The 71,174-nt window shown below is 49.2% G+C and overlaps 1 protein-coding gene across 5 annotated transcripts; it reads left to right on the plus strand.

Moving 5' to 3' along the window:
* Positions 1–2,130: 2,130 nt before the first annotated feature.
* Positions 2,131–59,717, plus strand: Ptpn5 (protein tyrosine phosphatase non-receptor type 5). 5 transcript variants are annotated; one of them, XM_041655585.1, is made up of 15 exons: positions 2,131–2,548; positions 19,052–19,147; positions 22,857–22,933; positions 45,985–46,178; positions 46,734–46,841; positions 47,070–47,153; positions 47,560–47,801; positions 48,864–49,053; positions 51,318–51,402; positions 54,277–54,356; positions 54,543–54,680; positions 55,453–55,563; positions 57,887–58,047; positions 58,128–58,241; positions 58,564–59,717. In XM_041655585.1, the coding sequence occupies exons 2-15, from the start codon at positions 19,128–19,130 to the stop codon at positions 58,655–58,657; spliced, it is 1,698 nt and encodes a 565-aa protein (XP_041511519.1). In that variant the 5' UTR covers positions 2,131–2,548; positions 19,052–19,127; the 3' UTR covers positions 58,658–59,717. The 5 variants fall into 5 exon arrangements, with proteins under 5 accessions (XP_041511519.1, XP_041511548.1, XP_041511510.1 ...); XM_041655576.1 differs by lacking the exon at positions 2,131–2,548 and adding an exon at positions 3,056–3,544; XM_041655614.1 differs by lacking the exon at positions 19,052–19,147 and having other exon boundaries at positions 2,132–2,548.
* The last annotated feature ends 11,457 nt before the right edge of the window (positions 59,718–71,174 follow it).

Raw genomic sequence — 71,174 nt, forward strand, 5'->3', positions numbered from 1 at the left:
TTCCTCTCCTCTCTCTTCCTCTTTCCCAAATCCTTCTTCCTCAGTCACAAGAGGGTAAGTGAGTCACACAAAATGATGCACTAGCCCCCTAAATCTTCCAGCCTCCTAACAGGTCAGCGCCATGGGCCTCAGAGAACTGCCCTTCCTCCCCATCAGAAAAGAGAGAGAGAGACAACAGATGAGGTCACTTTCTGTGCTGGTAGAGGGTCAGGAAGGAATGTTGACTTTGCCAACTGTCTTGAATGACTGAGCTCTGTGGTGACATGAAAGTCCCTGAACCCCTCAGTGCCTCTACTTCCTGATTGGCAGTAACAGTACCACCTCCCAAGGTGCTATGTAAATAAAAGTATAGAATTCAGGACAGCAACACATTATTTTCCAATCCTTCCATGAATGTTGACTACACCAAAGTAACCCGCAGAGGGCCATGAAAATTCAAAAGCCTTCGTAGGGGTGGATACGGCAGACACAGTACACAAGCTGGTTGAGATGTATCCCTACTCGATAGAGACCCCGGCAAGAAACAACGAGAAAAAGCATTTGAGCCGTGATTCCTTTTTTATCTTTATTATATTTTTAATTATGTTTATGTTAGTGTGAGTATATGTCTTATGAGTATAAGTGCCTGTGGAAGCCAGAAGACCATATTGGATCTCCTGGAGTTGGAGTTGAACTCAGATCCTTTGCAAGAGCATTGTGTGCTCCTAGCCCCTGAGCCCCTACTACTTTTAGAGGGGTCTTCACGGGTCTTCTTTGCATCTCTCTTTGAGACAGGCATCACTAGCCACAATGACAGCTGGGAATGGGCTCTGCACACTGCAAGTTCAGGAGGCAGCTCCCTGACCTCCACCACTGGCCCTCAGAAAAGACAAGAACCAACCCCACCCCACCCCACTCCCTCCCGCGGCTGCCGCCACCACAGCATGCCATGGGCAGCACTGACAGAAACCCTGCAGGTCCAGTGGGGTGCTTCTCTGTGATTCCTGGGCTTATAAACCTGGGCTTGGCTGACCTGCAGTGAGCCCTCTTTCTCTTCACTCCCATCAGCCAATGACCCCAGAGACTTTGCTCTCTACTCTGTGAGTGTGGACTTTGGAACAAGCTTCATTTAAAGACCACACCTCTCAAGCGGCATTAATTAATCAGTTACTTATTCTACGTGGTTCCTCCCGATATCAAAAATATCTACCTAAGTAGCCGCAAGGATTAAACACTGGGAACAAACAAGGCACTACCGTGTACATAGTAGGCACCCAACAGCTGCTAGTCACACAGATCGTGCCTGGGGAAGCTGGTCCGGAGAGTCCACCATGGTGCTGTTACACTCAGGGAGGGACAGCAAGTCCTTAAGAGCCCTACCCACACTCCCAGGCAGCTGGGAAGATTGTCCTGAAGTATTGTCTGACACTGATTCCTTCTTCCCAACCCCATGGCCTGGAAAGAAAATTCTTAAATGGTATGCAGCTTGTCTCTGTGTCCCTCATAGGCAAAGGAAAAAGATCAATCAAGGCCCAGTGTATGGCCTTCTGATCAATATTCTTGACCTTCAGACACAGACTGATGGGCCTTTCTGTGTGGGAATCAGGGAGAACAAAGTCACTTTCTGAAAGTCTAAAGCAGACAGAAGGTAAAGGGGCTGAGTGTCCCTGGAAACACCACTTTAGCTCTCCCTTGGATGAAACCGGGAGCAGTTGTAGGCAGCCGAACAACGGGCCAATGCAACATTTCACACAGATGGCCACCTAGAGAATGAACTGAAGATGGCCAGAGAGGGTCCAAGGAGGAGGTGATAAGTGATGTTGAAAATTGAGCAAAGTCAGAGCGGGGAATGCATTCCAGGCTAAAGAACAGCATGGCCAATGGCCTGTTGTTTAGTGACAGCCGCGAACCGCAGGGCAGCAGTTAAGTGGCAGCTGGCATAAGGAACTGGAGCGCCTCCGGGTACACAAAATAAAGGTTATAACAACTGTAGGGAAATACGGGAGCGGGCCTGCAATCCTAAATAGGATAATCACCAAAGACGTCATTGAAGTAGCACATTAAACAGGTAAAAGGAGAAAGGAAGAAACCCATGTGGTTTTGTGGAGGAGAAAGACTAATAATTCAGAGGTCCTGGTGCCTGCGTGGCTGCCATCTTGGTTATGGTCACAGATTGGGAGGAAGGAGTGAAGGGTAGGAAATGAAGTTATCCCATGAAAAGGACGCCTGCTCATGAAGACCCTCCCAGCCTATAATAAGCTTATCCCTTGGATGCGACGGGCAGCCACTGCGGGAGTTCCGACAAAGGACAGATGCAGCCTGGTACATGTTTCAAAAGGATGGTTCTGGCTGCTCTGTAGAGACCCAGCTGCAGGTGGCCAAGGATGACAGACTAGTAGGGAAGCTACCGCAGAAACTCAAGCTACAGAGACCGGTGACTGGACTCATTCTCTTCAGTAGCGCATGCTGCCTCTCGCTTTCGCCATGTAAAACTACTGCGTGTGCAGTCCACTGCCTCCTACCGCATCCAGTGGGGTTCTCGAGATGTCAGGAACCAGCCCCTGAGAAGGTAAGATTGGGAATATGTCGCACCAGGGCAGCCCATGGAACCCTGGTACCCACATGAAAGCAAAGCAGATGGTGCCTGCCCCGCTGCATAAGTCAGGAGAGCTAACCCCGGTGGAGAAAGGTGTCCACCCGCTCTGGCTCTACAAAGACAGAAAAGGACGGAGTGGGAAGTCAGGCGTTTCCTCAGAGTCCTAGAACAGGTCCTGAGCGCCCGGGTATGTGGTGTCTCAGCCAGTGCAGATGCCGACATCCTGCAGGGAGTCCTATAGCACCCACCCCCGTGCACGCACACCCCCATCCCAGCTCTGACCCTTTGTCTAGCTTGCCTCTACCCTCATCTATCTGTCTGTCCATCCCGCTTCAGATTCAATGTGCACAACCCTAGTGGGGTCCCTCTGGCGGTTGCCGTAGTCGCTCAGCCCCGACCTGGGGCTCCCGGGAGAAGAAAATCATGAATGAAACGGATGCGGTGCTCCCACTCCCCCGCCCTCTCAGTCCAGGCAACCTTGGCGTGGGGGCGGCGCCTGTGGGGACTCCGCGCAGAGTTGCTGCGGGTGAGGGGGCGCCGGAGATGGAATCTGAGGTTAAGGGTCTGTGGTGCGCTCCCCTGGAGCCTTAGGCGATGCCGGAGCTCCCCACCCCCACCCCGCCAAGCGGCGAGCCCTGCGCAATTCCCGGGGAGCGGCGCAAACTCGTCCGGGGGCGGGGCGGAGCCGGGGCTGGGGGTGCCAAGCAGACCCGGCAGCTTTGCCGGCGACTCCGCAGTCTAGGCGCATTTGGTGGGGCGATTGGGCAGTGAACGCGCAAGGAGCGCGGGACTGAGGGCTCCGCGGACAGACCGACAGACGGACGCCCCCGCACACGCAGACGCACCGAGCGCCTCACGGCCCCTGTCACACACAGACAGGGACACACGCAGACACGCACACTAGCGCGCGCACATCCTCCCGCCAGCCTGCCTGTCCACTCGGCGGTGCCTGGAGCCCCGTTCTGGCCGGTAAGTGCGGCGCCTTGGTGGGTGCCTTTGTGTAAGAAGCCGGGAGGCACTGGTAAGGGGTCCCCTCCGGGGCGGAAACAAAACTGACACCTCCAACCCTCGGGACCCAGGAGCCCGCGCCCGCCCCCGCCACGCCCCCCGTGGGGCTCCCGGAAGACTGGAAGTGGGGTCCCCAGGCAAGGGAGGGAGGTTGGCCCTGGGGACCACGGAGGGAGCGGCCGCCACTCCCCGCGCTCTGCGCTCTTGCGTGGTTCCAGGGAGGGATCCAGATAGTGGTCCAGGTCCGAGCCTCTGCGGCCCAACCTGGTGTGCAGCTCTAGGCTGTAGCGCCTCTCCAGAGTCTGAACCCCCAAGAGGGGAGATGGAAATGGGAACTAGCCTGCTAATTACCAAACTGTACCTTCCCCCGACTCTTTAGCCATCCGCCACCCGTTTCCAAAATAGAATCCGGTTTATTCCCCTCCCCCGACATATTGCTTTTTTTCCTGGAGGAGGCCCAGGCTCCTGCAAAGCTCAGGTCAGAATCTTCACTAAGGATCAATTGAGAGAGAGGGGTAGGATCTTAGCGCCCAAGAACTCATTTGCCAGCTTCATTTTACAAACAGGGAAACTGAGGTCCAACTACGTGGCATGGCCAAGGTCACCAGAGAATTAGTAGCAAAACCTGCATCAGAATCTGGGGTGCTTGGTTTTTATACTCATTCCCCCACACAATCAGACTTAAACCCTACAAAGCCCAGAGCCCAGACATTCACGTGAGTATGCCAGGTGAATCTTGGCAATGCTGGCCCTTCCCCCAACTGAAGCTGAAGATTCGAGTCATTTCCTGCTATCCTTACTATTTTGAAAAATTGGGAGTGGGTGCTTTAATTTGCTTCATTCCACCTCAAAGAGGGCCCTGTTTTGTAAACACTCCATGGTTTGAAAGGTAATCGAGGAGAATGAAGCAGAAATTAGATTCCAGGGTGTTAGTCCCAGGCCTTCCAGAAGTCTCTAAGCCTGAGAAGAACTAGGTCCTCAGTTGAACTAGGTGATGTGGTATTCCAGGCTTCATCTTCTTACCCAGCTTTGAGCTGACTGTATGCCCTCCCCAGTCAGTCACTCTGCCCTCCTTAAGCATCTACCTCTTCTCATCCAACCAGGCCTTTGTGGGGGTCCCCAGGTCCCCCTGATGCCTCCTCCTTCTTCTTGCCATTTATTAAGTACGGCCACATCAGAATCTGGGATACTTGGTTTTTATACTCATTCCCCCTCAATGTCCTTTATTTATGGCTAGAAACCAAATATGAGTGAGTACATCCCATGTTCCTCTTTTTGGGTCTGGCTTACCTCACTCAGGATAGTGTTTTCTATTTCCATCCATTTGCATGCAAAATTCAAGAAGTCCTTGTTTTTTACTGCTGAGTAGTACTCTATTATGTATATATTCCATACTTTCTTCATCCATTCTTCTATTGAAGGGCATCTAGGTTGTTTCCAGGTTCAGGCTATTACAAACAATGCTGCTATGAACATAGTAGAGCATAAACTTCTGGGGAAGCTTGAGGTGCAGCTACATTGAGCTCCCTCAAGGACAGTTAAGTGTCCCCAGGCAGAGTAGGCTGTCTGGTGACCAAGGGTGCCCCGAGAGGTGGGTCCAGGGAGTACAAGCACAACTGGATGGAGACAGGGTGAAGTTGATCGCCTTGGAGAATTCAGATGGGACAGGAGAACCAAGTTCAGTCTCTAGGGACATAAGGTTGTCTCAAGGTGGAGCTTCCTTGAGTGAGGTGAGCAGGCTAACATGGAACAGAGCTAAGGTGACCACAAAACAAATCCAGGAGGCCACCATTGACATTGAAGTCTATGTAGATAGCATCCTCCTTCTAAAAGGCACTGTTTATACAGACTTCATAAAGAGCAATGGCCCGTAGGTTTGGGGTGTGCAGGAAGCTGCCACCCTGAGAGTGGGAGTCCCCGGTCCCATGTCCAGCTCCTCAGCACTGTGCAGCTCCGAAGCTCCTTGTGACCCCTCTGCAAAGTTTGTTCCTTGAGAAAAAATCTCCAATATTTAGGATAGCTTTCAGGGATGAACTATGTGTTGGGAAGAGCTATGGAGGGAGGGGAAAACATTTATATAACTACTGCGGGCCTGGTTTCCTCTCCTTTTACTGTGTGAGGGAATGTTTCCTGACTTAAAAGGATAATGCATACAGGTTACTGAGTAGAGTTCCCAGGACAGAGGGACAATTCAGGAACTGATCGATACTCACAACATTAGCGCCTTAGCTTGAGACCCTTTGAGGATGTGAGATTTTTAGGTCTTCACAACCCTCCTCCCTAGAGCTAGTCCTCTTCCCCGCAGACCTATGCCTCGATTCAGTGCTCAGCACGTGTCAGCCGCCTGTGTCAACACCCTGCTGGAGCTGGTTTGCGGTTATCAGAGTGATTTAACAATTAGTCTTTACATGTTGTCTGCAGGCTTTCCTTACTCCTGGTCACCTGTGTTCACTCTACACAGCATACCAGGGGTGCTGATAACATCATCAACTCCATTAAGTAGGTGGGGCAGTTAAGACTGAAGACCACAAAGACTCCAGGGAGCAAAGGAAACAAAGAGCCCACTGAAAGAGTTTGGAAGGAGGTGGATTTCTTCTTCATGAGAACCAAGGTGGTTACTGGAAGCTAGGGCCCCTGAGCTAGGTCTGAACGACTTCTATATTAGAACACAGGTGGGGTGTTTCCAAGAGGTGGAAAGAACCTGAGCAGAGGGCACACATAGTCAAGGATTTAGAACATGGTCAGGAAAAAAATACATCCCTACTGATGCAAAGAGTCAAAACCAAGTCATGACAAGGAAGGGTTGGTTGAGGCAGATGCTAGGGCCCTGAGGGCCTTCCGTTGACAGGGAGCTCAAATGGGAACAGATGGCAGTGGCCTAGGTGAGAATTAACAAGGATCTGAACTGGTGGTGGTTTCAAGAATGGATAGAAAAGGAATCTGTCATCAACGAGGCTGCATTGTCACCAAAACCTGAAAGTGACCAGATGTGGACACTTCAGAGGCTTTGAGGTTGAATGAAGGAGGAAGGAGACTTGAGAGGAGCAGGAGTGACTGACAGGAGCCTTGATGACTACTGGTGTAAAGCTTGGCTTGCCAAGCACCTGATACTGTCAAGAGCTAGCTCATCCATCCATCCATCCATCCATCCGCCCATCCTCTGATACATAGAAGCATCCGTGATGTGCTGGCTTGTTTCCGGTTCCAGGAATGTGTTGTTGCAAAAGATAAACTTCCTACGTCAGCCCCATCAGGAGGGAAAGAAAATAAAACCTAAGCAAAGATAAAATACTAGAGGTGGTGAGCAGTGCTCTGGAGAAGGATAAAGCAGGGTGAGGAGTAAGTGGGGGTGAGGAGTAGACTTGAGAGAGCAGTACTTTCTAGAAGAGGTTGCACGTGCAAGAGGCCTGGGATAAGAATAAATAGATATTTGTAAGGAGCTCTGCATTGCTATGAGAGATAGGCAAGGAAAAGTGTGCGAAAGGGGACAGGGCCCATCATGAGGCTGCTTATAGGTCTGAGGAATGAGACCCATAACACAGTGGTGTTAATGAGTCCAAGAGGACCCAAGTCCTATTTGTGTTCTTAGTGCCCAGCAAAACAACCCTACTACTACACAGTGGCTCACTAAATATACCCATTGAAGGCATAAATGTTGGACCTGGCCATTCATGTATCAGATTGCATATCTTAGATGTAGATGAATCCATAAATATGTTGTTTCATAGTAAGGATATAGTGAACTTGTAGTAGGGTCACATTCATAAAACTTAGAGGACTTGAATGCCTGTGTCAAAGACCCGTATCTTGGGCAGCAAGATGACTCAAACCTGACATCCTTAGATTGATCCCTGGAGCCCATGTAAAGGTGGAGAGAAATAACTCCCCAAAGTTGGCCTCTGATCTCTCTATACAGACCATGGTACTCATGCACCCACGCTCAAACATAGTAATCTTCATATCTCATTCAGTCTGGCTGAATGTTGTAAACTCTGTTAATGACTTAGACTAAATAGAAAAATATGAATGACCACAAAAACAATTATAATGGTAACATTTAAGGTCTTTTTCTTACTTCTGTTCATTTCACACTTTATCCTGTTGAACTCCTGCACCCTCCACCATGTTTCTAACAGAGATTCTGAAGACACTAAATTCTTGCACAAAGGCACAGGTTTGCAGGACATGGCATTATCATCTCCAGTAAAAGACAGATCCCCAAAAGGCAGAGAGAGCAACCGAACATAGAAATCATTTAGAGAAATATGAATACTGCAGGTACCTAATTAGTTATTTAAATGAATCTGCAAGTGTCTCAAGGGCAAGACTCTAGAAGGTAGCTAGCCATATAGAGCTTTCGTGCATTATACTGAACAAGGTGTGTATGGATATTTCAAATTATATAAGGTCCCATGCCAGAAACAAAAGGTCACCAGAAATGACTCAAGCACTCATATGGACTGGCACCACTATAGGTGTGTATTGTGCTCGGACCCTAAACTTGCTCATGACTGAGTGACCTAGGTGAGGTTCTTCGGGTCTCCCAAACCTAGTCTCCCCACCTCTACTAACTTAGGGCTTGGGTTTCCAGGAGACTGCAACACTAAGCCCTTCTAGCTTGTGCAGTTGATAGTGATGCTGTGGCCCCTGTAACCCTCGGGTGATTTCCTGGTGTGAAACAGACAAGTAATGTGTTGGCCAACTGTCAACATGAACTGTTCCAGAAAACAAAAGACCAGCTGTGAGGTGGCACCTTGCGGAGAACAAGTTGACAGGTGGTCTTGGTCTTAGAATCAAAGACTGTCTGAACCTCCTGGTCCAAACCCCATCTGAATCTAGCAGATGCTTTGGCTCCGTATCCTGGAACAGGAAGAAAACATGGGACACAAAAGCTGGATCCTGGAGAAAATGGAGAGAGGGAGAGAGCTGTGATCAAGGAGATGTAGGAGTGCTTGAGAGGGTATGCTTACGTCCCTGCTTTTAGTTCTTTGGGGGTACATCTATACCTACAGGTGAAATTGCTGGCTTATATGGTAATTCTGTGTTTAACTTTTTGAGAAGCTATGGGGTTCTTTTATTTAAAAAAGGGGGGATTTTTATTTGCCTGGCATGAAGGAGACCTCCCATGGATGTTTTAGGAACGAAGGGTGCAGGAAGAAGCCATTAATTTCAAACAAGTAAATTTTGTGTGAGCTCTGCATGATCTTGGAGGTTAATAGAGAGGAAGAAAGAGTGTAACAGATTACAAATGGGTGCAGCCTTCATTTCTGAAGAATTACTGTGATCTGAAGGCACTGTGGGTGGAAAAGAATGCTCTCAGGAGAGACCATAGTGGGTGGAATTCATTCAAGCGTGCAGGTATTTACTGCATCGGGCATCAAGGTGGACATAGGAGCCTCGGCAAACAGCGTGACCTGGAAGACCTTGCCCTTGAATCACTCTGCTCTAGTGGGGGCCAGGAAAGCAATCTGGCAACAGCGATTTCTATCAAAGTGTGTCGTGAGAATAAGACATGCAGACTTTCAGATAGACCTGGTGGTACCGGCTTGTAAACCTCACTGCTCAGGAGGCTGAGGCAAGAAGATAGTGAATTCAAGGCAGTCTGGGTGACATAGGGAGACTCTATTCAAAATTAAAAAGAAAAAGATAGTGAAGCCAGAGATGTGGTTGAGTCATCAGAGTGCTTGTCTGGCATACAAGAAGTCCTGGGTCCAGTTCTCAGCACTGCATAAACTGGGCGTGTAGTGCATGCCAGTAATCCCAACACTTGGGAATTGGGGTAGGAGGATCTAAAGTTCTAGGTCATCCTTTAGCAACATAGTGAGTTCAGTGCCAGCCTGAGATACATGAGACCCCATAGTTACCCTATCTTTATTAAGTATTGCTCACATATAATATTAAAGTATCAGCCAGATGTACAATGATCTGAGTCTTCACAGTCCTGAGTGTTTGTATGCTTTAAGGATGCTCTTCGTGAGTTATATACATAGTATATAGCTGCTCTTATGTTTTTGCTTTTATGGAATCAGAAGTGTAAATTTCTTCCCAAGTCTAAAACAATAAAGAGATATCGATGTAAAAAGCTGCATTGCCCTCCAACCTTCAAAGGCAATAGTTAGGCCCACTTCTATCATTGTGGGAGAGTTTTCTCTTTTCTAGAGCTTCATGTAAATAGAGTCATGTCATGGGTGGTATTTTATATTAGAAAGTTTTGGAGATCCACCCATGTAATTGGACCCACACAAATGGATCCAATGACATTGATTTGGGTATTCATTTCTAAATGCCAACTAGAATAGTATCGCCTGCCTTACATCCCAAGGGGGAAAATGGTCTTTAGGTTCTAATCAGTGTCTTGTCCTTATGCCCAGCCTCCAGCCACACTGAATGGCCCCTTCTAGCCCATTGGCCTCACCAAGTCATTGTGTCCTGCTTCTTCCCACCCCAAACATCTTCCCTGCTCTCTAGGGGCCCCTTGTCTTTCAGCTCTCATCTGAGCAGCCTCCCAGACTCCAGTCACACACCCTAGGCAGCCTCAGCCTTCACTTCACACATATCTGGCACCAGTCTCTAGATTGCAGGCTCATAGAGAGCAGAGACTGGGACCAGCTACGTGTCTCCAGAACGAGCTACATAGATGTGGATACGTTATACTGTGTTTCGTCTAAGATTCGTTCAGATACAAACAGATGAAGAGGCCCAGAGTCAAACACCAGGAGGATCCAGGGGAATCCTGCAGAAGTGGGAGGTGAGAGGGATTACAGGAGCCAGAGGGGTTGAGGACACCACAGGAACACAGCCCACAGACTCAACTAAGCAGGGCTTATAGGGGATCACAAAGACTGAAGTGACAACCACAGGACTTGTATGGGTCTGAGCTAGGTTCTCTGCTTATATGTTTGTAGCTGGTCTTGTGGGACTCCTAACAGTAGGAATACAAGTGTCTCAGGCTCTTTTGCCTGCTCGTGGGACCCTTTTCCTCCTACTGGGTTGCCTCATCCAGCCTTGATATGAGGGATTGTGCCTAGTCTTCTTGTAACTTGTTATGCCATGTTTGGTTGATACCCCTGGGAGGCCTGCTCCTTTTTTGAAGGGAAACAGGAGAAATGGATCTGGGGAAAATGGGGGGTACCGGCGGGGGTAGGGGGGAAGAGTGTAAGGAAGGGAAACTGCAGTTGGGATGAAATATATGAGAAAGAATAAAAGAAAGGGGGAAAATAACAAGTATGCAAGTCAAGCCATTTTAATCCCAGCCCTTGGAGGAGGAGGAAGCAGGAGGATCTCTATGAGTTCAAGGCCAGCCTGGTGTATAGAGAGAGTTCCAGGACAGCCAAGGTTACACAGAGAAACTGAGTCTCAAAAAACAAAAACAAACAAATAAAAAGTATGCAGCAGCCGAAGGGATGGCTCAGTGATTAGAACACTGGCTGCACTTGCGGAGGATCTGGGTTTGATTGCCAGCACCCATATGGCAACTATAACAACTTCAGAGATCCAGCACCACGTTCTAGCTTCCATGGGCACCAGACATGCATGCAGTGCACATGAATGCACACAGGCAGAACATTCCTGCACATAAAATAAAAATAAGCATTTTATGTATATACATGTGTGTGCGCGCATACATGTGCGTGCAACTGGAAATTATATATTATATTTTATATTTATAGCATATATTATATTATTATATTTGAATAGCATCTAAGAGGTCCTAGATTCAATTATCAGGACCACAAAATAAACATAAAAACACAAATTTAAGAATAACAGTGGAGGGAGACAGTGAGATGACTCACTGAATAAAAGTGCTTGCAGACAAGGTTGACCTGAGTTCTATACCTGGAGTCCCTATGGCTCCAAAAGTTGTCTTCTCTGTAAGCAAACTGTGCTATGTGTGTGCACACGCACACACACCTACACATACACACAAACAAATAAATGATTGTATGTATATAAAAATTTGTAAATAAGCTACAAATGTATCTCAGGACATTCTCTGAAGTTACCAACAGGAACGTGGTGAAAAGAAGTCTAATTTCTGAGCACGGACGAGAATTACAGCCTAGGACTTCTGGCCCAAGAAAAGCTCTGCAGCTCAGGAAGCCATAGGGAAGCAGAGACCAGTCAAGCAGAGTTGCTTGGAGGAGGTGAACTTCAAAGGTTTTCAAGAAGGAGCCTGTTTGGAGCCCTGGGTTACATAATCAGGATAATCTACAGAAAGCCTTAAAACATGATCTGACCAGCCGCGCCAAATGCCGAGTCTCCAAAAGCCACCCTTCCCTCCTCTTTCTCTCCTTGTTCCTTCCTTCCTTCATCTTCTCTCACGTCCTTCCTTCCCATCTCCTTCTAAACCTGAGTGCACGGGGAAGGACTGGGGGCTCGTGGCGTTGCCTTTCCTCTCTTCTCTGCACCTTCTCCTACACTGGGTGAAACCATCCCTTGTTCCTTCTTCACCTGGACAACTCATAGAAGCCGTAGTCATGGACAGAAGAGCCAGGGAATAGCCCTAGTGTGGGGTGTTACCAGGTCCCAGACCGCCAGAACACTGGAGAAAGTTCAGTCAGAGCTCAGGTTGCATGCAGCAGCCTCAGAGGAAGAGGCACACACTGAGGTGAAACTTGGAAGAGAGGGCTGGAGGCCACAGCTTGGAGAGCTGGTCCAAACAAGAAGCATAGGAGACAGAGGCTGAGAAGCAGGAGAGAACATGGCTGGGGAGGGGCTGGGAAGAGGACTTAGAGAATCCAATTATTTTTACCTGCTCCTCCCCAGGTCTCTGGTCTGACTGAGGGTCTGGAAACAGCCAGGGCTCTCCAGAGGAGAGAGGAGGAGTTTGGCTGGCAAGCCCTTCTCAGCCTGCAGATCTCTTCAGCTGCAAAGACCCCTGGCAGAGCCTGAGGCAAGGGGAGGCTAACTTTTGTAGCTGATGGCAACTGGAAAAACAAAACAAACAAACAAACAAAAAAAAAAAAACCCTAGAGGTCTGTCTCCCCTGCCTCAGAGGAAGACTGGAGGTGACCCTCTGAGCTGGGTCAATGGGAACAGCGAGGGTGTCTACCTCAGGATTACTTAGCATTCACGTGACTCGCTTCCTGGTCTTCACCGCCACCCTGAAGCTCCCATTACATCTGCTGAGCCTCAGAGACATTAAAACATCAGCCTAGAACTCTAAAGGGAAAAGGTGGTAAGATATAGTATTTCAGCATGTAAATCCATCCTTTTCCCATCTTTGATTTAAGGTGGGTGGCCACAGGTCTGGGATTAAAAGTGTGCACCACCACTGCCTGGCTGCCTTATGAATTTATGTATTTATTTATTTATTTATTCATTTATTTATTTATCTATCTATCTATATCCTACCTATTAGAGAAAATGTGGTATTTATCCTTCTAAGTCTGGCTCTGGTTCTATCCTTCTAGCAAATGACGTAAATTCATTCTTCGCAGACAAATGAAACTCCATGGTGTGCGCACACCACCCTCTTTATCCATCCAGCTGCTGAAGGACAGCTGGGCTGATTCCATGATTCCATACCTGAGTATTGTGCACAGTGTCATCATAACTTGAGTGTGCCGGAGTCCCCATCACCTGCTGGCTTAGATTTCTTTGGGAAATGCCTAGGGTGGTATAGGTAAATCGTATGGAAGCTCTATTTTTAGCCTTTTGAGGAACCGTCATACTGATCTCTATAGGGGCTGCACTAACCTAACATCCCCAGCAGCAGTATGAAAGAGATGCTTTCCCAGCATCCTCTCTGGAGTATGCTGTTTGGTTTCCTGAAGATAGCCGTTCTGATTAGAGTGAAGTGGTACCTCCAGCTATAACTTGCATTTCTCTGTTGGCTAAAGATGTAGACATTTTTTCCCCATTATTTGTTAGTCATTTATGCAATTACCTTTGAAAATTGTTCAACAGCTGGAGTCTTTAGGGGCTTATAGAATCACATCCTGAGCATTTTATGTGCATCTCATATAAAAACCTTGTATAGAACCCAAAATTCACGTAAGCTTCATAACAACCCTCTGCGTCTAAAGTGTGTAGCAGGTAAGGAAATGGGAACCTGGGAATTGGGCATCTTGGCCAAATCAGGCAGGCAGCTGGGAGCCCTAATTTGTAGAGAGATACCAGAGGCTTACATTTGCGTCTTTTGTGGTGATTTTAAAGCCACTTGTCAACACTCAAACTCTAGCTCATTTTGACTTATTTACTTTTTTAGAACTACTTTTTGAACAATTGCCTAGATAAAGATTAAAAAGGAACACCCATATCTGAGACCATAAACCAAGCGGTTCAAATAGAACCTGACTCTGGGGCTGAAACAGTTTAAAGCCTGGCTCTGCTATTTGCCAGGTGTGCTCTCTCCCTCCCTCCCTCTCTCCCTTCCTCCCTCCCTTCCTCCCTCTCTCCCTTCCTCCCTCCCTCCCTCCCTCCTTTTCTCTCTCTTCTCCCTCTCTCCTCTTCCCTCTCCCCTCTCTCTCCCTCTCCCTCTTCTCCCTCTCCCTCTCCTTCTCCCTCTCCATCTCTCTCGTCTCTTTCTTTTCCAGACACATATGTAGAAGGAGAATGTTGTTTTCTCCCTGGGATTAGAATGAGAAAGGAGAAAGGAGATGATATGTTTGGTGTGGGATCCAGCACACAGTAAAACCTAGTCAAAGGGAGGCCATGATGACCCCACCATAGCCCTGGGTACAAGTCTTCCCAGTGAGGCAGGACCCTGGACATTGATCACAGAACAGAGGGAAAGACCAGGAAAGTAGATACCAGGCTCTCTGGGGGAGTCAGCAGGAATTCTTGAAAAAGTGATATTTGAACAGGGTCTTTAATTTTTATTAGCATGAAATATGTCATTTTCATAAATAGATATCTTATTTTATTCTTACCCCCCACTACTCTCCCTACCCCCCACACACACCTTGCTGGCCTGTTTCTTCCCTATAAACAGTCCCCACTTCTCTTAAAGGGGAAATTCGTGCTTTCCAGGCAGACAGATACAGGGACTTTTCCAGTAGAGAGGAAGGTACATTTCCAAGGCTTCGGAGATGGGGTGAGAATCTAAGTAGAGGAAGCATCAGCACCCCCACGGGAGGTGTGATCACACCTTCACATTTGTGATTGCCTGTTTTCTCCTTACAAATTAAACTGTGTACCTGGGGAGGGGGGGGGGGCAGAATGGAATGTTTTCAAAGTCTCAGAAAGCACAGGTAGACCAGATGAGCTTTGAACCCTCGAGCCCTTCAGTTGTCCTTAGAGTCCTTGCCTGACACGCCATTCCTAATCACAGAGGTCCATCCAGCTGTGTGGATGGTCGCACTGCCCAATGATCGCAGCTGGACTCAGATTCCACCAACAGGGGCTCAGCTTGGTTCACTCTCCACACCTGGTCAGCAGCCTTTCCCCAGCCTCTCCGGACCATGGCCTGAATTCCCTGATGCTGTGAGTGTCCTCTGTTGAGCCATTGCCAATCTGCCACGGCCTCTTTTAACCTTGACAGCTGCAAAGTTGAAACCTGGGGGATAGGCCCATTCATAAACATCTTTTTTTTTTTTTGGAGGGGGGTGTTGTCGTTTTACACCTTTCATTTCCATTACAGGCTATGAATATTCAGATCCTATCACCCTGTAACTAGAGCCAAGAATTAGTAGGTTCTGGTCTGTGAGTGCATCCATCTATACACGGTGGAACATGGTCACCATTATCACACACTCCTCACACTGCCTCTCAAGGCGGGCTTATGCTTCCTGAGAAACCAGTGGTCATATCCACCAATTTTTCTGCTCCCACAAAGGAGTCCAGGGAACCTCCCTAGGGGTGAGGTGCAGGAATCTCTTTCTAGCTCCTTCGTGGCTAGCGCTATGAACCCAGAAGAACACTGTACCTCCAAGCCTGAGTGAGTATCTTCATCTATAAAATAAGAATCATCCCACGCTTCCCCATCTCTCTGTGGAAGGGGCTTACTTGTATACTTCTATTTTTTCTTTTTTTTTGGGGGGGGGTATTTATTTGTTTTTATATCCTCATCAAAGTTTCCTCTCCCTCCCTTCTTCCCAGGCCCCCAGCCCACCCTGTCCACTCCTCCTTCGCTGTTTCTCTTCAGATACAAGCAGGCCTCCCTTGGGTATCAGCCAGCCATGGCATTTCAAGTCACATTGAGAGTAGGCACCTCCTCTTCTATTAAGGCTGGGTGAGGCAATCTGGTGGAAGGAATGGGTCCTTACAGGAGGCAACAGAGTCAGAGACAGCCCCTGCTCTCACTGTGAGCCTCACACGAAGACCAAGTTACACAGCTATAACATATATGCCAAGGGCCTAGGTCAGTCCCAGGAAGATTCACTGGTTGTTGTTGGTTCAGTCTCCGTGAGCCCCCATGAGTCCAGGTTAGTTGGTTCGGTGGTGTCCTTGACCCCTCTGGCTCCTGCAGTTCTCTCTCCCACATTTCCTCACGATTCCCCAAGTCCCACCTAATGTTTGACTGTGGGTCTCTGCATCTGTTTCCATCAGTTGCTGGGTGAAGCCTCTCTGATGACAGTTGGCCTAGGCACAAATCTATGAGTTTAGCAGAATACCATTTGGAATCATTTCATTGACTTTCTCTTCTTTTCATTTGTGTTTGGCTCTATCCTTGGTCTCTGGGGTAGCCCATCTCTTGGTCCTGACCCTCAAGGGTGAGCTACCTCTCCAGATGTGCCAGTCATGAGTTAGTCACTCCCACAGTTTCTGTACCATCATTATCCCAGCACACCTTGTAGGCAGGACGAATTGTAGGTCACAGGGTTTGTGGCTGAGTTGGTATCCCGGTCCCTCCCCTGGAGGTCTTGCCCGGTTATGAGATGACTGGTTCAGGCTCCATATCCCCTTAGCGGGGGTCACCCTCATAGATTCATGGGAGTTTCCATTGCTCTCGGTTTCTAGCCCATCCCAGAGATGCTCCCCCCTCCAAGATTCCAGTTGTCTTTCCCGGTACTCTCTCTGTCCATTCACCCCCACCTGTGGAAGGGCTTTCTTACAGAGCATCCAGCGCCTGCTAGAATGTGTCCTCTTCCTATCTCTGAATAAGGTTGATACCCAGGCCTAGAACATGGGAGTGAAAAGTTGGGAATGTGGGTAATGGGGACAGATCTGTAACTGTGTATGATCTTGGACAGGTCACTTCACTTGGCAGAATCTCTATTTTCTTTTCTGGAAAAGTAAAGTAACAGTGTGTTCCTTCTAGGCCAAATGCCTCATGCCATGCTCAACAAAGGGCCTGAACCTGTGCCATTGCCACCGTTCCCTCTTAGGGCATGGAGAATGGAAGAACAATACTGATTTTGCCTGCTTCTCTCCCCTCTCTGGGCAACTCCTCCTGATTTCCATCGTCATCAGCCGTGAGAAACAGAGGATCTAGATTTTGAAGATCGGGAGTAGCTCAGGGAAGGAGAGGCTAGTATCCCCAAGTCCTGAGCTGGGTCCCAGGGAGGCTATGGACCCTCACGCTAAAGATGGAATCAGGACAAGATGCCTTAGCCACATCCATGAGCCTCTGGTGTCTCTTCATGTTGCTTGCACAGTTGGCCCCTGCTTCCTAGTCCTTGCACGGTGGCCAAGGCCAGCAGAGAACCTCTGTGTGTCCACTGTTCCTATCTAACAAAGTAGGGGTTTGGGTGTCTCTCTGCAGCCCCCGAGCCTCAGATCCCTGTGGAAGCAAGAAGATAGAGTTCAGCCTGAGCCACTTGGCCAAACCATAGACAACAGCAGGCTTAACAGTCTCCAAGGATGGGCATAGTCCTTGGATATCTCATTTGTCCTGAAGCTAAACCAGGCAGCTAGTCACCATTCAGGGCTTTGAGACCTTCAGAAGCATGCCCTGGCCCTTTCCGTGAGGGGGCATTGCCACACCACTGCTCTCATTTTCCCCTCCGTCATATCTTTGTTGCTCACCTACACAGTTTCTGGGCATCTGCTATTTTACTAGGTTATGTGATAGCCCCTGGGGAACTAAAAAGGAAACTAGAACTTAGGAGTCAGTGAGGCTTAGCAAGCAAGGGCACTTGCTACCAAGCCCAATGACCTGGGTTTGATACCTGGAACCCACATGGTAGAAGGAGAGAACACTCTCTCAGTGCACGTGCAGACATGCATACACATGTCATACAGGGTTGAGAGTGGCCGTGTCCCCTTTCTTGGTATGAAGGCAGCTCTCCACATCCTCACCACCCACACCTCTTCCTTGTCCAGAAGATTCCATCTAGAGGGGAATCTATCTTCCTCAAGACACAAAACCATAAAGGACAGCTTCTCAGAGAACATGGCTTTGGGAATCTACAGCCGAATCTTCAAGGTTCCTAGGACGTGTCTGTCACATTTCCCTGTAAGCGAGTATAAGGAGAAGGAAAATGAGGAGGAAATCGGCACCAGTACGCATCTCAGCCCATCATCCCGTCCCACTCCTCCCTCCCTTTCCATGCTTGTCTTGTCAGGCTGGTGTTCTTTCCATCATGAACGTCCCCCGCTTTCTCTCAACTTCATGTGACCTCCTCTGCTTGGACACCACCCCCATCCCACAGCCACTCCCATCCCATAGCCACTCCCATCCCATAGCCACTCCCATTCCATAGCCACTCCCATCCCACAGCCACTCCCACTCACCCGTCAATCTTATGACTCCTCTACCTTGTTTGGGGCCTTGATGGTACACCAGGGAACCCTGAATGTTTCCTATCAGACATTGACGTGGGCCTAGGTTTTTTCCTACCTGCATCCTGCAAGAGAGGCTTGTGTTTGCTGTGTTTGCATGGTTGACACACAGTAGCTGTTTGAAGTAAATACACTTTAAAGAAATGGATGGGCCAGTCCTTATGTTAAACTCAAAAGAGAGAAACCCAAGTTGCCAAGCCCCTTAGCTGAGCATGTCCAGCTCCTTCCATCCTGCCTTCCTTGGGTCTCAGGTAGTCCCGTGCTCCACAATTCCACCCACAGAATGGAATGAAAGGGAAGTCGTTCATCTGAGTACACCTCAGCCAGAGAACACTCAGGCCCCTTCTTCGGGATCCAGTGCTCTCCCAAGTTTGTGGTCTGCTCAGACGAGGGCACAGATGGCTGGACAGTGGACAGATGGGCCAGGAGGGTAGGCAGCTTGCTGGGATGGAAATAGCATGAACTAGGCATTGGGAGTCCTGGGTGCAGAGCCTGTCTGTTCCCTGAGTTTGCTGCACACGTCATTCCGGGCTCTTTGGCTGGCAACAACAGAAACACTTAGTAACCCAGGTGGCAAAAATACTTATTAGAAGCCTTGGAACATGACACAGGCGTGATGGGCTCCTTCCTGTGACAAGGGGCAGACAGATGAGAGGGTTGGTAGCGCCTAACAAGATTTCAGGATTTGGTGAACTACCTGCAAACAATTGTTCCCACCCTGTGTGACCTGAGTTACTTCTCTGTGCCTTCGTTTCTCCGTCTGGGTATTCTGAAGCTGGCCTCTTTCTATTTACATAGATAGTTTGCTTTTTCCTGAGGGAAATTCCTGGCCCTGGCCTCAGATGGCACTTTTTCCTACCCGGATACCTTGGGAATGAAGTCTGAGGGAGCTAGGTGAGTGATGCTGTTTTAATAAATAACTAAATAAATAAACAGTAGATTTTAGGCTATGCAGACTTTATGAGCAGATGCCACCTGCTGAATCCAATGCCCCTTCCTTCCACCTGTGTTGCTAACCTCCACGTCCCCTCTGCTGCAGACCTCCCAAGCCCATGCTGGCATTGGGAGGCCACGCAGCCAAGTGCAAGAAAGGCACCCACCCAAGAGGCAGCGCTCATGACTATGGTAGATGTTTTGCTCTCGTGCCTCTGCTGGCACTTAAGCCTCACCTCCCTTCCCATCTCTCTGCCCAGCCTATTTCCAGTTGGTGCCCCAAGTGTAGCACTTGTACTGGCCAAGTCCTTACTCTGGTGACCCATCACCTACTAGAAACATCCTTTCCGAAGTAGCTCACGCCTTCCTTTTGGAGGGCACTTCCACCTCCCACAGACTTGGGGGGAACTCTGCCCCATATACAGAAATCAGTTAAAGGGGATTCCAGAGCACAATCACGCTGGCATCTCCCACTCTTCATTCAGATGAGAAGGGCCCTGGCTTGCTCGGCATTGTATTGCTGGGACTGTCATAGGCCTTGCTCACAGGAGTGCTTGGCAAACGCAAGTTGAAGGCACCCATCATCTCTGAGGCTCTGTGCATCTCAGAGCAGCAGTGGGAAGCCATTGAGTGAGTTGCTGCCTGTTGACACGGGAGACATTAGCCAATGTTTCCCAGGTGATAAGGGATGGAGGAGGAGAGGGTTGCCCACAGCAATCCATTCCAAGCTGCTATTTCTGCTCCTGGTGGGCAAAGAGAAAGGCAATACCCAGAGACAGGGCTTCTCTTGTGCTGTGTGAATGGACCATTCCCCCGCCACACACACACACACCTGACACCGCCTAGACACACAGCTCTGAGAAGGGAAAGGGTGGGGGCTTGAGTCTCTCTCTCTCTCTCTCTCTCTCTCTCTCTCTCTCTCTCTCTCACACACACACACACACACACACACACACACACCTGACACCGCCTAGACACACAGCTCTGAGAAGGGATAGGGTAAGGGCTGGAGTCTCTCTCTCTCTCTCTCTCTCTCTCTCTCTCACACACACACACACACACACACACACACACACACACAGACACCGCCTAGACACACAGCTCTGAGATGGAGTAGGGTGAGGGCTGGAATCCACCACAGGGCACAACCACACCGTGCTCCATTTTCCTCCACAGTGTTGAGGTGCTACTCTCTGTGCTCTTCTGATTATGAAATTAGTCATTTTCTAGGAAGCTTATTTATAGCGTCCACTGCACACACGCAGTGCTGAGCTATTCTGCACGTGGCTGGGGTGTGAAAGCAGGTATGAGTCATATGTGGGTCTCCTTCCAGATGCCTTGGTTACCTTTCTGCCCCATCATGGGCCACTGTCTTGGGGTATCCTCCATCCAGGGGAGCTCTTATAGTAAAAACAAGCTCAGGACTGAGAGTGTTCTCAAACCCAAACCCTATGGCCCCCACTTTTGTATTCAACCCGCTTCAGTGCCCTCCTCTGAAATGAAAGGTCTCCGAGATCCATGGTTCCCTGCCAGCTGTTGAGGATGGTTCCAGGTGTCTTAACAAAGACCCACCCATAAAGTGGCTCAGATTATGGCTGCTTATGGTAGCTGATGTTTTCTGAAGCACATTGCAGCGCCACTATCTTTTTCTACAGTTCTTTGTCTATGGAACCTCCTCCTATAAGCCAGGCACTGAGCTGCGCTTTGAAGATGCAAGCTAAGTAAAAGGAAAAGTCATTGCCCTTTTGCAGCCTGAATCCTAACAGCTGGCAATGATGTTGATCCAGCAAGCATCAATTAAAATAGACTTCCTAACTGTGCCGAGTGCTGAATAAAAAAAAAATCCCAGCAAGTATAGATGAATGCACAACCCAGGCCGAGCAATGTGAATGCAGAGGTGTGTGCAGGAAGGAGCCCATCCAAAGCGCCCCGAGTAGCGGTCAAGGGCAGGAAAGACAGAAGGCAATGCTGAAGGAGAAATAATCTACTTAGCTGAATTTCAGCATGTTTGTCTTTGGTCTTAGTGAAACAGAATGCTATGGGAGTATTTTTCCGAGGGAGGTTAAGTGGTGAATTTGAATAGCTGGTGCTAGCTCAAGGCGGTCCCATCCTGTGTGCAGATTGGGAACCTCACAGCCATGTAAGTGATAGACTTTGGCACTATGTTGGAGAGTGCTGTGAGGGACTGAATGGATGCCCAAGACCGTTAGGTAAAGACCACACTTGCAAGCAGGGATGCCTTGAAGGAAGTGTCCCTCTGTCTCTGAGTCATCTGGTCTCTAGACTCGGGATTCTCAGAGATGCTGACAGTTAGAGTGGGGGGGGGGGGCGGGGAATAAAACAAGACAATGCAAGTTGAGAGTGAAAAATACCAGCGTGGGAAGAGCCAGCCCTATCCTGGCCTGTTTGCCCTTACTATTGAATTCTGTAATGTTTCTAAAAGAGGCTGTAGGATGGATGAGAGTCCACACTGCAGGGCTGGTGGGCAGAGAGGCTGCTGACCTTTGAGACTGCTTGGAGCTTGGGCTAGTGAGTCTGCGTTGAAGGTTATGCAGCTGCCAGTTCTCCTGGTTAAACTAAGATGTGGGACCTAGTCTTAACAGATGTGCTCTCCATCAAGAGAGCCAGCACAGGAAGGACTAAGAAACTCTGAGGCTACTGTCCTCTGCAATCCTTCTCTCGGGGCATGGCCACAGCCATGACTCAACCACAGAAGCACAGATCCCAGACTCCCAGAATGCATAGTAAACAAGAAGGATGATTCTCCGATAGACACAACCTGACTTGTGTGGTCCATCCCTGATCCAGCCCACGACTGCCAAGAGTTGGGCATGAAATGGAGCCAGAAACATTGGGGGCACACACCTGCATTGCCAGAGCAGGTTATTCTGTAAGTGCCATGGTGTTCTGCCCTCCAGATTTGCTGAGTCTGAAGACACTTTCTGTAATCTAATTGATTTCCAGCAAGCTTTTTCCAGATCACTGTGTGAAGAAAGAAAATTAGACCCTAGGGCAGTCTGTTGGGGACCCTGGTGGGTAGAAATAGGGTTTTCTGGGGGCTGGATAGATGGCTGGGTGGTTCAGAGCACTTGTTCTTGCAGAGAACCAGGCTTCAGTTCTCAGCACCCACATAGTGACTCATGAAACTTCTTCTCTTTATGCACACCATGGCACAAACATGCACATATCTACACCATTATCATCATCACTGTCATCATCATCACCACTAACAAAGGAATTAGGTGCAGAATAGCACAGTAAAAGTACTGAGTTTAGAGTTCTCCACTGTAACTTCAAACCCAGCTTCACTCTGATGAGACCTTGGACAAGTCCCATAAACCTCCTAAGCCTTGTTTGATGAGCCTTGTTTCATGAGATCATGGTGAGGTCTCTGTTTTCAGAGTCTCTAAAAGGTGACCCAGTCTGGTGGTGACGGCGGCAGTGGCGATGGTGGTGGTGATGGCGATGATGATGACAAAACCCTGCCTCTCTTCTGCAACTTGATGCCATAAGAGGCTTCTTGTCCCCTTTGGTCCCCTGATGAGGTGGAGGTAATCAAAAGAATACTGAGGGAATACTGAGGGAGGCAGCTTTTCGTCTTCGCTGGAAGCTGGGACTCTTGATCTTGGACCACCAGTATCCTCTGACAACAATTTCTCTCCCACTGCAGGAGTGAGAGAGAGAACCAGGCTGCTGATGACTCCACGGGAGGGGCCCTGGACATGTGCTGTGGTGAGAGGCTGTCGGGTAAGTCTCAGCACTCCTGTGACCCAGGAACTCAGACTGGAGAAAGAGGGTACCAGCTGACATAGAATTAGAAGTCTGGTTGCCTGTGACGTTGCTGTTCTAAGGTCTCTGTATAGATGGGGCTTTGTTTCTCAAACCCTCAGTGTCTTTCTGTCCTAGGGTCATTTAGGGAAGTTCTGTGTCCTCTGAGAGTAAGGACAGACATCTGAAGGTGTGCTCCGAGGGAGAGAGGAAGAAGAAAGTTGGCAGGGAGCTTAGCGTGGAGAGAGAGCAACTGACCAGTGTCAGTGCAGGCCTCGGGAGCGATGGAAGAAATCTAAACCAGGTGATAGGGTCTGAGCTGAGGGTGGCCAAACAGCCTGCAGAGCTGCCTGTCAGTCCTGCAGAGAAGCCTGGCTGGGAGTCAGAACCTGAAGCTGGAGTCCAGGTGCCCACAGATGTGGGAGTCTGCCTGCCTGCACCCCTGCCATGGCTGTCACCATGGAGACAGCCAGGACAGTGTGCCCAGAGTGGCAGCAGGGCCCACCAGTTGGAGACCATATTCCTGGTCAAAATAAACGGCATTAAAAGGAATAGAGTGGAAAAGACAGTAAAAAGGGGTTCTATTTTCTTTCTATATGTTTTAATTATTTTTTCTTATAACAAGCGTCTTTTGTGGTAATATTACAAAATAAAGGCAAGTGAAACATTTGGAAATTTGCCATACCTTTGTGTGCCTACATTTTCATATTCTCCACCCAAATGTTTGTTTGAAAAATATCCTTTTGAATTCGAACTTGGAAACCTCAAACTTGTGGCGTCTGAGAAACCTCGCGATCGTTCTAGGTAAGACGCTTAAAAATGCAGTCTCCGTGTGACATTTATGGTTGACATTGAAAAGAAATAGATGAGACTCGGAAGCAGTGGCTTCAAAATAAGCAATTACAGGATCCACTGCCCACCCTTCCCATCTCCCTGGCTCCCCCAGCAGCCTGAGCCCTTGGCGCAGTTCCCCCCTCATCCAGCAGGGGCACCATTGCACACCATGAGCCCCTGTTTTTGCTGGTGGGGAATGGATGCTCTGCTTAGGAGGCATCCTGGCAAGGACCAGGGGAGCTAGTTGGAAAGAAAGAATTCTCCGAAGGTTATGAAAGCTGAGTGTCTGGAGGGCCACCGTATGCTGGGGGACAGCAGATCTGTTCTGCATATTTTTAGGAGTATGATGTAAGCCCAACACAGAGACATAAAGACGATCTAGGCCCACGAGATGAAGAACTTACTTTCTGACTCTCACAATGGTCCAGTCATAGAGCTGATGATTCCAGAGGAGGGAAATGAGTGTTCCATCACTGGAGGCATTCAACTATTGGAAGACAAGCAATGGAGAGGAAATTTCCACAGTGGGTGGGAGGTCTCAGTGACGTCAAAGTTCCTTTCAACTATTAAACACTTCTGTGATTCAGATATGAGTCATAGGATTCAGAGATGACTCTCCAACCAGAGATGGCCCCACTGGCTAGAAAATACCCACAGAAAGTAGGATATAATATATAGGAACCCAGGGAGGAGCATGGTGGGGAGAAAAGAGCATGGGACTTGGCATTTGAGCCTGACTAGGCTATTTCCAGCCTCTGTGTTTATGGACGAGTCATTTAACCTTGCTGGACCTGCCACCAGCCCTTCCTCTGAAAATGGAAATAACAGCAACATGAATATGACTATGAATCTTCACAAGAAGAAATGTAACCACTCATTTGTTCACCAAGTCCATTTATTGAGTACCTACCGTGTCTCGGATTCTGTACTGGGTGCTGGGGATATGCAGGGAGATGAAACACAGTCCCTGCCTTAATGAAGGTTCACAACAAGCTCTGTGCTGAGCCAATTCTGGAAAATGGGACAGAGCCACAGCAGAGAGGTTACAGTAGGAAGCACGATGTGTTTAATTCTATCTCCTCCCCTAGAGCCGGCAAACAATGTCGAATGGAAGAGGAGATTAGTCATCTCCGTTGAAGCTGGCACCTTGCCTGCCTTATGCAATACTCGGGAAGTTGGTATCATTTACTGCCCCCATCTTACAGATGACAGGGCCAAGGCCCGGGGAAGTTGGGCTTCCTTCCCAAATTCCCTTAGCTAGATGACGTTTGGCAAGGGAAGGCCCAGTCAGCTAGCCATTTCTGAGCTTGTGTCCTCACCACTACCCTGTTCTTACCTCCATCGTCTCTGGAGAGTCAGTGTTGTTTGCAGAGGGGAAAAGAGTGAAGAGTGTTTGTCCCCAGGGAGGAGTAAGGCAGTGTCACTGTGTCTGTCTCCTTCTATGTCCTACTTCTTCTAGAAAGCCCTGTCTGCCAAGGGCCAGGAAAGTATACGCCTGCTAGACACCCATGCTGCCGGGCAGATGTGGTATTGTAATAATTATTCATCTGTTTAGGACTATGCGCTCTTTATGGCATGCCCTTGTCTGTCTCACTTCTGTGTCCTCCTTGCCCACTGCTTATTGAGCCATGTCTTCATTTATTCCCCATTAACTGAGCGCCTGCATGTGGCTGGCACTGCAGTAGATTCAGCAGCTTCACTAGCTGAGAGAGTGCCTACCCCACAGGACTGTATTATGTATGAAGAGTGGGTTTCAAGCCTGGAGAGATGGCTCACCTTGTGAAAGCACAGAGCATCCAGGTTCAGTTCTCAGCACCCATAAATTATCTAGAACTCCAGTTGCTCCATGAATATTGCATGCATGGAGTGCATAAACTTATATGCAAACAAGTGTCCATGCACATTAAATAAATTAATTTAAAGAAGAAAAAAAGTAGGGCCCCAGGTCTTAGACCTGACTCAGTCACTAATCAGTGAGATGCTCATTTCCCCTCCCTGGACCTGCTATCTATAAAGTGTCAGGATTAATCTTCAGTGCCATACGGAATTTTTGGATGGCTCGGTGAATTAATAGAGAGCTAGGAGACTAGCCTGGCACACAGTGGTGCTACGTAAGTGTTCACTGTAAAGGGAAGACAGGCAACAAACAAGGAGAGGGGGCGTCATGGGGCAAACAGTGGGGAAGACTATAGAAGAAGATGAAAACTAAGCCGAGGGGCGTGGGGAAGGACTGGAAGGGAGTTCAGCATTGTGACTGTGTGGACCTGAGCCCAGTGTGGAGCAGATTGCCACAAAGGCTGGTCATCCAGATCTGCTGACTTAAATGGAAACATGGACATAAAACAAATGGAGGTACAGAGGCCAAGAGCACTGGGGTGCTGGGCCTCTAGAAGAGCCCATAGACACTATGAGCAATCACATAAAGATAATAATGGTATAAGAATACAGCCCTCAGTAGTTTCTCTCCCTCCCTACTGCCTTCCCTGCTGGGCAAGACACAGGCAGAGCGAGGGCCAGCCATGCCAGGATGACTCATTCATTCCCACACAAACTTCAGAGTAGCAGGACATGGATCACACTCAGAGCCTCGGTCACCAAGACCCGAGCTAGCATCAGCCAGGTCATACAGACCTCTTAGATAATACTTCCTGAAGTGAAGATGTCTTTAGACATCGCCAGCAACCCAGGAAGCCCACAGCTGCCTTCAGAGCGGGTAGGCTGCTCACACCCTCCAGGGTCCTCCCACGTTTCCTCACACACTTGTGTTTGTTCTCATTTGACACGGCCGCATGCTCACGTACACACATGCGCATGCCCACACAGTCACCCAAGCACGTGGCCTGCCTCAGACTCACAGGGCCCTGTGGGGGTGGACACGTACCTTCAGAGGACACACACCTGCATATCTTCTTCCTCTTGCACGCTCAGCTCGCTCGGCTCTGCAGCTCCACCAGCCTTCATGCACCATACAAGCTCCCTGGCAACTAAAAGACACACTAGCTCTCTTACTCTCTTTGGGTCTCCCCTGGGACTGCACCCTGATCTCATGAGCATGCACAAGGATCAGAAAACACACTCCCTCCTTCTGCATCACCTGTCCTTTCCTTGGCACTTAGTCCTTCTTGGTTATGGAAACCAGCGGGAGGCACTTGGCGTAGACCTGGCTGCCGTCACCACTCCATGCACGCACAGACTTCTTTCCTTTCCCCTCGTGAACACATTCCTTTGCACACGGTCACTTTGTTCTCTTTCACTCCCCTTGCATGCTCACTTTACTTGCTTTGCAGTCATTTAAACACATGAGTACATTCAAACCCACACCCCCTGCTCTTTAGTGTGTAGGTGTTCACATTTGCATGAAAGCAAACAATGCTACGGATGCTGGGGCCTCTGTTCCTTCCCCCAGCTAGCACTGGTATGGGCCTAGCCTCAAATCCAATAGCCTCTTTGGAGTACATGGGAGGTAGAGGATATCACGGCCAGTGATGACCAGGTTGTGCAACAGAGTGACATCATTAAGTCTTGCTTTCAGTGTCTCTAATGAGCAGACTTAGGTTGCCTCCTAAGATTTGTAGGAACTGAGGCCAGATCACAAGTGTGCTGTGGGGTAATGCTCTTGTACACTATAAAGATTTGTCATTCATATTGGCTTAATAGATGCTGATTGGCCAGTAGTCAGGCAGGAAGTATAGGCAGGGCAACCAGACTAGGAGAATTGTGGGAAGAGGAAAGGCAGAGAGTCCGTTGTAAGTCAAACATGGAGGAAGCAAGATGAGAATGCCTTACTGAGAAAAGCCAAACCACATGGCTAAACATAGATGAGAATTATAGATGAATTTAAGTTGTAGGAGCTAGTTAGCAGTAAACCTGAGAAAGAGGCCAAACAGTTTATAATTAATATAAGCCTCTGTTTATTTTGGATTGAATGGTTATGGGACTGGGTGGGACAGAAACTTCTGTCTACAAAGGTGAAGCCTCTAATGATATACCACCTCCAGTTGAACCTGGTACTGCAAGAATCCTTGTTTGTGTGCATGTGGGCACATCACTCTGTATAAGCAATCATGGTCCACAGTTCTCCTCAATCAGCATGGAAGCCTCAGAAAGAAGCTCCTGAAGGAAAAACCTTGCAAGCATCAGGTTATGATGAAAGCAAATTCTGAAGTCCTCATTATTAGAGTACCTCTTGAGAAGAGGACATGAACACTAGGTAGGCGCATGGGTACCTCTCCTGGGCATTGTGAATTATTTCCCTATGAGAATGGCATGGCCAAGTGAGAGGAAATGCAAGCCCCATGTCTAAGAATGCCATTGCTCTTGAGACCTGGGTACTCCAGAGGCCCTTTATATATGACTAGAGTCATGATAGTCCTGGATACCCTGAGGGTTAAGTGTGTGACATTCACCTGGGTTCATACAAGGTTTCAAGTATACACTGTAGGCCTAAAACTGGCCTTTTTGGTAAGAACAGAGATGACTTCTTGGACTGGTAGCTATGAACCCTACTCCATCTTTTATCTTGGTATCTTGAAGGTGGGCTTTAGTCCAGCTCTAAATACAGTGCTCTGTGTGTCTGCTCACCAGTGTTCAGTGGGTTCTCCCGAGCCAGGGATGAGGACTAAGTCTCAACAAGAAGCAATTGATTACCCTCACATCCAGTGTCCCCATCTGACCAGCTGAAGGGCCATAGCTTTTGCTGCATCCCCATCACGCCTCTTAAGAGACTTTGTGATAGAAGCCGATGGACTGTTGAAAATGCCCTTTGACCAACTCAAATTTAGGGAGCATCCACTCAGTCCCAACATGTCCCAGATTAGTGGTATAGTGCTGAGCAGAGCAGATGTATACTCCTCTCCTCTCAGAGAACACAGGAAACCAGGGAAGGCTTATGTGCAGGCCTAGAGACAAGAACCGAGAAAGGCTCCCTGAACCCATGCTAGAGGATGAGTAGGTCCCTACTCAAGTCTCCAGGGGCCTCTATCAAGCACTGTAAGAAGATAGGTAATCTCAGAAGGAGATTTAGCCTCCATCTGCTAAACCCTGTCCTTACTGAGCATCCAAGTCCGGTGCCCGGTACTGGTTCTAACTGTCCTGGGAGCAGGTGCAGGAACCCTAGTGGGCAACCAGAGAGAAGGCAGACAAAATGTGGCATATGGCTGAGGTGTTGCTGATGCCTGTCCACAAGCACAGCACACATTCTGCATGTCTTTCTCTTTCTGTGGTATGGGGATAGAACTCGTGGCCAATGTGCACACTGGGTCAGCACGAAGCTATACGTGTAGCCACCATTGTATAGGTTCTTATTTCTTTACCACACTGGTGTTCCTATTTTTTTTTTTTTCGAGACAGGGTTTCTCCGTAGCTTTTGGTTCCTGTCCTGGAACTAGCTTTTTTTATATATATATATTTTTTATTGATATTTATTGAGCTCTACATTTTTCTCTGCTCCCCTCCCTGCCTCTCATTTCCCCACTTCAACCCTCCCCCAAGGTCCCCATGCTCCCAATTCACTCAGGAGATCTTGCCTTTTTCTACTTTCTACTTCCAATGTAGATTAGATCTGTGTAAGTCTCTCTTAGTGTCCTCATTGTTGTCTAAGTTCTCTGGGATTGTGGTTTGTAGGCTGGCTTTCTTTGTTTTATGTTTAAAAACCACCTATGAGTGAGTGCATGTGATAATTGTCTTTCTGTGTCTGGGTTACCTCACTCAAAATAATGTTTTCTAGTTCCATCCATTTTTCTGCAAAATTCAAGCTGTCATTATTTTTTCCTGCTGTGTAGTACTCCATTATGTAAATATACCACATTTTTTTTTATCCATTCTTAGGTCAAGGGGCATTTAGGTTGTTTCCAAGTTCTGGCTATGACAAACAATGCTGCTATGAACATAGTTGAGCACATGCCGTTGTGGCACAATTGAGCATCCTTTGGATATATACCCAAAAGTGGTATTACTGGGTCTTGAGTAGGTTGTTTCCTAATTTTCTGAGAAATGCGCCTATTTTCATTTAGGACTATTAATGCATTTAGAGATGTTTACACCGACTGATAATTTGAGTCTTTAGACCATTATAGAGAAACAAAACACTGTTAGGAGATGCTAAGATACTAATAGAGTAACATTTTGTGGAGAGGCCCTGGCCAGGTATCCACTAGTCAACAGTGGTAGAGTTTAACTAGTCTCTGACACCAAGACAGAAATGCGAACAGGAACCCATGTCGCTGGGCCTAGAAGTGCTTAGGGGAGGTAGACAGACCTGGGTTTATGTTTTAGCTCTGCCACCAACTGTCACTATGGCCTTAGGTAAATCATCTGTTTTGACCTCAAAATTCTATTCTCTAAACTGTAGATGGTGGTGTAAGATCTTCATAGAGGCTATGATAATGAGTTAATAGACTGAAAATTTTATTGCACAGCATTCAGGCAATGGTAGCTGACAATGATGGTGATCATTCCAGAGTACGGAGCATAAACAGAAAAATTCTTGCATTATTTTGAGCCTGCTCCAAGGCTCGGGTGTCAAGTTCTGGGCAGTCCTTCAGCGATATAGCTATAGCTCTACCATAACTCTCCACTACAGGCCTGGGATCTCACAGAGCCAGCCGAGCCTCTGGAGAGGAGCACTGTCTGCTTGTAAAGTCAGGTAGGAAAGGGGCCAGCACTGGTGGGACGAGAATCTCTGTCTGTTTCCCTTCACTGAGGTGGACACAGCTGTGATACTGTAGGAAGGTACCTGGACGTGCAGGGACCCTGAAAAGAGAGTCTCTGCAGCAGCTGTCTCCACAGTGGTTGACGCCAAAGGCCATTGAAATACATGACAATTCATCACATTCCTAGACATGTGGGAACAGACACTCTCCTTTTCCTTTGCTTTGTCCAGTCTCGAGCTACCCTAGCTCTCATTATGTTCTGTACACCTTCTTAAGGTATGTCCTTACAACGTCACCCTGTGCTCCCGCTCATGTCTTCTCAGACCTCAGTGTCTGCTTGGTCAGCTTTATTTACCTCCTCATGAACAGTCTCAAAACTCAGGAGCTTCAAACAAAGCATCTTACCTGCTCATGAGCTACAGACCAGGCAGGGTGTTCTTCTGACCAGGCTGTGTTCACCTGCTTAAGGCCTGGGAAACAACATCCATGAAAGCTTTCCTTATGCATTTGGGGCCTCGGTCTCTGCCATGTGAACCTGCCCTCTCTTTAGTTAGCCTGGGCTACCTCATAGTAAGGTAGTCATAAGTATGTTAGACTTCTCAGATAGCAGCTGACTTCTGACTTTCTAAGATGGGAGGGAAACAGAAGCTTCAGGCTTCCTATGCCTCAGAAAAGAAACTATAATATTTGTTTGATTTGTTGGTCAAAGCTAACCACAGTCTCAGCCCAGATTCAAGCAGAGACAGAAGCATGATGCCTCCTGATAGGATCCAGGAATCTGCATCACCCTCATCTGTCATAACATCCTTTATCAGTCTCCGTTCCTCTTACATTCATTCTCTTCTACTTCTTTCTCCTATTTCATGTCCCATTGTTTTTCTAAGCCTTTCCTATTTCAGCTACTCACCTGTACATATCTCAAGTCCTTGGCTCTTCTCCCTACTTGCAAAGAGCATGGCTGTGTGCAGGCTTCTCCCCAGCAACTGTAAGGTCACTGTGTTTTAAATTATTATCAAAATAATTTAAAGTTGGAAATCAATTTTGAAATAAAATTTGTTGTGCCCTTCTACCTAAACAAATATTCATCTATAAGGAGTATGACATCCAGGTTCATACTTAGGAGTTAAGCCAGACTAGAATTGTGACTTCTTGGCATTCTGCATCGAGATACAAGGTTTAGAGAAAACCAGTACCAGCCTACCTGGCTCCATCCAACTGCAAGGATGCTCACATGCACTTATGTGCATAGGCACTCTGCTCCACACTTCTGATCTCCAAACATACCTTCTGCAAATGACAAATGCACGCAGCAGTGTGTTGTGCATCAGAAAACAAAAAAGAACCCCATGCTGCAAACCAGGCTCAGGTCAGTATGCACAGAGAACCTTTGGATTTGTGTATAAACAGTGAAATGTCTTTTGGGGTCCATCTACTCCTCACCTCTGAGAAGGATGCCCAGTAAAAGAGTAGAGAAGAGCCCTTCAAATGTAAGTCCAGACCAAGGCCATTTTCCTGGTGTAATGACAGCCTGAGCATGTGTGCCCTGGTGTTGGGCATCACTCTCGAGGCTAGACTAGGACAAGTCTGCATGCCATCCCAGCCCTCGGGTCACTCTCCTGCACTGGAAATGGGAAAATCAGTCTCCCCATAGCAGTCATGAGGCCACAGTTGCTGGTCTGTGCATGGAGCTTGTAAAGTAGAATCTACTGAGTTGTCTATTTGTTTTCTAATTGTTGGATTCAGGCCTGGATTTGAACCTGAGCTCTTCCTTTTAGAGCTTGGGATTCTGCACAAATCATTTTACAACTCTAAGTGTCTGTCAGCCCCACTCAGGCTGTGGCTGACTATGACTGTTGAGAAAGATTGTCTTTTTGCCAAATCCCAATTGGCTATCACCTTGATTAATACAGACTGTTTCTGGGGCAACAAGATAGATGGACAGATAAAGGTACCTGCTGCCAAAGCTCATGACCTAAGTTCAATCCCTGGGAACTACATGGTAGAAAGAGAGACCCACCATGCAAGGTGGTATCCTCTGACTTCCACACTTAGGCCATGAGGAACATACATTCCAAAAAAAAAAAAAGTAATTAATTAAAAATGCAATTTTTTAAAAGACTATTTCCCCATCACAAACAAGGCTATTTGGAAATGTGCACCCTCTGCCAGCATGTGCAGCCCACACTCAGCAGCAAGGTGCACCGTAGCCATGCCCAGCCTCTCAGGCCCACCATGATACAACGTGAATCCAGCCTGTTGTAGGAGTCTGTGGTCTCAGAGAGGAATAAGGCTGCTCGCGTTAGGCAAATCCTGTTGCCCAAGTTACCAAAAACTTGACAGCATCCCATTGTGTTTTTCATTCAAGAGCCCAGGGATGATTTAAAGGACTTGTGGTTCTAGCCCAGCCTCTCAGAACATCTCAAAATGTTGACCCTTGTACAAGATCTCAAAACCTACCTGAGGCTACACATGTACTTTATCTAAGTTCACCCACAGGTTGCCAGCATGCCTCATCTCCCTGCAGCCTGATGGTCTCGGTTCCTCTCCACAGCTACCTAGTCAGAAAGCTGGTACCCCCCCCCCCATGTGGGTGATTCCAGAGAGTGTGCCATGCAGGAGGGGGCTCCCCACATGAAGTCACAGTCTCTTCTAACCTGATCTTACAAGTGATATGCCTTCGCTTCTGCTATGTGCTTTTGGCCACAGAGCCTACCATGGTTACCATGTGGGAAGGTCTGCATATTGTTATGAGTGCCAGGAGGCAGGGTCATTGGAGGGCAATTTGGGGCCTGTCTACTGGATTGCTTAAAAGTTGAATAATTAAATTTGAAAAGCTTTTAATAAAGCTTGATATAGCTATCACCCTCCATCCAGCTTCATTTTCAACACGCAGACTACTTCAGCATGCTTCCTCCTTAGTGTCTTTCAGTGTTCAGTTTGCAAGTTAAGTTCTATATAGTACATATGGGCTATGTGTGTCATCGTCTTAAAATTTTAATATAAAATGTCTATGTTTTAACATAGTCAAATCCTCATAATCCACAGTCTTAGGATGTGCCAATGAGCTGTAGGGGGGAAAGCCCACTAACCAAACCAGAAAACCAGCAAAAAGGACATCATAATGAAACCAGTGCCTTTCTCACTGTGGCAGGACTATGAAAGACTTGATTTTTCTTTATTCTTTGATGGAAAGGTGGTCTCTGCATTTTCTAAATCATTTTTACACAAAATGGTTGAGCATTCCAAAATGCTAATGAAACAGTAGCTGTAGGTGGTAGGGACACCCCTATCCCTGTTTGCTCTATGGACAGACCCTCCCAAACCTGGGCTGACCCAAACCCATGATTATTAATGGGAACTGATCAATCCCATGGAAACTTCTGTAGAGACAGATGACCACAAAAACATGGAATTCTGTTTCCTTGTAGAAAATCAACAAAATGAACCAGAGGTCACATTGATGAGGCCACTCAGGAAAAGGGAGGCTCAAAGGCTGTTTGACAATCATCTGTGCTACAACCAAAATCAGGACTCTTTCCTACTGAGGGGTGTTGATTCCCAGCGGGATCTCTCTCCAGCTCTTTCAGGAGCCAGACAAAGGGCCACAGGCGTCTGTTCTGTCTTTCTCTTCAGACACTAGACAAATTTCTAATTTGTGGGCTTGGTTTCTGGTTTCCTTAGAGGTGGAGAAGGCATTGAAGTTTTCAGTCACGGTCAGCCATGTTTGTCAGTGTCTGCCGTCAGCGCATCTTAGCGGTCTACACGAGGCTCCAGTCTGGCTTCCTGGACTTGCTTCCCTTTCTCTCTGCTGTGCCCTTCTATACAGAGGTCGTGTGCTTAACGTTCATTCTTGTTTCTGCTCTTGCTAAATAATGTCAAAATTTCATATTCTTTATTTTTAATAGTGTATATTTTATATTTGGTCTTTGACTTACAATGGTTGGAATTAAAGGTTGTTTTGACTTGAAGATGAAGGTGCAACAAACAGTAGAAACAGAACTTCAAAGAAGAAAGCAAAGGGAGCAAGCCAATAAGAAGCAATAAACCAATGTCAGTCTGTCAGGATAGCCCCATAGAGCAACTGAGAACCCTGCTTCAGCTTCTGCCTCCAGGTTCCTGCCTTGGCTTCCTCCATAAAGGAGTGGAAGCTGTAAGATGAATAGACCCTTTCCTCCTCGGGTTGCTTTTGGGTGTGGTGCTTATCACAGTACCAGAAGGCAAACCAGAATACTCAGGGACTATGTAAAAATTTCCTTGGGCTTTGCACCTTGGATCATACCCTCGGGTTTCACACCAGTTCCAGCAGAGAACCCGGAGGCAGGAGTTGCTGGTGGAGATACACGGGAACCAGAGCTTGCCAGACCTTTCCTACTGACCGTGGCCAGGACTTTTGTTCTTTATTTCAAGATCAAAGAGAAGCCCTTGAATTAAGCTAAGCCCTGGGCTCAGGATCTCTCTTTAAGCAGAGGGATCTTAAAAGCTGAGCAGGCCCTTACAGACACTGCTCTGACTTTATGCAAGGCCTAGAGAGGCAATGGAATGCCCGGGGCCACAAGCCTGACACAGAGCCCTGGACCCTACCACCTGGAGAATGTGAGAATGAGTCTCCTGGGAGCCAATGGCCATCTGATCATCTGATGGTGGCAGTTCCTGGAATTTGTCAACCCAGCTGTCTGGGGTGAGGGTGGCCTGCAGCGTGGATAGTTTTTACTCCCCTCCTGCCAGCTGGACTGTCTTTAATGACTTCTGAGGTCATTAGCACAAACTGCTAAAGAACTCCAAGCTAGGACTCGGCCTACCACTGCCTTGGGCTTGGGTCCCAGTCCTTCAGGATACTCCATACCGCACTTGTGAAACCTCTCTGCTGTCTCATTCATGAGAGAGAGCTAATGAGAGAATTTAGGGATGACCCTCTGAACCAGGGTGTTGCGGTGCACGGGGCCTGTAACCCCAGCACTCAGGAGATAAGGCAGGAGGATCAGGAGTTCAAGGTCATTCTCAGCAATATATTGAGTTCAAGGCCAGCCATAGGCTATCGAAGACCCTGTCTCAAAAATAAAACAAAACAGCTGTTATCCACTGAACCTCCATTTCTTCATGAGAGAAACGAGGTGAAAAGAGAAGCTCTCATCCTCCATGTGTCTCCGTGCTTTGGCCTCAGGCACTGAGGGCTCCCGAGGGTCATTGATGTCTGTTCCTTTGTTTCTCGGTGTGGTGGCTGGGGCAGAGGATGTACGACCCATCGACTCTCCTTGGTGCTTTTCACCCTTCTACTGTGGAGCCTGCACTGCAGAGAAGCACGGGGCTGTCAGCCTTTGTGGGCAGCCGCAAAGCTGTCTGCAGTCCCGCACAGAGCCGTGCCTTTCTATCCCATCCCAGGCGTACTTGAGTTGCATTTTGTTTTGAGAGCTTGTTAGCATTCTGGATTTAATTAACTGGCAGAGACAAAGCCCCACTGTTTCCCTCACCCCGAGTCCATGCCCATTCTACCTACCCGCTGACCCCAGTTCTCAGCCCCAGCCCACATCCAGGTGGGGTGCTCATTGTCCTCCTGGAGGCTCAGCTCTCTCATGAAAAGGAGGTCCTTGCCACCGCCTGCCTCTCCACCCCACCTCTCGCCCACCTCACCTCTTAGCTCTGGCTACGGTTTATTGGGCATTCATGATCTACCAGGCCCCGGGCTAAGCATTTGTGTGTTTTTAGATCATGGTATCCTAAAAGTCCTATGAGATAGGATTTGTAGATCCATTTTCTAGAAGAGAACTAGGTTCAAATTGTCACTTAGCCACAGCGCTTATCCAGGGTCACGTGTAGTAAATGACAAAACTGGGCCTCAAACCTCAATCTGTGTAGGATTCTAAATGGTTGGACTGCTGGCCACTCCAAAAGGCTGCCTGCCTAGAAGGCAGAACTACTTCAGGTTCCTGGAGGTCTGCCTACCCCGAGTTTCCACGTACAGTTCTCCTCAGGCCGCCCTTCCGGAGAGTATACTCTCCTGTGTCTGAAAGCAGCGGTCAGCTCACACACCCACGGCAGACTAACCAGGGGGCACCCTTGACTTCCAGAGCCCTCCCCACTGCCTTGCCCTTGACTTCCAGAGCCCTCCCCACTGCCTTGGCCCTAGCCCTCTGTTAAGAGTCTTCCTAACCAGAAAAGCCCACCCACTGAGTGTGGCTGATTCTGTCTAGCTGCAAAGGCACAGCCCCCATCCTGCCTCTGTGTCAGGAAGGAGAGGCGAAAGCAGCAGCAGTCTAGGGTAGGCAACAGACACAGGATGGGAGGGCAGACGCACCAGGCCTCCTGAGACTGTGTCCTGACCCTTCAGCCCATGCTGGTGGCTTTGAGCAAGGCACTTCCTCCCGAATGTCTCCCCGTCTTCTGAACTGTAAAAGAACAGTCCCGTCACCTCTGGCATGCAGTCATTCGAGGACTGGCTGAATCCGTGCTTGTAAAGAGGTCGCTGAAGCCTCTCTCCACCAGGCAGCCCAATTTCATACAAGAAGCCAGCAAACATTATGTGGGCTTTACATTCCCAGCCTGACAACCCTATGTGTGACATCCCTTCTGCCTGGGGTGGAGTCACAGGCTCCACCTATCGCTGAAAGGTCTGTCGAGGGACTTAACTCTTGTCTAAACAACCACGGAGAGGTTTCACACCTTGCCCAAGCCACTGGGGCTGAGACTGGTAAGCACTTGCATCCTAGTTCAGAACCTTCTGCCCAAATCCGTTTTCTTCTGCTACTGCGTCCTGCCTGCCTGGAGAAATAGGGAGATGAATCAGCTGTGGGTGTTGGCTGAGGAGATGGTTCACTCAGGAAAGGGCTTGTCATGTAAGCACAGAGACTCGAGTTGGGATCCCTAGCATCCAAAAAAGACAATTTAAAAAAGTATGGCATCATGCGCTTGTCATCCACGCCCCCACCCAGGAGACAGCGACAGGAGGATTCACAGAGCTCACTGGCCAGCCAGTCTAGTCTAAATGGTGAGACCCTGCCTCCAAAAATAAAGTCGGCAGTGAGTGCCTGAGGGACACCAGAGGTCGACTTCTGGCCTCTGCACGCAATGCACACACAGATGCAGGTCCCACCGTCAGCCAGCTTACCATCCAGGATAGAGTTCTCCTTCCCCAGGCTCTTTCTCTCATCCTGCTGTACCTTCTGTGACTCTCTTTGTCTTGGTGTGCACTGGCTAGCAGGACTGATGGGGCCTAGGTGTGGTGGGGAGCCAATACACATCCCCATAAAGCTACATCTACTGCCCATTGCCTTTGCAGAGAGGAGCCAGAATTTTTTTTCACCAGGATCCGTGGTGCTCCTAGAACCCTGCTGGCCTGCACTGTGATACATGAGTGCATACACACACATGCACATGCACACATGCACTCATGGGCACACACTCCCACACATGCATGCATGCACACACATACATGCATGCACACACATGCATGCATTGCATGCGCGCGCATACACACACACACACACACACACACACACACGAGTGACTCTATTTCCCGGGTTGTTAGGAGGGTTAAGAGTCAATACTCATAAAGCTCTGGAGCTGCACCCGTGTGTGTAAACAGTCTTTATCCAGAAGTTCAGCTTGGTGCTCTGTCTGCAGTCCCAGCATTCAGGAAGTGGAGGCAGGGAGGTCAAGAGTTGCAGACCGTCCTTGGCCAGCTTGGACTATAGGAGATGCTATCTTGAGGGTGGAGGGGGACTCTGTTTGCTCATAATGCTTGGGACAGCAGCCAACCCCTATGCTCTGCGAGCTTGGGCAAGGCATGTCCCCAAGTTTTCCCTCGGCCTTTTTCGTTTGTTTGTTTTGTTTTTGTTTTTCGAGACAGGGTTTCTCTGTGGCTTTGGAGCCTGTCCTGGAACTCACTCCGTAGATCAGGCCGGCCTCAAACTCACAGAGATCCACCTGCCTCTGCTTCCCGAGTGCAAGGATTAAAGGCGTGCGCCACCACTGCCCAGCTCCCTCAGCCTTTTCAAAGAAATCATCAGGCTGAGCCGAATATCCCTGCCTCAAATTCTCAGGTTCTGACATTCAATGGCTTTGGAAGGCCGTGGTCAGGCAGGCATGGTCAGTGGCTGGCAGGCTTGGCCGGGAGGTCACTCTTGGCCACTCTGAGAAGGAAGAAAAGCTGAATGGAATCGTCTCCCTCCTCTCATAATCAGGAGCAGGCTAAGCCAGGCTTCAACTCCAGTTATGGTGGGCTGAGGGGCTGAGGCTGAGAGCAGGCAGATGAGTCACCAGGGAGCCTCCGTGGTTCTGGAGTTCCAACCAGCCCCTGGGCAGAGGAACTGCAAGGCTTAATGGTGTGGTTTGAGAGCTGGGGTACAACAGAGGGATAAGCGTGTCCTCGCATGCCCTGGATGGCATCCGAAGGCCATTTGCCTCCACGTTTTACCCGGGAAGCTTTGGCCGGGGTTACTGATTCTGCCTCTCAGTCCCTCTTCCCCTCCCTCAACATCACTCAGCATCCCAGGATCCATCTGCCAGATGTCAGGTGCGGAAGCTGCACCATCAGCCCAGGACAGCTCTTCAGGATTCAAGGTCCCACATATATACCCCTCCCTCTTCAGTCTCCAGGCTCTCTGCCTGTGCTGCAGTGACCCTTTCTTAAGAAGTCATACGGCAAAAAGAAACCATCCGTTGGTGTCAGGAAGCCCAGGGTTTAAATCTCAGGAGGTCTGCATTTACTTGGGAAGGATGCTTGGGTTCTCAAAGCCTACATTTCCCTACCTGGAAAAAAATCCCTTTCACCCAACTCAAGAGGGAAGCCTATCAAGAGCCTCCCAGGAAACCACCTGTAAGCAAGCAACCTCTGCATGGGGGGTTCCATGCGTGGCAAAGCAGCTACCTTACTGGGAACTACTGAAGAGCTAACCCTCGACACAAGCACCTCTGCCTCTCACCAACAAATGGGGTTCATGATGACGCCTGCCATAGGGGCCAATGCAACTACTCTAGGAACTGCACATCTAGCAGCCCAATGAGGCGATGTCCTTTCCCAGAGCATGGGAGTGAGTGAAAGGGAGGGCAGGACAATAAGAAATGACATCATTAGCCGGGCGGTGGTGGCGCACACCCTTAATCCCAGCACACGCAGCACCTCTGTGAGTTCAAGGTCAGCCTGGTCTACAAAAGAAGAAGAAGTAGCATCATCTCTAGAAGAAGGACAAGAGGATAATGGGCCAGGGCTCTGGCACCTTCACCAGCTGGACTGCCTCTTTACTGCTAAATTCCCAGAACCTGGCCCAGTGCTTGGCAAAGTAGGTACATGCAGATCCTTACTGCATGACAGGGAAGCAAATCCTGTGATCCCCGTCCTTGTCATGTACTTGGTGGTAAATAAGTGTGCGCTGGGTTCACATACAAGTGAGCAGACGCCAACATCAGGGATGTGATCCCAGCACAGTTCTCCATATCTGTGATTTCTACCACTTCCTATCAGGGATCCCCATTGGAGATCAGGGCTTCTTAATTGGAGGTCATGGAACCCCCTCCAGATTATATGCGTAGTACGGTGTGTGTTTGGAAGTGTATCTAACCTGATTTTAAAAATGTCCAATTTCTGACTAGGAAATACTTCTTTAAGATTTACTTATTTTATTTTATGCGTATGGGTATTTTGCCTACATGCACAAATATATGCACCACATGCATGTCTGGTGCAGTGGATCCTTGGAACTGGATCCAACTGGACAGTTGTGAGCTGCCATGTGAGTGCTGGGGATTGAACCTGGGTCCTCTAGAGAAGCAGCCACTGCTCTTAACCACTGAGCCATCACTCCAACTCCCACAAAACAACTCTTTAATTGTAAAAAGTTTCTGGGGTTTTTGTTTTGTTTTTGGTTTTGGTTTTGGTTTTGGTTTTAATTTTTTGATATAGGTTTCTCTGTATAACAAGTCTGATTATCCTGGAACTTGCCTTACATACCATCAGGCTGGCCTCGAACTCACAGAGATCCACCTGCTTCTGCCTCCTGAGTGCTGCTACCGCCCAGGATTCGATTTTATTTTTTATTTTATGTGTGTGTATTAACATTCATTGGTGTAGTGCTTGCAGAGGCCAAAAATAGGTATCAGATCCTCTGCAGCTAGAATTATAGGTAGTTGCTGAAATGATCTGGCGCGAGCAAGAAGAGAACACAAGAACAAACCCGCTTAGGAGTTTATTAGAAGGGAAAGTGCACACAGGCCTGGGAATGCTATACAGAGAGAGAGCAAAGATGGCGCGTCCAGCTTTTAAAGGCCGCCTAGCACATGCGCACAGGGGGAAGATGTGACCATGTCACACGCTGATGACAAGCGACCGGGAAGTGCAGCCTTATGGGTGACTGAATAATTACAGTTGTGAGCCTCTTAATGTAGGTGCTGGGAACTGGACTCTGGTCCTCTGAAAGAGTCATGAGTGCTTTTAGTCACTGAGCCATCTTTCTGGTCCCCAGTTCTTTTTAATTGTCATATTATCAGAATTATCGTCTCTGTGTGTGTGTGTGTGTGTGAGAGAGAGAGAGAGAGAGAGAGAGAGAGAGAGAGAGAGAGAGATTGGGAGGGTCACACATGCCATGACACACATGAAGACCGGAGGACAACTCCATCAAATTGATTCTCTCCTTCCACCTTTATGTGGGTTCCAGGGATCAAACTCAGGTCACCAGGTTGTGTGACAAAGACATGGACCCACCGAGTCATCTAGCTGGCCAAAAAAAAAAATGGTTTTAAATAACTCAGTTCTGAAAGATGTATAGCTTCCTGGCGCCTAGTGAATTTCCTCATTTGCTTCATCAGAACCCCAGAGATTTTTTTTTCTTTAAATGCAGAGAATTGGGCTAGAGCCATATAGCTCAGTTCGCAGAATGCCTACCTAGACTGCACAAAGCCTTGGGCATGATCCCCGTCGCCATGTAAAATCAGGTGCCATGGTGCATGTCTACCATCCCAGCACGTGAGAGGTAGAAGCAAGAGAATTAGAAGTTCAAGTTTATCCTCAGCCACATGGTAAGTTTGCAGCCAGCCTGTAATACATGGGACCCATCTCAAGAAAAAAAAAATGTGTGCAAAGTTTCCACGTTTGTCTCTGAGACACTGATTCAGGGCACCATCAGCCTGTGGTGCCCCCTCGCCCACACCACATACATGCAATTAGTCTGCCATCTCCTGTGTGCAGATGTAATGAGCATAGGTTCTCAGAGGGGCTGGCTTGCCTTCTGAGCGGCTGCTACACTGGGCAGCTCTCACAGAGCTGTGTGCACTGACAACCTCTGCCTCATACCCTTCTGAGTGGGACAGGTGGAGTCAGGGCCTGAAACTTGAGAGTATCAACTAGGACTCATAACATCTGAACTCAGAGCTTTTATCTCTTTTAAAGAATATCTTTATAAGCCAGGTGGTAGTGGCGCATGCCTTTAATCCCAGCACTCGGGAGGCAGAGGCAGGCGGATCTCTGTGAGTTTGAGGCCAGCCTGGTCTACAAGAGCTAGTTCTAGGACAGGCTCCAAAGCTACAGAGAAACACTGTCTTGAAAAAAACCAACAACAACAACAACAAGAATATCTTTATTGCTGCAAAAATATATATCAAATATACATATATAGTGAATATACACGTGTATGTGTGTATGTATATTTTTCAGAAAATTTAAGATGTATAAATAAAATCACCTCTCCTCCCACCATCCCTTCCCCCACCCCATGACTGACATGGTGGCACACAGCTTTGATCTAAGTACTTAGGAGGCAGAGGCAAATGAATCTCTATGAGTTCAAGACCAGCCTAGTCTACTTACAGAGTTCTAGGCCAGCAGGGTTACACAGCGGTACCCTTTCTCAATAAATAAATAAAAGCTGCTGTTAACACCTGGCTTGCTTTATTTCCACTTAGCAGGCACGTCTATGAAACATCCCCTGTGTATCAGAGCCCTGCACCACCGACTCGCTGGCACTACCACCCCCCTTTGTCTCCACCGTGCACCGTCTTCTCCTAAGCACATTTATATTTGTCTCAAATTTTAAAGCCAATAAGATCATACTGTGTCATAGCCTCACCTTTCACACTCGAAATTTCCAAACGTTCTTTCCATGCCATTAAATATTCATCTACAGACTCACAATATAATGGTTGCATGACGCTGTATCACAGGCAGGTTTCATGCTTCTCAGACTGGAGCACATGTAACCCTGAGGGCAAAGCCACAAGATAAATGTCACCCATCTTCCCGAAGCACAAATTTGATTCAAAACTTTGGGAGGGAAAAAACATTCAGTATCAAATGATTTCAGATAATCCATAGGGTAGGTTAGAGGAAACCCGTAATTTTTAAAAGAAAGCAGCAAAGACCTAATCTGTGTGAGCTCGATAGGTTACCTATTGAATTGCCCTCTGAGATTACAAACAGGCAAGAACAAAATCCAGCTCAGGTCCCCTGTGTATATGCATAGGGAAATGCCCAGGGAAGAGAAAAGGGGACTCAAGATCTGCGGCTTAAAATGAGGAAGAAAAGCCAGGGGCCTGGCCTGCACCCCTCTACCATCCTTACCTGACATCACCTGTCAATGTGTACATGGGGGCCTTGCCCCTGAGAACACACACACACACACACGGGGGTGGAAATCGGCTTCCCACACAGTCCAGCTTCTAGCAGCAGCTTTTCCTTTCACCCAGCATCAAGCTGAACTTAGTGCTCACTAGCTGTACCCATCATGATGACCTGCCCTCCTCCTTCCATCTTGCACATTCATTTCTTCTGTGCACATTCATTTGTTCTGGTATTTCCCGTGAAGCTAGAAGCCCTTCATTCCAGAGCAAGAATTATATCAGGTGCCTGTAAAGTGTCAGGAATCATACAGTGTTTTATCTGTAGTATCTAAAGCCTTCATAGCGTCTTTGCAAAAGTATATATCACGCCCCCCAGCCCCCACTGAATAAAAGAAAAGGAGAAGGAGTAGGCACCAGGCAGGGTGGCGCATGCCTTTAATCCCAGCACTTGAGAGGCAGAGACAGACTAATCTCCGAGTTCAGGGTCAGCCAAAGCTACACTTGTCTCAAGCATACACACAAACAAAAGGAACAGGGCAAAATAGTATCGCTGCTCATCAGGCGCTCAGCCAGTCAATATGTATCAAAACCTACAAACCAGCAAACCTGTGTTGCTCGCTAGAATACTGATTCCATGCTGCTTTCAGGGACTTGTAGGTGAACAGAGACAGTGACATTCTACAAACCTTAGTGACTGTGGTATATCCAGAGTCCCATGAGACTGCCTCAGAGAGAACCCACCTGAAGAGTAGGCCACTTGGTGGGGGGGGGGGGGGGTCACGACCTCTTAGCACTCTGTCCCTCATCTCCCCTTTGTAAATTGGAGGGAGTGATGGCTGTGCTGACTTCCTAGGGATCCTGGGAGTGGTCGGTGAATTAATGTGCGTCAGCATTCAGAGCAGAGCTGTGCCAAGCTATCTTGCTGTGGATGGTAGTATGAAGGAGTGGTATGGGTAATGGGGCAGAATCTCGTTCCAGTGACATTTCTTTGGTAACTGCAGATGAATAGGGGTTTCCTTGGTGACATTACAGAGGCAGGGGGCACAGAGTGTTGTAGCTAGAGGGAATGATAGGCAAAGTACAGCATCACCTCACTTGGGAAGCTACAGGGGGTGTGGCTAAAACACAGTATCCACATGGGGAAACCATCCGGGTTCACAGTGGTCAGCAAGGGGCCCATGATTTTAACAAGGCTTCTCCAGGTTCTTGCATAGCCTGGCTGATCTAAGTCTGGTGAGACGCTCCGTAAATGTCGAGTGAATGACTGACCATGTGCACAGCTGTGTTGGCTCCACCTGCTTCTACTGTCACCCAACCAGAAAGCAAGTCCACAGCCCCAGGCATAGTGATGTATACACATCCATTTTGTCAGGCTCTTTCTTCTGGGCGGTATACTGAGCTAAGTTTGGGTGGAAATCTCCCACACCATATCAAGAAGCTCAGATCTAAGCCAGCAAGTTAGAGGTGAAACTAAGAATCGTCCCAATGGGATCAGGACTGGCCCCCAGGCAGAGGCACTCGGAGACAGTGACACACAGGATGCAGGGGCTCTGGAAAGCTCAGTTAGAAAACCAGGGGTGGGCTGAAGATGTAGCTCGATTGGTAAAGCATTGTGTTGCTTGCACCCAGCCCTGGGCTTGATCCCCAGCACCACACAAGCAAAGTATGGTGATGCAGACCTGTAATCACAACACTCCAGAGGAGGGGTGGGAATTGGGAGGTCAAGATCAAAATTATCCTCAGCTACATAGTGAATTTGAGGTTTCATGATACCCTGCCTCAAAAAAAAAAAACAGGAAAGAAAGAAAAAGAAAATGGGGCCAAAGGATGGATGGCTTTGCAAGCCTGACAGCCTGAACCCACAGAGAAAAACTGAATGTGATGTCTGGCATATGTAATGCCAGCATTTCTAAGGAGAGATGGGAAAAAGAAACAGAAGAACCAGCTGGCAGTACCTGCAGCACAGCAAGCAAAACAAGAGAGACTCTGCCTCGAAAGTTTGCCTTTGACCAACACACTCACACGTACACTCTCAATAAATGATGCTTCTTTTAGAGAAAGACTGGGGGATGGAACGAGGGCTCTGAGCACTTGCTACTCTCGCAGAGGACTCAGGTTTAGTACCCAGCACCCCTGTCGGGCAGCTCACAACCCTCTGTAACTCTAGCTCCAGGGGATCCCATGCCTCTGGCTTCGTTGGGTATCTGCACTCACATGTATGCACCCACATTCAGACAAGTCCAACTATGCAAAATTAAAAATAATCATTTTCTTAAGAGGGAAAGACTAATATTGAACCAACCCCCATCTCTCAGATGGGGAAACTGAGGTTCAAAGAACAAGTGCCCTAGGCCGTGACAACCGCAGTCATATTAGAGCTGAACCCAATATCTATTCTTCACCACCAAAGATAGCCAATATCTATTCTTATCACCAAAATTTTCTTCCACACGGCCCCGACTTTCCTTTCCCAGTTTGTGGGGGGGGGGTCTCACAGTGGGGAAGATGCATAGCCATAATCACCCATGGTTCAGTCTTCCAGCCCCACTTGGGGCACTTATTACAAAAGACAAAACTCTGGAGAGCAGGCGTGGGTGGGTTGCTCAGGGTCATGGCCTGCTTATGCCGTATTCTTTTCTATTCCCCCTTGCTTTTTTAATTGAGTTTGAGGTAGTTGTTTTTGTTTCCTTAAGAAATGGAAAAGAATGAAGCTGCGTAAATACAACGGTATTAACTCTGAAAACCCCCTGCCATCTTAACTCCCTTACTGCAGAAATAAAAGAGAAATAATTTGTCCACCCACACGTAGCTCTTTCTGACGAAGGTAGGTGAATATTGCTTTGCTAATCGAGGGTGACTGCTGGAAGTGGAGCCTCGCTGCCTGAGCCGGGATTGAGAGGAAGCCACGGCAGCAGGAGAAGGTGCAGACCTCCATAGGCTAGCTGGCAGTTCTGTGCTCAGACAGCCCAGAGTTACCAACCCCTCCTGTCCCATCCTCCGCAGGTCTCCCCCAGCTGGTAGAGATGGAACCACTGGACGAGGCTGAAGGGCTCCCCAGCAAGCAGAGGGAGATGCCACCACCCCCGCCACCCTCACCGCCCTCTGAGCCAGCTCAGAAGCTGCCACCTCAAGACTCCGGGAGCCACTCCCTCACTGTCAGAAGCAGCCTGTGCCTGTTCGCTGCCTCTCAGTTTCTGGTAAGGATGTCACTGGCCTCACTGGGGCCTGAAGAGAGGGTGGGTTGAGGGACAGCCTTCTACTTCTTCCTTAGATGGCTGCCTGGGGAAGCTGAGGGACGAGGGTCTTTCTGGTGTCCCTCAGTTACTCCAAGTCTTCTGACTGGAGTGAGGGGAAGGCTGGAGTTCTGAGCTACAGTCTCAGGAACGAAGCTCCTTAGGTCCTGTCAACCCTTATCCCCTAACTAAGAAGACAGGATTCCCAGTCCCTGAGCTCCTGCTCCTATGGGGTTCCCCCTGAAGACTTCTCACCTAAGGAGGCCTTCCTGGAAGACCTCTCTTCTGTGTGTGCCTCTGGGGTCTCCTGTGGGAAGGGCTCAGTCACCTATGATTAGCTTTTCTCCCGAAGAGTGCTGGGGCCTTTCCTGGGTACACGGCCCTTCCCTCCGCTGCCCAGTCTGAGAGGCTCGGGAGCTTGCTGGGGGCCCAGGCTGGGGCTGAAGGTGAGCTCTGCAGGGCAATATAGGGGCAAAGGGCCGCAGCTCTGCGCTCAGTCTGCTCCCCTGACTGCCCCAGCTCGCCTGTGGGGTGCTCTGGCTCAGTGGCCATGGCCACTCCTGGCTGCAGAATACCACAGACCTCATCTCCTCCTCGCTCACCCTGTTGAACCATCTGGGACCTGTGGTGAGTAAACCCTGGGGACCCGTAGGACAGTGGGATAAAGTGGGGATACACTTGGACTTCCCATCCCTCCCTCACAACATCTGGCTGGGGCATCTCTGGGTTCAAGAACCCAAAAGCCATCTGCGTACATCCCACTCAGACCCAGGATGCGTTTTCTTTTGAAATAGACAAGGCCATGACCTCTCCCAACCCCTCAGGGCACTGACTAGTTTGTCTGATGTTCCCCAGGCCTGGCTGAGTTCTGGGACCTGGGGGATCCCAAGTCTGCTGCTAGCCTCTCTAACTGTGGGCCTGGTCGTCATCACCACCCTGGTAAGGTACCTCCTTGTCCTGAGCCTCAGGGCAGTCCTAACCTCTCTCGAAGCCTCGCTTCCCACTGGATGCACCTGACCCCCAGACAGGCTAACCTGGTTTTGAATCGGACAAAAACAGGCTTCCTCCTTCAGCAGTATGCCTACTTAAAGCAAGAAGTTATTGGGGATAAAAAAAAAGGGCTGAGGCAGGAAGAACCCCCAAGCCCCATCCAGAAGAATTAAGTCCACTAGAAACTGGGGACAGAGAAGGTAGAGTGTGGGTAGAGCCTGACATCTAAGAGCCAGGAGAATGTGATTGCTCTAGACCTTGTAGCATCAGACAGCCCAATCCCACAGGGTAACCCATGCGCCCAGCAGGCAGCAAGCATGAGCCCAGGTCCATGATGCTGTATGCTCCCAACCAGGTGTGGCACCTCCTCAAGGTACCCCCAGAGCCACCTGCCCCGCTCCCCCCAGAGGACAGGCGCCAATCCGTGAGCCGCCAGCCCTCCTTCACCTACTCGGAGTGGATGGAGGATAAGGTAGAAGATGACTTCCTGGACCTGGATGCGGTGCCCGAGACCCCTGTGTTTGACTGTGTGATGGACATCAAGCCTGAGACTGATCCCACCTCGTTGACTGTCAAGTCCATGGGTCTGCAGGAGAGGTGGGAGGGGCAGGGGATGGGTGGGCTGGGGATCACAAATTCTCAGCTCCTGTTAGAAAGGCAGATACCTAGATCCTAGTTTAGAGTGCAGGGTTTGCCTCATAGCTTAGCATTTGCTTTTCCAGTAATGCATATTGATTGGGGTACTTCAAGATGAGTGCCCAAAAGTGCAGTTCCTTCCCATGCACACACAGGCATGTGCAGGCATGCACATGAGCACACCCATACTCTTCTTGGATCGAGGGGGTCAGGGTTCGTTTCCTTATACAGAGCTTGTTGGAGCCTTTAACTTGACTTCCTTGTAATTTGACAAAGGGACAGTAGGTAGCATTTCCCAAAACCTCTACTTCCTGTAAGTACCCCCATAGGATTCCATGAGCAAGTTTTGAGAGGTAGTGGCATCCTGCGTTTAAGGCTGGGTAAGCTAGCTCACACATGGTTTGAATTACCCACAGGATGTCGTAGAATATACTAAATGGGAACTCAGAAAACTTAGACGATCTTTTTTTGGTTCTGCCACTTTCTCATAGTAAAAGCCTGAACAATGCTAGTACCCTCCTGAAACTCAGTGTCCCTTTCTGTGTAATGAGGATCCCTCCTGTCCCGAGGTTTTAGACACCGGGCACGATGGAGCTGGCCCAGTGCAGCTAGCTATATGGGTGGGCTGCTACTGGCTGCCTTTGAGCTCCCTCCTTCCCTGGATGCAAAGGGCCCTGGCCTCTCCCCTGAAATGCACTGAATACCATGACAGCCTCGTTCTAGAACTGTGGTTCTGAAGCTGGGCTCTCGAGCTTGAGGTTCACCTTAGCACGTGTCTCCCTGTGGGCCTCCTCCCTCAGCAGAGTCCAGGGGAGGGCCATTAGGGATTGCTTGGGTTGAACTTTCAGAACTGGGGCCTCCGCCCCACTGTGGGAAGCAGCGGACAGGTGTGTGGGCAGAGCCATGTGCTCCTTAGAACAGGTTCTTGTCACATCCCTCTTCCTGAAGCCCACCCTACTCTCCTCTAGCCACCTTCTTCCTTTCATGCCTAAGGCTGGTATCTTCTTCTGTGAACCCTTGCAGGAGGGGCTCCAATGTCTCCCTGACCCTGGACATGTGTACCCCTGGCTGCAATGAGGAGGGCTTTGGCTACCTGGTGTCCCCCCGGGAGGAGTCAGCCCATGAGTACCTGCTCAGTGCCTCCCGCATCCTCCGGGCAGAGGAGCTACACGAAAAGGCTCTGGACCCATTCTTGCTGCAGGCAGAATTCTTTGTGAGTTCCTTGAAGTGGCCAGCCACCTTAGCACTCCTAGGGCCCACCATGCAGCCAGTCAGTACCACAGAGAATACAGATTCATACATGGAATAGTCTAGCATCCCGTTGTCATCTCTCCAAGCACCCTGGGCAAGCTCTTAGCCCCTGAGACTTGATATCCTCATCTGGAAAGTCACAAATGGCAGGGTCTTTGAAGGAGTTAAGGAGGACAATACCATACATCAGGCAGACAGATTCTGGATCTGTTGGGAGAACTGGAACTGGGCTCTGGAAGCCACAGAAAGCAGCCTCCTCCTGGTGGTGTAGTTCAGTGGTAGAACACGTGCCTAGAAGCATACACAAATCTGGGTCAACCCCCAGGGAAAAGAAAGCCTCGCCTACTCATTCTCCTGTCTTCCTGCCCTCCTCTGCCTGATATCATCAAGGATGTTTATCCCCATGCTCCTGGGTCCCCCCCTTTTCTTCCCAGGTTTCAAGCTTAGGCTAGGGCTTAGTCCTTTCCCAACCTCTGACAAGTAACAGTCCTGATCTCCTGCCAGGAGTGTTTAGCCACATAAGAGCTCAGCCTGTATTGTCAGCACATAGTAAGTCTGAAGTGAGACTTCGGCAGTGTTAGACTTTTGATAATGGTCCTCAGAAATAGCAGACTCCACTGTCAGGGGGGTCTTGGCCTTGCCCCATGGGTCTGCACCCATAGTTAATATAAAAAAACCAGAGGGGGAAGGGGGAACCTGATGCTCACCAGTCCACTCTCCCATCGAACACACACTGCTGCTTGGGCTCAGTGCTCCAAGACCTCCAGAGCTTGTCTCCACCTGCAAAAAGCCCAAAGTGGTGGACCCCAGCCTTCTTCATGTTCCCCCCCACACACACATACCAGCAGAAACTGTTCATTTCTGGGTCAGGTGACTGGTACCTTCCTCCCATCATTCCCACCTCCCTGTAGTCAGCCTTCCTCCACCATGGAGTTCCCACCATCATCCTCTTCCCATGAAAACAGCCTTCCATGTCCCTTCCTGCTCGGCAGATACTATAGATTTTTGCCAGGGAGAAAGGAACACAACCTGCTCACCCACTCCATGGGCAGTTCTGCACATGTGTGTGGTGGGGGTTTTTTATTATTATTATTGTTTCTTTTGATTCTCACAAGAGCCCTAGATGGTATCATCATCTACACTGGGCAAAGACTATCTAGTATATCCAGAAAGAGTGAGTAGTAAGACCAGGTGCTAAAGTGTGCAGCCTGATTAGCAGGGAGGGCATCGGAAGGCATCGTTGGGGAGATATCCCAGAGGCCATGGGTGAGGGAATGGCGCTAAGGTGAACTTGAGAGTTAGAGCCAATTTGGATGTGCAGAGCTGAAACCAGTACTCTCAGCAAGCGTAGCACCATGAACGCAGACCTGAGCCTATGCATAGGATGGACGGAGGCATAACAGAGTAGGAAAACAAAGAAAGCCAAGTCAGGAAGAACACAAGTTCAGGGTCCGCCTGGGCCATATAGGGTTAGTGAGCAACCAGTTGAGACCACCTCAGAATTTAAAAGTGGGTGGGAAAAGTTGGAATTTTAGTTCAGTGGGAGGGTACTTGTCGGGCATGCACAAGGCTCTAGGTCCAACCTCCAGTATAAGGGAGACATGGGGAATGGAACAAGAGAAGACGCAGACCCAATTGCAGATGAAAGGAAGCCAAATCTGAAGAGGTGCCCATCGGACATGGAACTCATTCGAAGGCACAAAGGGCCTTAAGAGATGAGAAGTGGGTTCCCTTTTTACTGGGCAATCAGGGAAGATTCTTAAAGGAAGTGACTTTGGATAGACAGAATGTGTGGAGGAGAGGAGGGTGGATCATGTCTTTCCAAAAAGTGAGCATCACAAACAAAAGTCCAAGGTGAGGATGCCAACAGCAGGAACATGCGTCCCCAGAGCTACCTGACTGGCTGTTGCACAGACAACAGGGAGAAAGGGGACGATTGGCAAGGTCACTCTTTGTCTTGTTCATTTTCACTTGGCCTTTCATTGAATGTCTGTCTTAAACCAAGCTGGCCCTCAAGGGACTATCGCTGTGCTATTTAGTTTGTGCCCTTGGCAAATGCCAGTAACTGTTATAAATGTGTGTGTGCGCTCACTCACTCAGTAGTAAATGTTCGTCAAATGAATGCATGAACTCAAGACAGCCCCTGCACTGGCAGGTGGAGCTGAATATGGACTTCTGGGAAGACCAGCCTGAAGCCACTTATAGACCCCTGTCTTCCTCATGTAGGAAATCCCCATGAACTTTGTGGATCCAAAGGAGTATGACATCCCAGGACTGGTGCGGAAGAATCGGTACAGAACCATCCTCCCCAGTGAGTACCTGCTGCCCCAGGGTGGAGAGGAGCTTGGGTCCTGTCATCTGGGAAGACCTAAATCCAGAGCCTGGCCTCTAGGGATGGTGGGAAGTCATCACAGTAGGGGGTATGGAGACCAGGCTAATCCGGGGAGAGAAGGGATGGAGAGCAGAGACTGGCTGGCTCCTTCTCTAGCCCTGGCCCCTGCCCTTCCTGGCTAGTGACATTGAACTCTGGAGAAACACAGAGAGAAAGGGTGGCTCTGAGGCAGTGAGCAGTGACTGAAGTATTTGCATGGCCTTTCTCTTCTGGGTGGGTATATTTTGAGAAGAAAACATTAAAGGCTCAGAGAAGGTAAGTGGTTTGTCCACAGCCACACAGCTAGTAAAAAAAAAAAAAAAAAAAAAAAAAAAAATCTGGTCTCTAAACCTGGGCTTCGGTGACCCCAGAATCAGGCTTTTTTGTCTGCCTGTGTTCTGTATGACCTGGCTGTCAGTCATCTAGCAGGCAGAGCCCCCTCCCACAGGGAATGAGGTACCTTTATCCTGTAGTGATCTGCCTATCATGAGGCATGTCCAAGTGAGGCTACACAGAGAGCCCTCTGTAAGGCCTGAGCAGGCTTCGTCTCCTTTGGAGACCCACTGTTCCCATTCCATCCCATGGTATCATCTTCAGGTAGCTTTGATCAAGGCCCTCTGGGGGCTAGCTCGGGAGGAGGGGGTGACTTGTTGAAAGTGAATCCCCAAAAACCTACTCCAGCCAGTTTGTGGAGTAGCGAGCCCTTAAAAAGCAGTTTGCCATCAGCATCTCCAGCAGCATGGAAGATGTCATGACTTATTTTTAACTTTTAAAATATCGACTTGTGGTTGCTATGGTTACACAGTCTCTAGGTAGTTACGTTTAAACAAAGCACCATTTAAGGCCAGGATGCCTTAGCTGGGCTGCTCACCTCTTCTCTCAACTTACTCTCCCTGCTCCTGTTCTTCCTGCAGGCACAGGCCCAGGTACCCCAGAACCTAGGGTTTTGCTGGCTCCTTAGAATGGCCACTGGAGTCACCCAGAGTCCCTGTGGTCCTGCTGGGCTGTTGACAGGCTCCCAGCTCCTCCAACTACGCCCTGAACCTCCAGACTCCCAAACCCAGCATAGAATTTTGTATAGTCAGGCAGAGCTGACCTTGAACTGTAAGAGTCCTGGACTGGAGGGACAAAGGTCATAGAGGCTTAGCAGAAGCAGCCTCTGGGATCGGGGGGACACCGTGAGATTTGTTCTATCATTGATTGCACACATTTCCTGAGCCCCATCCCAGGGAATGAAAATTTGGATTCTGCACACAGAGCTTGGCGTCAAGCAAAAGCAACAGTTCTGTGGGTGAGCACTGGCCCAGTAGGGGCACAAGAGCTGTCCCACTCAGCACAGCCTCAAACTCCAAAAGAGTGTGGAGCAACTGGGAGACGGTCTGGACCTTCTTGAATGAATGAGTGGATGACCCTCTCAGATCCAGACCCCTCCCTTCCATCCTTACTACCAAATGACTTCCATATTGCCTAGCTCTAATGAGCACCACTGACATACAGTACACTGGCATAATTGTCCCTGGGCGAGGTGCCAGAGAGGGCAGGCCTGTGACCTTGACACTTCTTTACAGACTGTGGCAGACATATCCTGACTTGTACTTTTTATCCTCCCTGCCCCCTCTCATAACGGAGCACAACAGAAACCTTATCATGTCCCCTTCTTCCCTAAATGTAGTCAACGTCACCCCCTCGAAGCATGTGATGCTTCCTCTCCAGCTCCCATCCTCCCGCCAAGCTAAGCCATAGCCTGTGTACCTGGTCAGACAGTGTTCCCTGTTTTTCCTCCTGGTTCTCTAACCCCTGAAAAGTCCCACATTTTCTGTGAAACACAGCCACCCTAGCCTGATCACAGTTCCCTCTGTCCCTCCAGTCCAGAGCTCTCAGGCCACGCACCCCCTTGTCTTCCTGCCCTCTTTTGTAGCAGTAACCACACACGTCTTGTTGATCTCAAAGGCTCTTCTCATAAGCACAGCACAGGGCCAGCCCAAACGGGGGGCTGTAGAATGCAATCATTAGCACCACCACAGTGACTCCCTGATCGCTAAGCTCTGATATCTGACCAGAAAAGGCAGCACCCACATCTGTCCTTCCAGCATCTAACATGGATAAGCAAAGCCAAGAGGTCCAAACAGAACTACCTGCTCAAGTTCTGTCTTCTTCTGGCCATGCAGAAGCCTCTCCCACCTGCTCTTACCCCTCCCCTGAACTACTTCTATGCCCTCTCTACAAGAGCTGTCCACCCCCGTATCACCTGCCATGACCCAGGCAGAGACGGGGGCTGGCAAAGGGGTGGAGATGAGAGGCTTATACCCATCACCCCTAGGTTCTTCTCCATTCCTCCTGTCTGCTGGAAACTCGTGATAACCACAACTCCCTGTTAGTTAGCATCTGCCATAAGCTGTTGCACGTGCTGCTTCTAGGACCAGGGGCTCTACTTTTTCCCATCGACTCGCTTTTAATATTAATATATAAGTATGTATGGGGCACACTTGTGGAGGTCTGAGGACGGTGTGTGAGATTCAGTTCTCCCCTCCAGCATATGGATCCTGGGGATCCAACTCACGCTGTCAGGATTGGCAGCAAGTGGCTATACCCTCTGAGCCGTCACGCCAGCCCCCGGTAACTCTTTTGGTTATGACTGATGGTATTGGTTTGGTTATACCTGATGGTAATGACTCATAATGGCACCCCTGCACCGTGAGAGTACATACTGGCCATGATCCCCGAGGAAATGTGGGTGCTGTGGAGAAGAACAGAGAAGTTGCACCCTGTACCAGAAGGTCCAGCTCACGAAGCTTCACCTGTCTCCCACCCCAGATCCTCACAGCAGGGTGTGTCTGACTTCACCAGACCCTAACGATCCTCTGAGTTCCTACATCAATGCCAACTACATCCGGGTAAGTAGCTCCATCCCAAGAGCCTTCCACTAAAGGAGAGGCCTGAGCTGGTGGAATCTATCCTCCAGACTTGTCTCCAAGCTACTGTGGCTCCTACCAGCCCCAAGAGGAGCCTAAGTATGGGATGGGGCCCCGGCAGTGCCGCCTCCGACCCTGACCTGACAGGCTGGACTTGGCTGGCTGCAGGGCTACAGTGGGAAGGAGAAAGTATACATCGCCACACAGGGACCCATAGTCAGCACTGTGGCCGACTTCTGGCGCATGGTGTGGCAGGAGCACACACCCATCATTGTCATGATCACCAACATCGAGGAGATGAACGAGGTAAGGACCCTGCGCCGTTGCTCAGTGCCCCCTGCTTTCAGCCCCCACATAAAGCATCTCGTTTGCATATTAATTTTTATGAGGATGCTGTGATCCTGGTATGCACTTAACTTAAGGAAGTGGAAGATGGCGAGGATTAAGATTTACATTCGGGGCCACACAGAGCAAAGCAGAGCCTGGAGCTGGCTTCTCCCTCCCCATCCAGTGGCCGTGCTTTCCACCAGGATACTTTGCTGCCTCCCAGTCTGCCAGAGATGTGAAAACTGATAATGAATAGCTTCTTTAATTGAACCCCCATAAAATAGCCTTCAGAGGGAGGCTGGGGACAGAGCTCAGTTAAGGACTTGAGTTTTAACTCTGCACCCATGTAAATTAATCCAAGCATGGTATATGCATCAGTACCACCAGTGCTAAGAAGCTAGATGGGAAGACCTAGGGCTCACTGGCCAACCCGTCTTGATGAGTTGCAGGCCAATGAGAGACCCTGTCCTGAACGCCAAGGTGGACTGCACATGGGGAACAACACTTGATGTTAAACTCTGGCCTCTACACACATAGAAAGTCCTATAAAGGGGTACCATTTTCATCTTACAAATGGGGAAACTGAGGCTCAGAAATGAGTAGGTCGTGGGTTATAAAGCCAAGTTTTTAATGCAACATTCTAATAACCAAACCTGCTGTCCTTGTGTTCCCGTCTGTTGGCCCCAGCAGAGCAGGAGGGGATGTGGGAAGAGAATACGGGAGTAACACAGGCTGATCTTGGTCCTTACAGAAGTGCACGGAGTACTGGCCAGAAGAGCAGGTCATCCATGACGGCGTGGAGATCACTGTGCAGAAAGTCATCCACACTGAGGACTATCGACTGCGACTCATCTCCCTCAGGGTGAGGCCTGGGGTCAGACAGGGCTGACTGGGAGGCTTAGCTGGGACCACCAACTGAAGAAAGTACTCAAAGGCCTACCATAGGTGATGCATAGGCCTAGGTCACACCCAGGGTTTACTGGTAAGCAGGGTAAATAGACTTGGGCACTAGTGTCAAGATGGAGCCTCAGCGGCATTTCCCAAACCTTATCTTCATGGACCATCTGGCTCTTTCTGGGCCCTGCTGCTCATGACCATTCTAGTTCTTCTCTACAACCTCTCAATGCCAGGACTGACCCAGTGAGGAAGCTTCCAGAGCTTCCAGCATTGTCCTTATCATAACGGAAGGTTCTTTATGACTTTGAGTGCCACTAACGTTGCTTCCATTGGGATTCTGACTTCTAGTCTGATGCACCTAGTGTGTCTACCACCAGAGGGCAGGCACTCCTTGCTGCTTTAGGACACACAATCATGCTTACAGGAAATGGCAGGGAAAAGGAAAACACGCAAAGTGTGAGCAACACAGAGCAGCCCAGAAGACTGGCGGGAGGCGTCCTCCCACCCAAAAGTTGCGCTTCTCCCAGAACAAGCAGAAGAGGAGAGACTGCTCCTTTGGGGTATTAGAAGGTTCTGGTTTGGAAAAGCGATGAGATACATGTTTGCAGAAGGTGGAGTCCCCTGTGATCACCCAGAAAGGTGGGAAAGTTAAGCGGGGCACCAGGAAGCAGATGCCCTCTTCAGAAACAGCCTAGAAAGGTCACTGATGCTGACAGCCACAGGGTTCAGCCACAGAAAGGAGCTTGGGGCCTGATGTTTGACCCTCTGAGCAGCCCTGTCTCCCAGTGGATGCAGAAAACCAGGCAAGATACCAGGGTGCCTGAGCCCCCAGAAGGCAGCGTCCACATGAGCATCTAACACCAAGACTTATTGGAAACATGAAGGCCCCAAGGAGGGGCAGGTGCTGTGGTCTCTGTCACAGCCATGTAACACAAGAGCATGAGGAACCAGCTCCTGGGTAGAAAGAGGCTGTGTGGGGCTGCTCATCTTCTCTGTGCTATGGGATCAGCTGGGGAAGAACGGGGGATCTTGGGGTTTGCCTGTGTTGACAAGCCTCTGCTCTGGGTGTAGCTCTGACTCGGATCCTGGAGACAGAGCTGTGTTCTGGGCTCTTGGTTCAAGGAGCACCTATAAGATGGCAAATATCACCTAGTGATCGGCACGGATGCAGAAAGACACCCTGCCATACAGAATGTTCTGAGGGTGCCTCCCAGAAGTGCTATATGGGGTCTTGGAGGGTTGGAGAGGCGTGCCCAGGGGCGAACAAGTGGGAAAGCTTTCCTAGCGTGCAGAAGGAGCAGCTGTGTGTGCAGCAGAAAGGATGATGGAGTGAGGAAGCTCTCTGGGGTCTCTAAGGGCATGGATCACATTTGAAGGTGTGCACTCCTGACCCACGGGCCCCACCGTCAGCTTCCCGCACAATAGAAAGGAGGCTTCAACATATGAAACTGGGGGATAGGAAACCATGGCAGTCAGTCCGTAGTGAAGGGTTTCTTGGTTTGGTGTAGGAAGATACCCAGGTTCTCACACTAGGCCAGAACTCTCTCACTTAGCTATATACCCCCAGCGCTTTTTTATTGTCTTGTTTGTTCTGAGACAGGCTCACTAAATTTCCCGCACTGACCTGGAACTTGCTCTGTAGATCATGCAGGCCTTGATCTTCCAGCCTCAGGTTTCCAAGTAGCTAGGATTACAGGCCTGCACCATCAGGCCCAGCCAGCTAAAGGTCTTAAACACCATGCAATATATCCAGATTTGTGTTGGAGAGAGACCATTTTGATGCTAGGGGTCTTTGGTAGTCAGGCAGGAAGAGGGTAGGCCCTTCCCACGGTGGGATGGTGAAGCAGAGCAGAGATGGGCAACGCATAATGAGGACAGAGGGATGAGCAGGCAGAACAGAGTTCCTGTGCCTGGGTCATGTGACTAACAGGTACCTGGAACATCTGTCAGAATAAGGAACTTCCAGGTAACAATGAACTGGATAAATATGCTCTTTGCCTTTCTTGGATGATTTTAGTGTTTAGAGGCCAATATCACACGCACACAGGCACGCGCACAACCTAACTCTGATCTGTCTTGTACCATTGTGCAGTGTGGTAGATGGGGACTTGGGATCCCTCCACTCTTTGTGTCCTCTCTTTCCCCCCTCCCTTTCTCATCTCCATCTTTGGATGAATCAGGTCCTGGAACATTCACATGTATCTGGCAGGGAGTGGGAGCGCTCTCTCTCTCTCTCTCTCTCTTTCTCTCTCTCTCTCTCTCTCCCTCCCTCCCTCCCTCCTGAGCAGAGAGGGACTGAAGAGCGAGGCTTGAAGCATTACTGGTTCACATCCTGGCCCGACCAGAAGACTCCAGACCGAGCACCTCCCCTCCTGCACCTGGTACGGGAGGTGGAGGAGGCAGCCCAACAAGAGGGACCCCATTGTTCCCCAATCATCGTTCACTGCAGGTGGGTTTTCCTGTCCACCCACTGGGGCAGGGCCACCCCATCTCTGGGCCCCTAACCCCATCTATCCTCCCGACCTCCAGTGCAGGGATTGGGAGGACTGGCTGCTTCATCGCCACCAGCATCTGCTGCCAGCAGCTGCGACGTGAGGGCGTCGTGGACATCCTAAAGACCACATGCCAGCTCCGTCAGGACAGGTCAGCCACTGGTCAGGGGAGGAGAGGGTGGCAGTGTGATGTGTGCATAAATTGAGGGACAGTTGACAAACCAGATGTAGTCTGTAAGGCAGATGGGGAACAGAAAAAAAATGGAAGAGAGCAGAATCCAGGCAGCTCTCTGGAGGAAGACAGAAGCCAGGCAGCTGGTGGAAAGGACAGGAGCTGAAATCAGGGTGTGTCCCCGAAATGAAGGGACAAAGAGCAATGGCCGGGAAGAGTTGATCTCTGTAAGCTACAGAATAGCTGGTACCCCTAGTGCTTGAGGACCCCTCCCGCAGCCCACTGCATCTCTACTGGCCAGGGGTGGCATGATCCAGACATGTGAACAGTACCAGTTTGTGCACCACGTCATGAGCCTCTATGAGAAGCAACTGTCCCACCAGTCCTCAGAGTGACCACGCTCTTCCTCTGAGCTCCTCTGGGCACTGCCCAGCCTGAGTCTGGGCCTTCACCCTAACCCAAGACCTGGCCTTGCCTGGGTCCTGGGTCTGCTCCCGTCCCTTCCCCCCAACTCTCCCTTTTCTTCAGTCTGCTCCCCCCCCCCTGTTGTCCTGGCCTGGTCCCTACCCCCAGCCTAGCTCTTCTACTGTAAATACTGCAGAATTGGGGAGGGCAGGGGAGGAATGTGCCAGGCCAGGCCTGGGGCCCCTGGGCCTGACCCACACCATACAGACCTGGGGCCTCAGTTTTAACCATGGTTCCACCGCTACTTGGTCCAAAATGTTTCAATGCCACATTCCAAATGTTCTGCCACTATGTGTTCTGTCTATCCATCCATCTCTGCTATCTGTACCAGACACTGTGTCCCCTCAGCCAGGAATGGAACTCTGAACTGAGCTCCAGCCCCTCAGTCTCCCAGCCCCCGAGGCAGAGAGGTAACCGCCTCTGGCCCCGCCAGCTCCTCAGAAAAGGCAGATTATATTTTGCCATCAGAATGCGGATGGCAGGAATAGGATTCAGAAACCAGGCAGGGGAGCACGTGATGGTTGACAGATCCCAGCTAAGAAGGTTCCTGGGCAAGGGTGGGCATTACTCTAGATGCCTTCTGAGTGTTTGGTACTCTCAGGAGGCAATGGCCAGCCTGGGAGGCACTGGAGAGGAAGAGGAGAGATGCAGGTGGGGAACCCCAAAGAGCCGGGCCCTGAGGGGGGCCTCCAAGAGTAGGATGGGGACTCAACTCCAAACCTGTAAGACATCTTTCTGTGTCACTATGGGAAAGCCCAAAAGTCTCTCTGAGTGTCGCTCTGCGCGTGTTCCCTGTGTCCATGTGTGTGTTGAAAGCCCATGAGCAGGGCATGCATGATTCTTTGGCAACATGTGTTATCTTGGAGCCACGTGTTTTTATTGCTGACTTTAAATATTTATTCCACGGCAAACAGAGACATTTGGTGTCTTTTTATAATTCGCTCGTGGTCATTGGATAGAGCAATAAACAGAGCATTTTGAGCAAAACTAGTCTCCTGGGTCTGTCATTTCCAGTTCCTTCCATTCCTGGTCTCCTTGCACCCCAGGACTTTGTGCCTCTCCTCTGCCGGCGTGCATAAAGTTGCCCTTCTTGCTCGCTGGCGCCCCCTGTGGAGACTGGGAATATACATGAAGCCAAATTTAAAAAGCCAAAGTCTATTAATACCTCCGGATTCTCACTCAGCCTTCAGCCCCAGCCCACAGAAGTACACTGCACCACAGGGAACCTCACAGATGGGTATGGGAAGTTTCCAGAAAGGCAAAGGGATTAGCAGGCCACCAGCTAGAGAGCCGAGGTAGGGAGGCCCCCAGGCCCCTCTCTGGTTGGATAGTACAGTTCTTTTCTCTGGGACCCCATCTGAGCTTCAGACACCCTTGTTTTTTTTTATTGTCCATGTCATCCCCTCCATGGCTGAATCTTTGGAGGCCCCGTTGGCTGGCCATCAGCCTGTCCTGGGGTGACCTCCATTACCATCAGTGGTCGTCAGCTTCCTTTGCTTCATTTTAGGGTCAGGGGAGAAGACCAGAAGTGTCCCAGACGGCTGGGAATCCAGTTCCCTGGGGCCCTTTGGGAGGGGCTACTCTCAGCCCAGGCCTCCCAAGGGAAGCTGTTGGGTTACAACAGCTATTGGGCTCCATTGAGCCAATAGGAAGTAAATGGGCGGGCCCAACAAGTCAAAGGCAGGGCTGCCGGCTCACAGAGCTCTCCCTCCCAGAGGAAGGTTCATCTACCCAGATTTCAGAGACTGGGCTAAGGAATAAGAAGGAGCCTCGCTACTGTCATTCCCCTACCCCACAAGACCACACCGTGCAGCAGAACAAACGGTGATCCCAGGATTTGTGCAAGGTGGCGCATCCACTAGACTCACCCAGCGTACCTCTTCCCAGTTCTGTCGGGCTGCACATGCTCACATACCCACGCAGGGACAACTACCTTGGGCCCCTCAACTCAGAGAAGCCCCTCCCGGCAGCAGTGAGAAACAGAACCTCTACCATAAGACACAGGAAATGGACTCCTGGCTTGCCACCTCAGCGTCCCTCAGGCCTGGCCAGCAGTCCGTCCATTCCTGCATCCAGCTTGCTTCCCTCCCCTAACTTCCACTGCTAAGCTGTGTGTCATCAAGCTAAAAAAGAGCCTAAGAAAGGGGTTCTCCCCGCCCCCCAAGAGCGCAGCATCTAAGGAACTGGTGACAAACAATGTCCACTGTTGGAACAAAGAAAGAAACTGACCATCCCACTGCCAGGGAAGCAACCAAGCTTCCAAGCCACAGGCACAGCAACCAAGGGTTGGAAGGCTGAGGTTAGTAAAGAAGGTAAGGCTTCCTGACTTTGCCTCTGGGAAAAGACATCAACTGGTACTTTCTGTGCCAGAGGGGGAGATGGAGTGAGACAGAGCATGGGCTGCTCTTAGTACCTAGAGACGGAAGCAACCCAGGCGAAGACGTATGATGTAGAAATGGGTAGTTAGCCTCAGACCGTCGCTCGGAAGGAGACTTTGAATTCTCTGGAGGCCACTGGGCCAGACAGGGCTGGAGGAGCCAGAAGCTCAGATTCTGTTGTGGGTGACAATTTGGATAGACCCCATCAATCAGACACATTTCCTCATATGCAAATCAGGTTCTGAAGAAAACACCACTCAGGTTAGCTAAGAGGCAGATGTGTCCAGTCACTGAAACGCGGGTGCTGCCGTCAAGAACAAGGAAATTCCTTGCAAACTGGTATACAGAGATCTCCATGGCACAGAGAGAGAACAGGGACAGAACTGTGTGTGACAGGCCACCCGACATGTACGATGGGAAGACCACATGCCCCTATCCGTGTCTGAATGGAAGGGCTCCAGAGGGAACCCCAGATTGCATGTGGGTCCCTCTCTGGAGGGCTAGGATGTGGGAAGAAAACATTTATGGCATCTTATGTGATTAATATATTAGAGTACTGGCTTTAAAAAGTGTAAGAAATAAAAGCTAAGCCTCTGCCTTTGTCCTGTGACAAATGGAAACAGCTGTAGAAACACAGTCACCTGTGTCAATGTCCCAAACACCACAAGTCCCCCAGACCCAGAACGGAAAGCTATTCAGCTTCCTTCAATGGCCTGTCTCAGAAAGGCATAGTCAGAAATCCCTCCTCTGGCCCGACTTCCAGATGAACTGCCCAGCACTGTCTTCCTCTCAGTGCCTCTCAGCAGGTCTCCCAGCTCCCTGTGAGCTCTGCTCAGTTATCTGGGTAAGGCTAAGCCCCAAATCCTCTGTCTCCAGGGACCGGGGACTGTTTGTGCTGCTGGGCGAAGGCACAGGCCCACTGGTCCTTGTAACCAGTTAGGGAAAGGAAATGGGGAGCAGAGAAAAGAGAGGCCAGAGAGTAAAAGTCCATTGCCTGATTGCTCTCCTCTGCGGTGCATTCCCTATCCCTCGTGTCTATAGACACATGTGTGCATGAACATGTGCGCATGCGTGCACACACACACACACACACACACACACACTCAGCACCTCTGACTATTTCTCCTACCCCTTTATCTTCAGTGGCCTCATCCTCTCCATGGTCCACACAGGTGAGTGCCCATGCCTGCTGTCACCATGATGGCCCCTAACCACCCGCAGATGGTATAGTAATAATATGTGTCTGTGGAATTCTCCAGCTCCACCCCCCATGTGAAGACCTCTCAGACAACCAGGATGGTGGGAGGGAGGCAGTGGTACAGGTGAGGGAGTGTGAAGGGAGGTCAGGAAAGCCTTCCCTTTTCTATACCCACCCATAGGTGGCCTCAGTCTTTGCCATGAGTTTGTCCTTCAGGAGACCCCAGGACTAACAGCTACCTCATCCCAATCTGTGCTTCTAATCCAAGGCTTGAGCTGGATGACCAAATCTCTGAGAAAACAGATTAGGAAAAATGTGAATCCCACGGATGTATGTAAAAGGTTAATAAACTCTTTAATTGCTTAAGTCATTCATTCAGAGCCAGGGACAAATGGATTGCATGAATGTCCCCCTTGCAGGAAGGTACACTGAGCTATGCTAACCCTGGTCCACTTGAGAAATTGGAGAGCTGGCCACAGGCAGAGGAGAGACAAGCACATAAACAAATGCCTGAGCAATCCGGCTCTTACTCCTTGGGGCCAGACTTGAAGCAGAGAGCATCACAGGAAAGCTGGGAAGGGGTCTCAGAGCTGGACAGGCTGTTTTGGCTGTGTCTCTGGTAAAAGAGGTTAAAAGATGGCTGGAGGCCAAGGTATTATCTTTCCTCACAGCCTTCTTATCTACCTTCAAGGTCTCAGAAGGACAGAGTCTCTTTAAGTCCTCTGTGTACAAGGTCCTGAGATAAAAACACCACACCACTCTGGCCAGTGAGACAGAGCCTTGAAGTCAAGCAGCCAGAATTCAAGGTCCACGGTCTAGACCAAAAACTGCAAAATGGTTTTACAGTCACGATTTTCAGCCCTTGTAGTGAAAGAGAGCCATCTCAACCTAGGGGTGGGGCTGGAAAAACCAGCCACGCCCGAGTCTCTCCAGGACCATTAAATCGGGGAATGTTTTTTTTAAGCTCCTCAGGGATTCTGGTGTGCAGCCAGGGTCGACAGAACTGATCAACAGAGTTCAATCAGAGAATGGGGAAACACAAATGTGGGGGGGGGGAAGTGGGGGGGACACTTGAGAGGACACCTTTCTAAAGAAGCAGCTGTGGTTCACCTCCCACTAACCAGCAGCCAACATTCACATGTAACATCTTCCCTTTTTCATGGACTGCCACTTTGTTTACGCATCGTGGCAGTCAAGAAAAGACATCTGCAGGCAAAGAGTGGCCTCCGCACCGCCTCTTTAGACCGCTAGTTGCTGTTGAAAATCAAGCCGTGAGAGCTCCTTAACAAAATGTTTTCCATCCCAGCCTGAGTGCGGGGAGCAAAAGCACCTGCTTTACTGGCTGCCCTGGGGGTTAACAAAATCACCACTGATGTGTGCCTCACATGGCCCAGGGCACAGGGAAAGAACGGGCTTCCTAAAGCAGCCATGAAGACCTTGTATAGTTCATACTATAGTGACAGAGCACTGGCCTAGCATGTGCAAGACCCTGGGCTCTCCCCAGCATCACAAGAAAATAAAACAAGGGGAAAGGGGTGGAATATGCTCTTTCAGTTAAGGTGAAATCCATAGGCAGCCCCTCTGGATTGGCAATGTGTCCTGCCCCTCACCCAGGAATCACCACTTCCAAGAAAACTCATGCTGAACCCACAGACTGGCTGAGAAAATCTAAGACAGCATTCAGCTAAGTTACAGCCCTTCCAAGGAGAAGCGGGCCCAAGTACCTTATACTAGGGGACCAGAACTCCCAGGAGAGAAGCCCAAAAGAAGATAGATGCTAGATAGATAGACAATAGATAGATAGATAGATAGATAGATAGATAGATAGATAGATAGATAGATAGATAGAATAGATGATAGACAGACAGACACCCATCCTAAAAAGGAGTCTCCTTTTATATATCTGTATGAGACTCAAGGTGACCCTATAAAGGTCTTTGATCACTGCGTGGTGGAGAGGCATTAGTGCTCCCTAGTGGCTGAAATTATACAGAATTTGATGACTACCAATTCCAGTCCCAGATGGTTTCCTGTTCTCTCTGGCCCTCACTGCCCTTGCTTCCGCATGCCCCACCCACTGAAGCAAATGTGAGCCCTCAATCCCAGGATGAACTCCCGCCTAGAGTCCTTCCGGACCTCTCTGTTGGCCCATAGGAAGTAGTGATGAGGAAGTTGTCCGGCACAGTGTCAATCTTGCGAACCTGGAGTTCCAGCACCCCGCCTGGAGAAGTGTCCCTGAGTTCATGAGAAACCTCGTCCCACCATCTCTCCTGAGGATACGCCTCTCTCTGTGTCTCCCCACGCCTCTTTCTCCTCCAGCCCCTTCCCCAGTGTCCCCCAATACACAAACTGAGAACTGTATTACTCCCTGTTCCAGGCTGCCCCCCCCGCCCCCCCCTCCCGGTCCCAGGAGGAAGTAAGGAGTTGGTATTGCTTCCAACCTGCAGGCTATGGAGTAGAACATACTGTGTTTCCACCACAGTGAATTACGCAGTGTTCAGAGCCCTGGTGCAGGGAAACCTCAAACCTTCCGTGTCCTGGAAGAGGAGAAGGGGGAATCTCTAAGACCTTCTATAACAAAATCCACAAGAAACAAATGCTAAAGATGAAGCTGGAAACCGAGGAGGCAGAGGCCTAGACACCTCTCGCCCATCACTCACTCCACCTGACCCCTGCCAGGGCAGGCTGCAGGCCTCAGAGAGTCACCGTGCAGTTATCTGCAGGACAAGGTAACAACGAGGGCCAAGTCAGAAGGCAGTGGGAAAGCCAGAAGGAAGGGAAGAGACCAGCGGACAAAAGCCAAAGGAGTAGTTGATCAAACCGAGGACTCAGGAAGTGAATAGCTACATAGTGAGGATAGCAAAGAGGGACCATGGTAGACGGAGTGAGACCATGCTGGGGAAAATAGGATAGGGCTGAGACCTGGAGCTCCTGGACCCTCCAGAAGAGCCTCATCAAGGACCAACCATCCTTAAGGTATCACTCTGGATCCCTTCCGGAAAAGTGTTGCCCAACTGCAAAAAAAGTCTGCTTCCAGAGGCAGAGATGGGTCACTCACTGGGGGAACCCTAAATTCCTGAGATCCTTCCCCACTTCCCACTGTGAAAGGTGAAGTTCTGCCTTGCTCCTTCAACAGAACTTGGTTTCTTTTTCCCAAAACCTGGTCCTTGGATCTTCTGCCCACAGAGAAGCTGTCCCAGAGTCTCCTCCAGGGCACCCCCTGCACAAGGCCAGCCCCTCTGTGAGCACCATGCAGACAAGATCCAGGACAGTTGCATTCTCCCTTGTTCCCTCCAGGGTCCAGGCTAGTGCCTGAGATGAACAAGTAAATTGGATTAAATGAAATTTCATTAGATTTCCCACTGCAGGAAAATGAAATATAAATTTCAACTCCGGAGGTCCATGCCGTTTAGGAGCTCGTAGCTGGGGGGAGGGCGTGTCTGTTGGGGAAACTGACAATGTTGTTGTTATAGAGCTGGACAGTAGATGCCCGTACCCACACTGCTTGCCCCGTTTTTCGTGCATAACCTCAACACTCAGCTACCTTCCCTCCTCTAAAAACTCTCTCTTCCCCTCTCACAGGAGATCTCTTGCCCAACACCCAATGGTCTAACTCTGTCTCAGCAGAGTAGCTGACGTCAGATGATTCAGACAACAGCAGGTGCGTTGAAAGCAGTGAGCACACAGATGTCATTACACCATCCCTGCTGGTAACAGAGGGCAAGCCTGCATCCTCCTGGCTTTTTCTCCTAAGAACTGGGTATCTGCCTGTCAGACTGTGCCCTCTTTTTGTCCTCAGGTCAAGAAAAACTAAGTCAAGAAGCTGTGAAAGAAAATGGGGGGCAGTCCCTGCTCAGGATGAGGTCTCCTCCCTCTCCAGCTGTGGTGTAGGAGGTCCTTCTGTATTTGTGTTGCTCTCATTGGTTATTAAAGAAACTGCCTTGGTCTAGTTGATAGGGCAGAACTCAGGTAGGCGGGGAAGACAAAACAGAATGCTGGGAAGAAGAACAGAGTCAGGCAGACGTCATGATTCTCCTGCCTGAGACGGATGCTGGTTAGACTCATGCCGGTAAGCCACAGTCAAGTGGTGATACACATTAATGGAAATGGGTTAAATCAAGATGTGAGAGTTGGCCAAGAAGAGGCTAGATATAATGGACCAGGCAGTAATTTAATTAATACAATTTCTGTGTGGTTATTTCGGGGGGTTAAGCTAGCCGGGTGGCAGGATGCAGCCCGCTGCTCCACCTACTACACAGCTAAAGCCTCTCAAAAGCTTTGTCGCAGAGTCCTGAGTTCAAGAATCCACATAGTGTGGAGAGGTAACTCAAGGCTGGTACAGAGGGAAACAGTGAGTACAATCTTGGTCCCCCTCTAACAATCTAGGGCTCCCCTGACCCAAAAAAAGAAGCAGAGGGTGACAGAAGAGAAAGATGCTGGAGATTTTGGCAGAGGTACCCAAGAAGGACTTTGCAAAGGTCTCTATGGACCTGACTTGGGAGAGCTGCTAAAAAAGCGCAAAGGGATAGAAGTGGAAGTGGGGAGGAGGATCAGTGCCCAGCAGGGAGCAGGGGCTTCTCCCCTGCCCTGCACACACACGCACATGCATGTACACACAAGCACTCACATATGCGCATGCACACACGCACGCACACACACGCATGCGCACACACACACATCAGCACTCACACGTGCGCAAGGCAGGCTGTCCACCACAAATGCAGAGAGAGATCCTGTCACCCTCCTATCCTTACATCACCTCCCCAGTTGCATGCATGTGGATTCAGACAGACCTGGGTTCAAACTACACTTCCATTGGTCTTGGGTATCTCTGAGTTTCAGTTTCTACATCAGCAAAAATTGTACTTCTCTTTTATATTTGTTTTTCTGTTGTCATTTATTCGCTGACTCCAACTCTTTCTAAGCACAGACTATCTAATGCTAGAGTCCGTCCTGGGCCCAGGCACATCATGACTACTCTATGAATGATGGTTCCTTCTTCACCTCCTACAATCCTACACTCCTATCCTCCAGTTGATCAATGAGCCTGGCGAGGCAGGAGGTGATATCTAATGAGCTTAGACCTTTAAGGGTTAACCTCCAGGACTGTGGGCACTGCCTAGATAGAGCCTGAGTGCCTCTGAGCCTTGTATTTTGTTGAAACAACCTCTCAGGTCATTGGATTCTGAAGCCGCTAGAAGACATAGAGACCAAGGTTGGTACCACCACAGTCTTCAACTGTATTTGGAGCTGAAGGACCCCAATACTGAGATGATATGGGTCAAGGTGGGGAACTCCTAGCCAGGAACCAACTTAGCTACACCACATCTGCTGCCCTTTCTGCTCCTCAGAACCTCTCATTAGCAATAAGCCAGCTCCTCTCTTGTAGCTATCAACAGGACACCTTTGATAACGCTGCAAGAAGCTAGTTCCTAGACTTTTTTTCTAGTTACTCTACCATGTTCATTTCGATGTGCAATGGTTAGTCTACTCACCTTCAAACAGAAAGCCTGAAGTAAATAACCCTGAAGGTCACTGAAGTTCTGCTCCTAGGGAAAGCATCTCACGGGTTCGTACGCATTAAGAATGTGGACCTTCCTCTATATACATGAGACAGTGGTGCAGCTTGGTCTATTTGTGGGACTCCTAACAATGGGATCAGGGGCTGTCTCTAATGCCTTGCCTGGCTCTTGGGAACCTGTTCCTCATCCTAGATTGCCTTGCCCAGCCTAAATGCAAAGGGAGGAGCATAGTCTTACTTGATACATCATGCTTTGCTGATATCCACGAGAGGCCCGCCCCTTTCTGAACAGAAACAGAAAAGGAATGGATGGAAGGGGAGAGAGAGGGAATGGGAGGATAAGAGGGAGGGGAAACTGCAGTTAGGATGTAAAATAAATTAATTTAATTATAAAGAAAAGACTGCGGGCCTTAAGGGAAGACAGGGACTTTGGGTCTCACCAAGCTGGATGATGAAGCTAGAGAGGTTATTGGACCTGGGTATGTTTAGAGAGATGTGCACACACTCTCTGGTCAGTCATGCTGACTCTGGGGAATGGGGAGCTCAGGAGCCTATAACCCCTTTGTCACCTTCCCTACCTGTTCTGTGAGGTAGAACACTGAGCCTTGCAGGACCCGGTACTCCATGAGCAGGTACAGTGTGAGCTGGTGAGCACCAAGTGCATGCTGGTCATTACCAACATAAGGGTGAGTGATGCCAGTTCCTACGCCCGACTGTGGGGGAGAGTCAGATGGTTGCCGTGGCAGTTTGAGAATGGGAAAGCCCCCATAGGCCCATATATTTGAATGCTTGGTCCCCACTTGACAGAACTCTTTGGGGAGGATTAGGATGTGTGGTCTTATTGAAGGAGGTGTGTCACTGGGGAGTCTGAGGTTTTAGAAGCCCATGCCATCCCCAGTAAGCTCTCTCTGCCTGGTAGTTATGTTTCTAGGTGTGAAGTCTCCGCCATTGCTCCCGTGTCATGCTCCCTGCCGTGATACTGACGGTGGCTAACTCTCTGAAAGCCCCAAATAAGCACTCTCCTTCCTAAGCAATGGAAAAGTGACTAAGATGTGTGCAGAGTTTACCATGCTGGATATGGAAGTGGGCATCTAGGTCCAATAGGCATGTCGGGAAGAGGCATGGCCTGGAGGGGTCTACGGCCATATTGGAGAGAAGACTGTGGTCTAAGCATGAAAGGACTCCAGGGGCATGAGAGTTAGTATAAAAAAGAAGCATGAACTTCAAGGTATAGCTATTCCTTAGAGATTATGAAATAATGTCACGGGGCAGTGCAGCATGGTGGTTAAGAGGGAAGATTCTGGAATTTACTACCGGGGTCCAAGTCTCAGCTTCTGCTACTTACAGATGTGTGATTCACAGCAAGTTGCCTTATTTCTTATTTGGCCCCAGTTTCTCTGTCTGTAAAATAGGAAAACATACTAGAACCTACCTAGATAAGGATTAGATTTGTTGGTCCACGGGTGTCATGCAAAGATGGGGACAGACCACTGAAGTCTAATAAACCAGAAGCAAACTTTATTCCAGGAAAAAAAATTAAAAAATTAAAAAAAAACAAATCTCCCTGGGGAACAAAAAGCTTATCAGCTAACTGAGACCACAGCCAGAGTTCGCGCTTGTACGGCTATGGCGAAGGCCAGCTTTGAACCCTCCCTTTTTATATGAAGAAACAAGCACTACGCAAGAACAAAGGAATTTTTACAATCTTGAAGTGATAGACACAAATTGCCCTTCTTTGAAATTTCCATTAACAGAGTTTTTCAGTTAAACTAGTGTTTGTATTTAGCCCATTGTTTTCCCCTGGCACTCCATGATGGTGTTCACCAAGGATCTGCACCTCCCTGACACTGCCAGTTTCGCATGGCAAGGAAGGGTATGGGAAAAATATAAAACCAAACAGTCAAAAGTCACGTACATCCCATCATTTAAAAGTTACCTCAGCTCACATCAATTGCTGGCCATGAGTGGCCAGGGGGTATCTAAAAGCTGATTCTCAGTTTGCAGAGAGACCCTGAGTTTGCAGAGGGCAGCTTCAGCTTCACAAACAGAGTTATGGGTTGTAAAGCGGAGTAACCCGCTGTTATAGTTAATCCTTAAGCTGCTGAGAAAGCCGCCGACAGTCTGCTCTCATTCTCCTGGGCTTACAGCTTTATATTTCTTTATTTCTACATTCTTATTTCTGTAATCCACATTTTCATATTCTTATTTTTGGGCTCTTCAGATTAATCAATATGTGAAAATTAGCTATAATAGTGCCTATCAGATCTTTAACACTATATAAGGTTTTTTTTTTTAACTGCTGTTAATACTACTGGAAGAGGGACCATGTAAATATCATAAGATGGGACTCCAGGTCAGATGGAGGTTAGTAAGTGGTATGAAAGGAAGGGTGTTTCCCTAGCTGTGGGCCACAGCTGCCCACCTCCTGCTGTCTGCCGCAGATGACCCACTGAAGTCCACAGAAGCGAAACTAGCGATGGTGGCAATGGTGGACAGCTGTGTGTGAGATCCGCCTCTCCGAGAAAGAGACTGAAGTGTGTGAATGTTCAACAAGAAGGAGCTGCCGAGGAGTGACGAATATGAGCTCTGAAACCATCTGAGGGTGGCCTGACCTCCACACTTCAGATCAAAGACGCCAGACTCAGCAAGAGTGCTGTGTCCTCTGACCAAGCAGGAATGTGGTACAGAGGCTCATCGCAATATCAGACTATGAATGGTTCAGTGAGAGCTGGAGGGGTGGAATTCGTGCCATGGCAGCCCTCATGTGTCCATCCATCCGTCCATCTCCTCTTGGCAAGGCTCTGTGATGGGTACTGAAAATAGAAGGTTCTTCTACTAGGGGAGGCAGGAAAGAAAATGAAATTATAATAGTTACTAACCTGGAGTTAACACACACTGGGCTCATATTATCAGCTAGGTAATCGTGGATAAAAAGTGTATACCTTTGAGCTGTGTAACGTTCTCTATGGAGATGTGAATCCACATTTATCCACCCCCAGGTAAGCCCAAGTATTCATTGCATGTAAGTTCCTCTGAAGACAGACAGGTTCAAAGATACTGGACCAATCTGTAATCTCATAGCCCCCGCCCCATCCTACCAGTTCCCTCCCCCCATCCCACAATGCCTTGCCCTGTAGATCTCCTTCCATTGACGCATCCATCTGGAAACACTAGCTGTCCTGCGACCATGAAAGTGGGCTACATGGCTCACATTAAGGTGTCCTTACTAGCAAGGCTATTGTCCAAAGTGACCTGGTACAAGATGGTGTGCAGGTGACCAAAGAGGAGCATGTGTCCGTGGAGCACACAGAAGACCAGCATCTACTCACCATCTCCAACTGTCCATAAAG

The sequence above is a fragment of the Microtus oregoni genome, unplaced genomic scaffold (genome assembly GCF_018167655.1).
Source record: "Microtus oregoni isolate MIOR12 unplaced genomic scaffold, Mior012 000000F_ref0000247, whole genome shotgun sequence".
Classification (NCBI taxonomy): domain Eukaryota; kingdom Metazoa; phylum Chordata; class Mammalia; order Rodentia; family Cricetidae; genus Microtus; species Microtus oregoni.

Excerpts from the sequence above, each read along its gene's own strand:
- Ptpn5 (XM_041655585.1), top strand. The coding sequence starts at position 19,128 with ATGAAGTCTGAGGGAGCTAG. Across the intron at positions 47,154-47,559 it reads TGGTCGTCATCACCACCCTG|GTGTGGCACCTCCTCAAGGT; the intron begins GTAAGGTACCTC and ends GCTCCCAACCAG. Across the intron at positions 54,357-54,542 it reads TCAATGCCAACTACATCCGG|GGCTACAGTGGGAAGGAGAA; the intron begins GTAAGTAGCTCC and ends GGCTGGCTGCAG.